General features: G+C 47.1%; 1 protein-coding gene and 1 long non-coding RNA gene across 6 annotated transcripts; one reads left to right on the forward strand and one right to left on the reverse strand.

The window, feature by feature from the left end:
• The first annotated feature begins 44933 nt into the window (after positions 1 to 44933).
• On the forward strand, positions 44934 to 51765 carry LOC135376817 (uncharacterized). 5 transcript variants are annotated; one of them, XR_010417873.1, is made up of 7 exons: positions 44934 to 45114; positions 45171 to 45321; positions 45673 to 45791; positions 48558 to 48656; positions 49869 to 49989; positions 50046 to 51013; positions 51136 to 51765. XR_010417873.1 is itself a non-coding variant. In XM_064609278.1 (7 exons), exons 2-7 carry the CDS (start codon positions 45273 to 45275, stop codon positions 51513 to 51515), a joined length of 819 nt encoding a protein of 272 aa, XP_064465348.1. In that variant the 5' UTR covers positions 44934 to 45114; positions 45171 to 45272; the 3' UTR covers positions 51516 to 51765. The 5 variants fall into 5 exon arrangements, 2 of the variants coding, with proteins under 2 accessions (XP_064465348.1, XP_064465347.1); XR_010417872.1 differs by lacking the exon at positions 45171 to 45321 and having other exon boundaries at positions 49896 to 49989; positions 50046 to 50123; positions 50936 to 51013; XM_064609278.1 differs by having other exon boundaries at positions 49896 to 49989; positions 50936 to 51013.
• Positions 51766 to 53189: 1424 nt separating this feature from the next.
• On the reverse strand, positions 53190 to 60732 carry LOC135376818 (uncharacterized). Its single transcript, XR_010417874.1, has 4 exons — positions 60646 to 60732; positions 59049 to 59236; positions 53735 to 53826; positions 53190 to 53667 (listed from the first exon to the last, which is right to left on the reverse strand). It is a non-coding gene; the product is annotated as an uncharacterized LOC135376818 (long non-coding RNA).
• Positions 60733 to 66524: the final 5792 nt, after the last annotated feature.

Below are 66524 nucleotides of genomic sequence, written 5' to 3' on the forward strand. Positions count from 1 at the left end.
GCTGCATCGTCCAGTCGACTCCGGAGGTCCTCAGCAAACCTTGAATAAGGAGGCCGGGTAGCACCATCCCGGAGGCCCAGAGCATTCTCCACTGGAAAAGGGGCCTCTCGTCCCAAGTTCAGGAACGCCGGGGTGAATCCTGTAGATCTGTTGACCGTCGTCCGTGTAGCGAACGCCAGCTCAGCCAGGCGAAGATCCCAATCACGGTGGTGCTGGCTAGTAAAAGCAACCAACATCATTTTCAGGTTCCGATTAACACGTTCGGTAATGTTAGCCTGAGGGTGATACGGGGAAGTCTTCTTATGCTGAATGCCTAAGACAGCGCAAGAATCTGAGAACACCTTACTTGTAAAGTAGGCTGCGTTGTCGGTGATCAGCTGTGCGGGAAACCCGAACCGGCAAAAGGTGTCGAGTAACTTTTCCCACACTCTCTGGGAAGTCAGTGTCCTGAGAGGAAACAGCTCAACCCATTTCGTGAAATGATCAGTAACCACGAACAAATACTGGTTACCTCTAGGACTACGGGGAAATGGTCCCATCACATCACAAGCAACTATCTGCCAGGGTCTATTGCTCTGAACAGGCTGTAAGCGCCCAGGGGGTAAACCACCACGAGGTTTCGCTCTCTGGCATACGGGACAAGTACGAACATACTTTGTGACATCCTGGCTCATTCCTGGCCATGTCGCAACACGACACAACTTTTCATAAGTTTTCCTGCCGCTGCTGTGACCTGCCAAGGCCGAGTCATGAAAGTAACGTATGAAAGACTTACGCAACTTCCGTGGCACCACGACTCTGAATGGGGATGAGCCGTCATCGTCATCCGCCTGGGGTATGTATCTGAACAGGATGCCATCCTCGCCCAGCAGATAGGAGTCGTGCCGTCCGTCAGTCGTTCCGGTGTCCGCCGAGTCTTGGTCAGCTATCCACTGCGACACCCGCTGACAAAGGCCGTCCGCTCTCTGAGCGTCTAGGAGCTGCTCTCTGCTCACGACCGTGCCCCAAGACGAAGATACGTCTCGTGCCACCTGTGCTGCTGCCAGGAGTTGAGAAAGCGCCTCTGTGCCTTCCTCTTCCCCCTCCGGTAGAGGCGCGCGGGACAGTGCGTCTGCTACCACGTTCGTTGAGCCCCGCCTGTACTCCACGTTGAAGGAGTAGCCTTGTAGCATCAGGGCCCACCTGGCAAGTCGTCCAGACGGGTTATGGAGCCGCTGCAGCCAAGAAAGTGCCTGGTGGTCAGTCTGGACAGTGAAGGTACTGCCGTCCAGGTAAAGGTCGAACTTCCTGAAAGCGAAGATGATCGCCAAGCACTCCTTTTCCGTCACGGAGTAGTTCCGTTCTGCCGGATTCAGCGTGCGACTTGCAAAAGCCACTGGACAAAGAATAGCGTCATGTTCCTGCAAGAGAACTGCGCCAACACCATAATCGCTTGCATCTGTTTGCACAACAAATGGTTTGTTGAGGTCGGGCAGATAAAGCCTAGCCGTATCAGCGATTGCTTGTGATAGAGCTCGAAATGATCGTTCCTGCTCTTCTCCCCAAGTCCAGCGCGTGTCCTTGCGCAACAACTGGTTAAGCGGCTGCGCTAGCTCGGCACAATTAGGAATTAATTGTGTGTAAAAACCAACCATACCTAGGAAGCGCTGCAAGGCTTTGACGTTACCGGGAACCGGAAACTCTGTGATCGCCTTTAGCTTGTCGTCGTTAGGACGGATGGTACCTCCGTCCACCACAAAGCCGAGAAGGCTGATTCTAGACGATGCCAGCTGCACCTTGCGGGGGTTGATCGTTATGCCCGCTTCATTCATCCTTGCAAGGACGATTGATAGGTGTTCCAAGTGTTCCTGAAAACTTCTAGAAAACACTACGACATCATCCATGTATGCCATTGCGAAATTGTACTTCGCATCTCCCAACACTGTATCCATCAACCGCTGGAAACTGGCGGGTGAATTAGACAGTCCGAAAGGCATTCGTACAAATTCAAACAAACCTCTATGACACGTAAAGGCTGTTTTTGGGACATCCTCCGGGGCAACTTGGATTTGCAAAAATCCTCTACTACAATCTAGCGTTGAAAACACAGTTGCATTGCCCAGGGAATACAAGATTGACTCAATGGACGGGAAGGGGTAGGAATCCCTTACAGTTACTGCGTTAAGTCGACGGTAGTCGACGCATAACCTAGCCGTATCATCACGTTTCGGAGCCAGAACAACAGGAAATGCCCAAGGGCTCTGAGACCTTTGAACTGCACCGGTTTGGAGCATTTCGTCAAGAGCAGTGTCTAACAAAGCACGCTTATGCACACTCAATGGTCTCGGATTACAACGCCAGGGTCTAGCGTTACCGGTGTCTATGCTATGCTGTAACACAGACGACTTACCCGGTTTTTCGGTAAAGATTCCGTCAAACTGCCGCAGTACTTGTTCAAGCTGACGGCGTTGCTCCTCGGGACCATGGAATGACCCCAAGACAGTCGGCAGCCCAGACGTTTCAACGGACGCTGCCACAGCTTGCTGTGCTGTGCAGTGTTCCCGTGCTGCGGCGAAGCGGAAAAACCCCGACGAGCCGTGGTACACGTATCCTCCATTGGGCAGGTCCAGCACCAACTTCTGCCGGATGATGAAGTCTCTGCCCAGGATGACAGGAACTGCCAGGCCAGGAAGGTGCACGAAGCGCTGCTTTCGTCGTCTCCCATCCAAACGTACGCAGAGCACAACTACAGCCTGTGCTGGAACGGCGTCATTGGAAGCAAGACGAAGAGTGACATCTGTGGATTGCAATTCCACATGCCGCGATACGCAATGCTCGTAAACACTATCCCCGATAAGGGAAAGCGTAGCTCCCGTGTCGATAAGGGCGATGTAATCTTTACCCAAAATTCGAACGGCGATGTTTGGTTCCTTATCCTCGATGTAATCTCGGACAGAAAAAGCAAGAGGCGCCAACGCATCTCTTTGCGTTATCTTACCGCTTGCAAAGCTAGTTTTTGACTGATCAAGGCCACGGATAGTAACCGTCTGCTCGCTTTTTTCGCAACTTGCCGACGTCGTTGAGCGAGCATTCATGGACGCCGGCTGCGACCGTTTCCCGATGGCACATTACGGGTGTTCGGTCTTTGTCGCGGGCATTCCCGACGAAAATGGTCAGGGCTGCCGCAATTCCAACAGCCGTTGGGCGCTCGTGGCTGCGGGGGCGCAGGATGATGCCGCTCCCGCTGCCGTGGGGTTTCACTAGCTGAAAGGCCAGGTTGACCGCGACTTCGGGGCGGGACGGGTCTATCAAGGCTCGTTCCTGCTGGGATCGTCCTCTGGTCATAGAGGAGCGGATCTAGGGCTCGGTGGGATGACTCCGCATTGTATGAATTACGGGGGTTGTCACCCAAACCTGTTGCATGCAGGCGTTCGACCGAGGCGGCTCCTCCCGACCATGCGCAGCGCGGTTCCAACGCTAGCTCCGGGGGCGGAGGGGGCCGCCTTGTATTGAACGAGCCTCCTGGGCCAACGCCTCAAGGGTTTTAAAGCAATGGGCTCTTAAGTAGGGCCGGAAGCGCGGGTGGCACTGACGGATCGCCCGTGCGACGCGCTGCTCTTCCATAGCATTGGGATCCGCTCTGCTGTACAGATCCTGCAATGCCCGAACGAATTCAGATAAGCTTTCCTCAGGATGTTGAGTATGCTTATGTAATTCCTCTAGGACACGGTATTCGTAATCCGGGGGAAGAAATTCGTTTTTGAACCGCTCCTGGAAGTCCTGAAAGGACGTAAACTCCGATTGCAACCGAAGCCAGCGGGCGGCGTCTCCGACCAAAGCAACCTGCAGGATGCGTTGGATTAGAACGTCGTCCGAAATTCCCATACCCGTCTGATAGGCGGTGAGGTCATCCAGGAAATCGGCAACGGACTTCTTATCGGTGTAACCTGAGAAGGTAGGCACCGGTAAGTTGAGTCGTAGAGGCGCTTCTGCCTGCGGCGGCGAAACCGACCCGGCATCCAGGCGTTGTACCACCAACGAGCACAACTCCGTCATGCGTGACAGGAGTTCTGCCGTTGCGATGGCGTCTGACTGCGGCGCGGGCACCTTCGCCTTGTCAGCCATCAGCTCCGAGGGCTCGTCCACCGGGTGGGAGCTGAAAAACTCAAAGAAACACACGAAAAACGCACACACAAAGAAACAACAGCAATAAACTACAAACTACAACAAACTACTCAACTACACAAAACTAGTACAACCAAACAGTGCAGCGTGTTCCCCGCCACGGAACAGACGGGCTCGAACCCCAAACGTTGGGCGCCAGTTGTGGAAACCTTCGTTCCCACAACCTCGGGGCGTCAACCCGTCCGTTCCGCGCGCAAAAGAACAAGCAGCACACAAGCAGATTCAAACAGACCACATACCAGGTTTATTGTCTCTGTTCGCAATCCAAACCAAAAAGAGCCTCCCGAGATAACGAACCCCCCGCTTTTATCTCATTTGGTCACGCCCCCATCGCCTTCGTCGGATGCCCAGCGCGCCCTCTGTCGGAGGGTATCCGGATGCTGGATCCGACAAGTGTTAAGCCTGGCTTCATGTGAGAAAATCAGCGTTGAAGAGGGCCACACTTTAGAATAACGAGTCTTTATGCAATTCTGTGTCATATTATTCATGCATCTCTCAATTATTCATGAACCTAATTAAGTTATAGGTGTATATGACTACACGCATGAATACTAGGAAAACAACGCTTCAGCGGTTCGGCTATGGTAAAAGTTCCAATATCCCACAGTTAAACTTGTATTATCTTATCTAGCGATTAGAGGGAATGACCAGTGAGTGGCTTGCAGTCAGATCGGCCAATGAGGAGGCCAGTTGCAGTTAGATGAAAGAGTTGGTGTCTACAGAAGGAGCTGAGGCTAGCAATACGCGCAAGAGATGACCAGATACAAATGCGAACCAATTCAGTAGAAGGTTCCAATAACCCTGGCTATCTCATCTAGAGATGAGTGACAAATGAGTAGCTTCCAGTTCAATGGGCAGTCGGGTGAGTGACCACTTGAAGTTAGACGGACCAATGGGAGTTGGAGCCTATGAGGGAGCTGTGTCTGATTAGAACCAATAAGCAGCTGGGTGAGCGACCGCTGTCAGATTTGCAGTCAGATGGGCTAACGAGCAGACTACTTGCAGTTAGATGAACCAATAACAGTTGCACTCTACCAAGCGAGCTGAGTGACCAATGAGCGCAAGAGATGACCCGATAGAATAATGAACCAATGATCTCTCTGTTGCAGCTGAACCAACCCATGCCCTATGACGCACCTGGTCCAGGAGGCTGCTGTACCAAATAAAGGTTGAAATCAACAATCATTATGTGTCTTGCGTGAAGTCGCTGCCTGGTGCTGGACCGGATCAGGAGGGACAATTTCAGGCTAGCCAATCACTGTTCAGTTGGCTTAGCATGGTCCAGTCAGGGCCAGCCATCAGTAGGCTTAGAATGGACTAATCAGCATGAAGTTGGCAGAGCTAGTGAAGAGTTGCATCATCTGGTGTCACACTAACGAAGTAAGTTTGGACATCTAAGATAAAGCCACTGCTGAGCGACCCGCATACCATCTGGCGGGAACTGATGAAGGCTACGTTCAGTAGGTTTAGAATGGCCAATCGGGACTGCCAGCTAATTGGTGAGCTTAGAACGGGCCAATTGGTACGACCAATCAGGGGGCTTAGGAGTCTGGAACATGTGGAGAACAGGAGCAATCAGGATGAGTAGGCTTAGAATGGAGTAATCAGTGGGGCGGAGCAGGCTAATGAGCATAAAGGCTCAGCAATCAACATGCACTAATCAACGTGAACTGGGCGGAGCCAACTAATTAGCATACTGGGGCGGAGTTAGAGTCAGCCGGTCAACAATCAGTGGGCTTAGCATAGGCCAATCAACATGAAGTGCGCGTACCAAGCCAACTAATTAGCATAAAGGAGCGGAGCCTAAGTCAATCGGAGCCTAAGGAGCAATCTAAGTGAAGTGAGCGGGGCTAATGACAAGCAATCAGATGGCTTTGGAATTGGCTTGTGTTGGATTAGACTTGGATTAGAATAGCATTCCTAGAACTTGATTAGAAAAAGGACGTCGTTGTACACAACAGCGCCATACTACTCTCGCGGTAGCATGTATATTCTGCATTCAAAATTTATTTTTTTTTCTGCAGACTTGTCCTGGGATGCTCATATTGAGGATATATGTAATAAACTATCAAAACTGTGTGGCATTATGGTGAGAATCAGATTTATATTGCCTAAGCAGATCAAAAATTTAATATACCAATCTCTCATACATTCTTAGATGGGTAGAAATCCAGCGAACCGGTAGAGATGTAGGAAGGGAGTTGCCTCAGGACAGAAGCCGCCGATATTTCGAACAGAGACTGTTCTTCTTCTGGGCACCGTCCTCATCATTCGCATGGTATTTAAAGGGTTAGGTGTGACGTGTTTAAAGGTTCATGCGAATTGTGGGTCAACAGCCCGGAGGGAAGAAAGGTTCCGTACGGGTTTCTACGGCCGGAGTGAATGGCTGCTTTGTTAGAGTGTGGAGGGGATTATGTGAACGTAGTCATCTAGGCTACAGACCGGTTACAGAAAAATGGAAGGTTCACGAACACGTGGACGAAACGGGACAACAGGCAAGAATTGGCAAGCATAGCGAAAGATAAGGAGGTTAGCGGTTACGTGGGGAAAATTCCAGAAAGAGCAAAGTTTTTTCTCTTTTTTTTTAATATTTGTAATACAAAGTTGTGGCATGCAATAAAGAAAGTAGAAAGCAGTGGCCATGCAGAACATAACAGATGATAATGGAGGTAGAAGGGAAAAGCATATTTTATTTGTGAAGTATTTCTAGGGTGCCTTGTGATTTGTTGATACCGGACGGGTGAAGAGCGTTGAACTTGTATATGAGATAAGACTCCCTATCACGTCTGTCACGTGTGAATCTAAACGCGGTTTCTAGAATATATAGTTTAATGTTGTCAAAATTGTGACCAGGAACGTTAAAGTGTTCGGCGACTGCCTTGGGGAGTTTGGTGGACGTGTCGGTTCTGTGTCCGGTAAGGCGGTTGTTCATTTGTTGGCCGGTTTCACCAATGTATTGCATAGAGCAGTCGCCGCATTCGATGCAGTATATGACATTGGAGCTTGTGCATGTGAATGCGTGGTTAACGGGGTGGGTGTAATTGCTCGCAGTGCTTTTGATGGAGTTAGCGTGTTGAACGTGCTTGCATGTTTTGCAGCGTGGGATGTTGCAGGGTCGTGTTCCCGTGTACGGGGTGCTCGTTTTGCTGATTTTGGCATTGACCAAGGAGTCTGCCAGGTTTTTTGCACGTCGGTATGTCACCTGTATGGGATTTGTGAATATATTGCTAAGCCGGTCACTGCTTTGGAGGAGGGGCTCGTGCTTCTGTAGAATGGCCTTGATGTTTGGAAGTGCGTTGGAATATCTTGTGACATTGTGCCGTTGTCACTCACGTTCGCAGCTTTCCGCGAGTATTCGTTCGTTGCATGGTGACGTCCAGCACACATATTAATCTAGAGATCATCTTGCTCTAGAGTTGGCATCTACGTAGCCTTAGTTTAGTCCGTGTGAAACGTTAGAGGGAGCCAGTCTGTGTGGCTGGTCTTCCGCTCTGATGCCAATACAGTTTATACAGTTTATGATTCTTCGAACGTGCCTTTTTACGGCGAGGGCAGTACTATTTCTGAACAGTTGGCAATCCAAAACGTGCCTTTAGGGAGCCAGCCAATATGGCTGGTGTTCCAAGATGATGCCAACACATATATTGCCTCTAAACGGCGCGGCCGATGACAAGGTCGTCGGGGTAATTCCGCTTGCGGTGCTGGTCCGGGAAATAATTTACCTTTCGCTCCGAGACCCGTAGTGAGGTCAGCTTCCCGGTACAGGGCAACCAACCACATGCGAATCGGCGATATCTGTCGTCACCTCTCATCGAGTCCTCAAGGGTAGATGTCCTGTGGCAGCTTTCGCACGAGGTCCTGCCCGTGAGAGAGAGGCTTCGGCGCTTAGGATTGTCCCGGACGGTTGCGTGTCCCACATGTGCCACCGTAGAAACCTATCGCCATGCCTTCTACGACTGCGTCAACGCAGCAGCCCTGTGGCGAAGAGTGGCTGCGCTCTACCCCGGTGTGTGCATCAACACGGTGCGTTTCCTTGATCCGCTTCCGGTGCCGCAGTGAAAGTAGGCCGCATTCATCATCCTAGTAGCCGCATACACGTAATCTGCGACGATGGCGGCGTCCTCCACTGCATCAGGAGACTCGTCCGAGGAGTCATGGCTCCGTTTTTAGACAGGCATACCCGCCATCACCATCACACGCCTCCAGGTCGATCACCAAGATATCGTACTGCGAACACGCGACACTTACGTTGTCATCATATCCAGTGTTTACATGCTCAACCACAGGACCGAAGGAATCATCCACGGGGGCCATGGCGCAGCCGCCGCATTCTGTCGCGACTGTACCACGAACTGAAGCAAGAGCATGTGCCGCAGAGCAACCGCTGGGACCCTCCTGAACTCACACACCAACAGCTACAGCGTCTGCTCCATTAGCTGCAGTGGGTGGAGTAGAGGTACACCCCAACTCTACCGAACGCACTGGCTCCCCCACAACCGCCGGAACAGGCACCAAGCATCCCGCCGACACACTATCATCGACTACACGCGAAGCCCATGACTTGACTGTGCATGAAGCTATGGCATGGTCACCACAACAGCGCTTGCGCAGAGCATCACAAGACTTACGACTAACGTTGGAACAGCAGGCCACACCGGCGCAACACAATCGTTTTTAACATACTCATCTCACTTGCAGCGTAGGGACACGCTTGAGGCCATCACAGGTACACACAACCCACATTCCGCGATGTAGATGAAATGGAAACAGGACTTTTCATTTCCATTGAAACCCGACGGTTACCCGTTTCAATACCTTTAAGTCCTTCTGCGAAAAGGTTTCACTTGTGAGCTTATGTGTGTATTGTCATCAAGCATGAGAGCTACCTATGCTAGCATGTGACTTTGTGAGTGGTTGTACCGTTATCAGGCAGGAGAGCTCCCTATGGAGGTGGTCCCGTTTAGACGGACACTAACTACACGCTACCATCCTACAAGCTAGATAACAACATTCTCTAACAGAGTTTGCTTTACGTACTGGTCAAACCAAGCGGATAATCCAAACACGGGAGGGTCGCTGCGGAGTGTAGTGCAGCTCTAGCGTGCTGGCTAGAATATGATTTGTCACTCACTCTGAACGTGGCGGAACCGACGACTAGACGTCAGCCAGCGGCGAGAGCACTCCACAATACCGTACAGTGCTTCCCCACGAACAATGTGGCTACGAAGCCCTGCCCTGACAGCTTCAAATATAGCTGCGCCTCCGTCTGGGCCACCGAAAGCCAACCGGCAAGGACGGATCCAAATTTGAGAGTTTATCTTGGCAATTAATACACCTTGTATTGTCAACTGTAGGATACGACAAGCGTAAGCGTAATAAACCGTGTGACTTAGAGAAAAAAATCTTCCCGGGAACAGCACCACAAGCAAAACTGTCCCGAATACCTTTTTATCGACCGCGCATTCAAGGACATGGCCCACCCAGGCGCCGGTGGCCCTTCTCCACAATCTGAAGGAACAGCTCATTTTCGCCTCCCTCCACAGCGTACGCGGAGTTGAAAGGAGACCTGAGCACTTATCTTGTGACCTTGTGACTTCTTGTATTGCAGAGTGTATCATGGGACTTGTGTAATGTCATCAAGCAGGCGAGCTACCTTCGATGGGATTTTTTCGTATTGCCAACTGACCAGAACGGGCACTTCATGTGTGTATTGGCATCGAGGCGGAAGACCAGTCACAAGGACTGGCTCCCATATAACTATCTCAACAAGCTAGGACTAAAACTAGAACTAGTGCAATGCCAACTCCTGCTTGTGAAATCACGTCACGTTAAGGATTGCTGTTCGTGCTTGTCGTCGCCATGCAACAGACCAAGACTGCGGAGAGTTGCGTACGGGATAACGGCACGAAAGAAAGTAACGCTTAGTAATGAACAACGTACCTTCCATGCGTTTCTTCGAATAGCACAGACGAAGTTAGCCAGCGTGTTCCGAACTCCATAGCACCGAGGACTGCTCTCTCCCTCTGTAAGACTCTGCGAACACCCGCTCGAACGAGGCTTAGAACGTGTGACGTCCCCCGAGCGCGACCGCCGTGTACTGCTATGCAGCGCGCAATCGACACTTGGTAATTTATCTCTACGGCTAAGAGAATGAACTGTCGTCTATCCCGGATTGGAACGGGGGGTTGAAGGAGCGTTTGAATGGTGCCCCAGCGAATCCGTGGAACCCCATACAGCTCCTCAACTCTGTGCCACAAAACGTCGGGAACGAGACACTCATGAAAAGCGTGCTGCGCAGTTTCATGGCTAGAACAGAAAGGACACTTCATAAACTGTTACCGCAGTGATCACCGCAAACACGAAGTTCGACTCTGGCGACTGCTACATACCATCAGTGCCAGTTATCCAACTTTGCTGGTGTGGCGGCGGCGTTTAGAATAAAAATACCGGTCACTGCTGCTCCCACTGATCTCTATGTATAAAGGCTGGATCGCGCATGGGAGAGGGGCTCGTGGGGTGAGAGGCGTGCCTTCGGGCCGCCATGTTGGTGGGCCCTAAAATGCTGTGTGTGCCCATAGAAAACAATGGGAGGCAACAGAGATTGTGAGTATTTATTGCGCTGCTACCGTTGATCGTTGTTTGTCATCACACAATTTTGTAAGGTGCCAGTATACTGATGTATCCTAACAGTGTTTCACAGGTGTCCTGCCGTTCGATTCTTAATTACGTTATGTTTTGCATTCCGAAACTAGACCGTCACTGCAGTGCAGCGCTGGGGACTGCGCTACGGCACGTTTCCCAGCCTATATTTCAATAAGAAACGACTTCAGGTTAACAACAACCATGTATATAATATCCCGTACTGCGTTCTGGACAAAAATTGTTCCATAAAGAACGGTCCGGGAAAAGATATACTCGCATGGCAGAAGGAGATCGTTCTGTAGAATCACAGCCGTTGTTTTAGCCGTGTATGCGTTTAGTATGATTTATATCAAGCATCGCCTAAAGAAGAGTCTTTTAGTAAACGACAGCGGTGCTTTGCCTCGCAAATATGGACACACCGAAGCAGCCCAAATAATTACTTCACGCAAATAGATCACACTCGTTAGGACAGTTAATCAAGTAGTGATGTAAGCTTAATCAATTTAGTTACTTAGAAAGTGGTAACACCTCCTTGAGACACAGGACTTATCTCTTTTTGAAGTACAGCCCTTCTGTGTTCGTTTGCTTCTTCCTTTATTTGTTCCGATTATTTGCAGGCGCGGGTGTGCCAAACTGAATGTCCTTCTCCAGCACTCACATGCTTTTGTTGAATACAACTGCAGCGTGAGAAAAGCTGCTTGGGGACGGGGTCCTGCTATCCAGTGCTGACTTTATCATGCTTGTTATATGGAGCATGTTCCAAAAAATGCAGCTCCACGTATGGTCTTCAAACTGCAACAGGACTATTTGGAGCTTGAAACAGTTGTGATTTTGTCATTTTGGCCCTCGTGTACCCAGTCTGTGAAACGCAACCAAAAAAGTCTAACACGATATGCTTTTGTAATGAAGATCACTGATGATGAGTAAAGAGAATATACGAGTTCAAGTTTATTCAATATTTTATATCATTCATTATACAGGGTGTATGCTATAAAAGGTCAGTGACATTTTCGCGCGTGACACTATATATATAAAATCCACGGCAAGTATTGCACTTTTTACTTTAAATTATTTTAAAATTACTTTAAATTTTTTAAATATTTAAATTTGGCGATATCTGACTCAGTGCAATACTTGTCGTGGATTTTCTATGTAAAACTCAAGTTGTAGGAAATAAAAAAAACTAGATAGAAAGGAAGCAGACAGTGGAAAATGATTTATTTGAAAATCAACGACGCCATCTTGAAGAAATCACGCCGGTGCGGGCGACTGGAGCACGACGGTTGCAGAGGCAGGTGGCACGCTAGTTCGAAGGCATCACACCAGATGGCGCCAGCATCGTAGCTCTATACGAGAAACACAGAGAACAAGAAAGTACTAGTGACACGTAAAAATGGCAACACTGCTCGACAAGTCTAACCATGCCAGAGCGCGGCGAAAAGGTCTAACCGCTACTGCTAAACAGCACGGAGAAAACACTACACATCGGGGGAAAAGGCTTAAGGCAATCGACAAGGCCTAACCACAGCGTCACAACACTACGCGGCTAACACATGGCGGGATCCACTAGCCACACGATGCTAAAAATGCGTCAACAGGCTTGGACACTGCTAAACAAGTCTAAACATTCGCCTACGGCGAGAAAAGGCTTAACACGAGCACGGTAAAACAACGCGCAAACACCGGTAAATCACTCACCTTTTTCCCCGCTGCGACGGAGCGTCCGCTCTCGTTGACAGCCAGGGATCAAGTGACGACGGAGCCAGGCGCCCACAGCTCCCCATAGAGCCCATAGTTTGAGATAATTCAGGCAACACTGGACATACGACCAATGAAAATGCGTCGTGATGCCTAGCAGCCAACCAATCAGCAACCTCTCAGTTTGGCTCGGCTTTCGGCCGGCCCTGGCTGCCATTGACTTCTACTGGTTTTCATACCTGCCGCCCGTTATTCCAAAATAACTAAGACATTTTTGATAGGCGAAATACATATTTATTGATGCAAGGTATACACTCAAATGTTTGACTCAGATATTCACCGTGCGTACAGGACGTTTCGTTCCTTGAATAGACAGTAACCAAACCAAGTTCGAACTTGCAAAGCACAAATACAGTCTACTTCTGGAGGCGAGCGAAGTCCACGAGTGCGTGCGTTTCACAGATGAGCATCTTCTTCTCATTCTGGCGATGCACCGTAGGTCACACAGTCACGGGAAAACTTTTGTCGTACGAACACTCTGTTCTTAGTCACTGTATTTGAAATTAAATTGCGACAGCGCTCGAAAGTGTTCCTCAGGCGTCAGCTCACCAAGCATTCCAGTTCCGACCCGGCAAGAATGTCCGTAGGTTCACACTTTATCGGAGATCGGTACATGGCCAGAGTCATTATAGCTCACGAACAAACCCGCGCGTACACTTCCTCTTTGGCCGTTGTGGTCTACCGACATCGGCGAGCAGCGGAGACGCAGCGACCTTGCTTGCAGCTGCCCGCCTGGCCGACTGCCCGCGAAAAGTGAGCTGTCAGATATTTCGAAACTTTATCAACCAATCCCGGAGCGCGCATCCTCCTTTGGCCAATGGGCATCCGTCGTGATGCCTGACGATGTAATAACACGTGACTGTGACGTGATTTTATTTTTCTACTGCCGCAAATGCGGGGAGCTGTGGAGGCCTGACGGAGCGACCAGCCTTCTTCTTCCTTCGGTCCTCCCAACCGGTCTTCTCCCTACGAGAGCCAGAGCTGGACTGACTGAGGCGACGCGCCGCGGCAGCTACGCATGCGCGCGCGCTCCTAGCGCCCTCTGCTCCACCCGACCGCGCATGCGCGCGCTCCTAGCTCCCTCTGCGCCGCCCGCGGGTGTTTTCGGTTTCGGCTCTCCGCCGCGCGCGCGCGCGCTCCTAACGGCAACGGGTGGCTTCTGAGTTTCGGTTTCACTCTCGTTTCCTTGCGCGCCTTTATCTGTATAAAGGCAGCGCGCACCGCTCTCGCGTCATCATTCTAACCGATACGTGGAAAACGCCATGTGTAGTTTATTCTCCTGCGTTTCTCGTCGTCGCAAGGAAAAGACAAAAAACGAAGAACTTCGCGAATTTATACGCGGCATCGTGGAGGAAGCCTTTCAAGTCCACCGCCTGGAATGGTTGCAAGCGCGTCAAGAAATGTGTCAGGACAAGATGAAGACGCTCGACGGCATCTTAGCGGCGGACAGACTGGCGAAAAAGAAGTCCAACTTTAGCCTGGATAATCTGTATTGGGAACGTTCCGATGTAGAGGACGACGACGACAACGTGTAAATAAAAGCGATGCATTTCTCTTCGGGTCTCATTCTCTTCTTTCTCTTCGTGAAACGTGTACGCACGCAACATGTCTTCCCCCGAACCTTTTCGTTTCCGTCATCCTTTTCGCTGTATCTTAAGCGGCCCCTCCATGTGCGGCAAATCTACTTTCGTTGCTAACGCGCTGAGGGACCTGAACGACGTGGTGGACAAGCCTCCGTCACAAATATTCTACGTGCAGAAATATGCTTCGCCGAGCATGCAGGACGAATTCGGGGACTCCGTAAAATTTACCAAGGAGCTACCGCGAGAGTGGGACACGTCGCGTGCTACGCTGATCGTCGTCGACGATCACATGACCGACGCGGGTTCCTTGAAGGAGGTGACCGATCTTTTCATTCGGGGTTCTCACCACGCCAACGCGTCGATCTTCTTACTCGTTCAAAACATCTTTTTCGACAGTAGCCATTTTAGAAGAATATCCTACAACGCCAGTTACGTCGTCCTGTGGCGCACCGTGCGCAGCATGCACCAGATGGAACATTTTGGCCAACAGCTATTTATTTATTTATTTATTTATTTCAAAAAACCCCAAGGGTCCGGAGGACATTACATGGGGGGTGGGAACATTATATTGGAACACATCATGGAACATTGAGAATGGAAACAGTAATAACAGAAATAAACAGAAAACAGAAATAAGGAAACAAAATAACAACAACATCTTGGAATAACAGGATAAGAACAATACAAGTAAGTATACAAAGCGATAAACTCAGCAATACAACAGAACGAACACTAGTATTGAAGATGAAGAAAGTGAGAGAGGGAGCTACGGAAAACTGTATGGTCGTCAATGGTAGCGATTGATGATGGGAGGTTGTTCCACTCAATGGTAGTTGTGCAAAAAAACGATTTGGAGAACGCGTTAGTAATACAGAGGAACCGAGTAACCTTGTTAGTGTGATCAAAGCGAGGAAAAATGACACTCGAGCGTGTGATGGGTGATTGTCGAGCAGGCAAGGTGAAAAAAAATCTATGGTAGAGGGTTAACTTGGCGAAGCGACGACGATGTTCGAGCGGCTCGAGGTTGAGACTTAGTTTTAACGCGGAAACAGAGGTAGTGAAAGAGTAATCGTTGACAATGAAGCGGGCAGCTCGATTTTGAATGGCTTCGATTGCATCACAGAGATAGTTTTGAGGAGGGTCCCATATTGCGGATGCGTATTCAAGCTTGCTTCGTACCAGAGTGGTGAAAGTTAGAAGCTTGAGATGGACAGGTGCCGATCTTAGGGTGCGTCTGACAAAGCCCAAGGAGCGAGAAGCATTGGCCACGATGTGATTAATGTGTTCATTCCAAGTTAAGTTGGAAGAGAGATGAACGCCAAGATATTTGTAGGAATCTGCTCTGGTTAATACTAAATCGCTAATTGTGTAGCAGAAGGGAGGGAGATAAGAAACACGTCGGCGAGAAAATGTCACGATGCAGCACTTAGATATATTCAGGGGCATTTGCCACTCATCACACCAGCACTGAATTAGGGCAAGGTCGGTTTGTAAGGATTGTTGGTCAGTAGGAGAGTTGATCTGCCTGTATACAACGCAATCATCGGCGAATAGTCTGATAGTGGAAGATATGCCTGAAGGAAGGTCATTAATATATATGAGGAATAGGAGGGGACCAAGAACTGAACCCTGAGGAACTCCCGAAAGGACAGGGACAGATGGAGATATGCGGTTATTACATGAGACTGCGAACGAGCGCTTATAAAGAAATTGAGTTAGCCAACGGACGACAAGCGGGTCGAGATTCAGGAGAGAGATTTTGTACATAAGCTTCGGGTGAGGCACCATATCAAAGGCTTTGCGGAAATCTAAGAAGACGGCGTCGGTCTGATGGTTGTTGTCAGCGTTTAAAAATATGTCATGAACGAAACAAGCTAGTTGAGTTTCACAAGAATAGTATTTGCGGAAACCATGCTGCAGCGGGTAGAAAAACACTTTTTCCTCAAGGAATTTGACTAAGTTTGAGAAGATTATGTGTTCAAGAATTTTGCATGCGATACAAGTTAGAGAAATGGGGCGGTAGTTATTAACGTACTGACTGTTACCGGATTTGAGAATGGGGACGACAATCGCTGTCTTCCAGTCCCGCGGCAACACGGATTCTTGAAGTGACTGTCTAAATATGCAACATAGCAGTTCGCTTGAAATCACTTTCGTGTTGTATAGTACTTTAGAGTTAATTGAGTCAGGACCAGAACTTGAGGACAGCTTGAGTGACTCAATGATCTTACAAATTCCGTGGGGGCTGATATCGATGGGCATCATGGGACAAGAAAGGTTCATGGAAGAAGGGATCACTGGTAATAAAACTTGTGAGCAACCGTCGTCCGTGTTAAAGACAGACGAAAAAAATGAAGCAAACTCGTTGGCACATAGATTGTCTGGGATGACCTCCCCGTTGGGGTAGGTTAGGCTAAAGGAGTGACATTTAGGCGGGGACAGAACTTTCCAAAATTGTTTAGGTTTGTTCACCAGGAGTGAAGGGAGGTCAAGGTTGAAGAACTTATGTTTCGCTTGTTTTGTCGCGTGCATGTACGCACGTGCACATTCATGAAATTTGGCCCATGATACATCATCGCCACGGCGCTTTGCGATCCTGAAAAATCTCTTTTTCTTGTTTAACAGTGTTTTGAGATTTTTCGTAAACCAGGGATTGTGGTCGTAGGATTTTATCTTTATTTTTGGAATGTAACGCTCAGTAAGGTGATTTATGTTGTCGCGAAAGAGGCACCAGTTTTCTTCGACGGAGCGTGGTGAAGCGTCGTGGAAGAAATTATCATACAGAGTAACGAGACCCTCGTTAATTGCTTGGAAGTTTGCACGACTGTAGTCGTAAATGGTTTTAGCAACAAATTTGCGGGTATTCGAACGTCTTGAGGATATATCGAAGAATATGTTCTTGTGGTCACTGAGACCATTGGTGACATGCAAGGAAGCAACGTGCTCGGGATGGGAAGTCAAGACCAAGTCGAGTGTTGCCTGGGAGACAGAACATACCCTGGTAGGGTTTGTGATAACCTGGGACAAGTTAAATGTGGAGCATAAGTCGACAAATTGAGCCTCTTGAGAACGCCCGGAAGGAATACACTGCTGAAGATCCCATTTAATCGTAGGATAGTTGAAGTCCCCCACGAGGAAGATACGACATGAAGTATGCTCCTGCGTTATGAGAGATAAGTCGTCGCGGAGATTTGAAAGAAATGATGGGTCATTCATGTCAGGTGGTCGATAACAAACGCCGAGAACGCAAGGGGGAAAGACGTTTAACAATTTAACCCAAATGATTTCGAAATTGTTAGGTGTGGGTAGAAGTGAAGGATACAAATAACATTTGGTGGCAAGAAGAACGCCTCCACCCCTTCTATCCCGACGATCTTTCCTAAAAATGGTGAAGCCAGGAAGAAACTTTGATAGTTCTTCATTGGAGACTGAGTCAGATAGCCAAGTTTCGGTAAGGGCAAGAATATCGGAAGAGCTGGAACGAATAATGGATTCAACCTGATCCAGCTTGGGTAGTAAGCTGCGAATGTTAGTGAACATTACAGATAGACATGAGGCAGATGATACAGTTGTGACGGGTTTGCTGTTACGTACAGGCATTAGCTATGGTATAGATTCCTTTACGGAATTCGTTGCAGTGTCGAAGTAGAAGGATTTGCGTCCCACTATCAGTTTATCATGGCGTAACTTAAAGGCTTCGTTTAGTGATTTCCCAAATTCGACAAGGCGGCGGCGGGCTAAACGGGTGGCAGCGCAAAAGTCCCCTGATATTTGGCAGAAAAAGATTGGAGTATTTTCTGGACGCATATAAACAAGCGATGTCGTCGCCCCACGCATATTTACTCGTGGATCTTCACAACTATACGCACGAGGATCACAGGTTGCGTAGCAATATCTTTCTGGGAGATCGTCAATATATCTGCTCCGAAATGAATCTCCGCCCTCACCTCGCTTTACTCAAAGTACTCTCCACTCTACCCCCTCCACGCCGCCGCGACGTCTTGAGACGTTCGTCCTCGCCCGACATGAAACACCTCTCCGAAATTTGCTTCAATGTATTGAACGGAAAGGTGGCTCTAGCTCCAGATACGTTCGCGCGTTTGAAGAAGCACAAACGCTTTTTACGACGGCTCGCCTACAAAAAGATTCACAAGAATCCGCAACGTTTGAAGCGCTATCTGTCTCAGCAGCGAGGACAGGGCGTTCTTTCGTCGGTGGTTCCTCTCCTGCTTTCCGCCGTGTTGAACCTTTTCGCCAATGGCCAAGAGAATTGAAGTGACCACCTCCTCCTCCATCGGAAACATTCTTTCCTCGAAGGAGAGTGACGACGTCAAAGTGAAACTCATACTGCAAGCACTGTATCGCATACTCAAGCAGTACGGATTTGACCCCTACGACAATAAAAACAAGGCGTCCGACGCTACAAATGACTTTGACTATTCGCTCCTCTCTCCAGAGGTGGACGAAGAGGAAGCGGAAAGGGTCGTCTCGGAATTAAAGAAGGTTCTTTCCTGGGACCGCGAGGGTTGTGTCTCCGTGTCGGGCAAGCCCATCAGACACTCCTCTGTTTATCAACTCGTCAATTATTTGTTGCAACGTAAGACGGGAAAGAAACCTTCCTGGTTCCCCAAAGTCTCGAAACTATTGCGTCTGATTTCTCTGCCCAAATCTCGCGAGCCTCAACAGCAGCAGCAGCAGCAGCAGGCCTCCATTGCGTGGACGACTTATGGAGGGATATGAGAAACCAGAGGGTGGTTTGGGGTGTGTGGAACGCTATAGAAAAGCGCATCACTTGAGCAAAAAGAAGGCTATCGCCATTCTCAGAAAGCTGGATGCCTACATGCTACACCATCCGGTCAGAAGAAAGTTTAATAGGAGACGCATCATCGCGCTCAAGATCAATGACGTGTGGCAAATGGATCTCGCCGACTTTTCAAAATACAAGAGATTCAACGGTGGCTACCGCTACATTCTCGTGGCAATCTATTCCCTCTCCCGCTTTCTGAGCACCCTCCCGCTAAAGACGAAGCGCCCCGCCGAAATGAAAAGGGCAATGATATGACTTTTTCGGGGAGGTAACATACCTACACGCATCTTTTGCGACAGAGGAGGGGAATTCTACAACAAGACCGTCAAGGAGTATCTCTCACGAAAGAAGGTACACATGTATTCTACCTTCTCTCCAGTAATCAAAGCATCGCAGGCTGAACGCGTGATACGCACTTTACGCGACAGAATATTCCGCTATTTTAGAGTAACCGGAAAATACCACTTCGTTACCGCGCTTCCCAAGATCGTGCGCGACTATAACAACACCAAACACAGGACTTTGGGCATCAGCCCATCCGAAGTCATACCCGAAAACGAATTGGAGCTGTTCAATAAGATAAATGGGAAGTCCGTCGTACCCTCCGTGAAAAAGAAGCTCAAAGTGGGGGATAAAGTGAGGGTCCTAATACACAGAAAAGGTTTTCATAAGAGCACGGAAGGGAGTTGGTCCCCTCAGATTTTCACCGTCTCCCGCCTGAGAGACACCTCCCCTCCCGTCGTGCACCTGGAAGATTACCGGGGTAAGGAAGTGGACGGATCTTTCTACCCAGAGGAGGTACTCGTCGTAACCCGAGACGCCAATCAGCCTTGGCCAGTAACGAAAGTGCTGAGAAAGAAGCAAGTGAACGGTCAGAGCTTCTCCTTGGTTCGCTGGTTCGGTTACGACAAAGAACACGACAGTTGGGTTCCGAGCAGCGACGTGGTCAAGATTGGGAAATGACGTCAGACATCTACGTCCACCTGCTCTCGAACGCCAGCATGGATAAGTTTCCCTCGAATAAACTCAACGCCTTCACGGTAGCTTTCGATAGTCCGCTTCAGCTCTCGAACCGCTATAAAGTCGGTCTGATGGATCTCAGCATAAGCAACGATTTTTTTTAAATATCGGGTGCGAAAGGCAAGATGCGAAAATCGAGGTTTCTTTCGAGGACACGGTCGAAGCCGGGAGAACTTTTCCTGTCACCTCGGATCTCGAGAGGGATTTGGGAAAAGCCCTTTTGGAATTTAACGTTTCTTTCGCGTACAACAAATCGCGATACGACTTCGTCTTACCCGTGGACGTGAAAGCCGTGGAATTAGACCCTCGGCTCGCACAGGCGCTCGACGCCTTGCTAGCGTCCCGCGAAGCAGGTCGTGCAGTCAAGCCTCCCAAATTGAGCGAACGCGAAGCTACCTCCATCTTATTGGAGAACGCCGCACCCGTCGCTTTCGGCGACGTCACTTTCAATTCGGAAACCACGTCCCTACGGAACACACTCAACAAGTATTTCCAGACGCACAAGCTGAACGTCTCGCTAGAATTCACGGATAACATCTACTCTCTGAAAACGCCGAAAGGGTTGCACGTGCCGGAACCCTTTGTCAAGCTGCTACATCTCACACCCGTTGAGGGACACGGAGAAACGCTACGCGTCTCTCTCCCCGTAGCGCAACAATTTTCTTTCACGATCAAGACGAAAATTCCTCGATCTTTGCAAGTACATCTGCCTCCCGGCTATTACGCAACGCCGCAAGCACTTCTGGATGCGATTAACCAGCGCGTAGGCGTACGCGCGCGCTTCAGCTTCGACGGAACCGAACAGAAATGTAAAATTCGGCTCTCCGAGGGCACCTCCACCTTAAGACTTTCCGAGTACCTGGTCGTGCTTTTGGGCTTCGAATCGCGTACCGTGTTCACGGGGGAGGAGGAGGATGCCACGAGCTCCGTCGAGGTACTCCTGCAACCCCCGTTCCACAACATAATCGTCTACACAGATATCGTGGAACCCACGTACGTGGGGAGCGGGAAAAAAACGATATTAAAAATACTACCCTTTTATTACGAGAAAGACAAGCACGTCGTCACCTACACGTTAGATAACATCCAGTATTTTAACATGTCTCAATTCGAAATTCCCTCAGTGACGATCGTTCTCGCGGACGAAACGGGAAGACGTTTGCCGTTGCGGTCCAAAGGCAGAACCATTTCAAATATGTACCGTAATTCCCAAAAAATAATTCCCGTGTACACAGGACCCCATTTCCAACGAGGGGGCGGTGCGTTGAGCAACATATCCAAGTTTACCGTTCCCATCTGGCAGCAAATAAAACCGATCGCCAAGAGAACGTTGAAGCGCTTGACGCGGAATTTGGCCGACGGCGAAGGAATATCGCGCGCAGTAAAAAAGACGGCCATAGCAACGGGGAGAGACGTGCTGGATTCCATGGAGGGCTCTGGAAACAACAACAATGGAAAGAAACGCCGCAAAAGACAACAAAAGGCGCACCTGCAGATATCTTTGGTACGCCGTGAAGGTCACACATCCGCTGCGCGCTCCGTCCATCATGACGTCAACGAAAGCAAAAATACAGACGCAACGGTCACCGCATTGTGTTACGAGTGACGTGATGATATTCGAACCCCCTTCCGTTCAATACGGCGTGGAAGATACTTCGTACCAACTCTTTTATCCTGTCAACGGAGTAAATAATTCCGTAATCGAATTTTCTATTCAAAATTTGCAAAGGGCGCACTTGGATCTCTACGGCAGTTTCGTGTCTTTGACCGTGCGCATTGTTCGCGACGACGGGGAAGAAATGGACGAGAAAGATGTCGTTTTCCCAATAAACCACCTGTTGAGCGGCATGTTTAAGACGGTCACCGTTTATGCGAACAACAAGCTCGTCAGTTCCAACGAGTTGTATGCCTACAGGAGTATTTTGGACGTCGTGCTTCATTCCACGCCCATGGCTCAAGAAACAGTGCACGCGGCCGGACTTTATGTCGAGGACGACGAACATTTAAAGAACGATTACGACGTCTCGTCTCGCGGTCCGAAACAACGTTACGAAGTGACGAAGGGTGGAAAATACTTTAACCTCGTCAGACAGATCAATACCGACCTGTTTCAACAGCCGCGCCTGGTGGTACCTGCCGTCGAAATTCGCGTCGCTTTCCTATTAAACAACGACGAATTTAAAGTCATATCGGCCCCCAACGACAAGAAAACGTACAATTACGAGGTGGACATTAAAGAAATGACGTTACACTTGAAAAAAGTGACGCTGGCACCTTCACTGTTTTTGGAATACGAGCGGCGGCTTCAGACCACGCCAGCCATCTACGTGTTACGCGGATTGGAAACCAAGGTGCGGAGCTTGAGTGCCGGGAGCTTGGACGCTCACTTTGAAAACGTTTACCCCAAAAGGGTGCCTTCCAAATTATGCGTCGCCCTGCTCGCCACGTCCGACTTTCTCGGCGACATCCAATCGAACCCCTACAAATTCCACCATTACGACCTGTCTCATTCGATGCTCTCAGTGGACGGCCAGCAAGTGCGAGCCGAGTACGACTTTCAGAACGACCTCGTCAAAATTCCCCACTTTAACTTCTTGCAAGAACTGGGAGAGAAACATTTCAAGTATAGCTACGAGCGATTTAAAACGAACGGGTTCCTTCTCTACTTCAACTTGGACGTGGACAAGTGTTCTTCTCCTTTGAACGAGTGGCGAAAAGGAAACGTTCGCCTGCAGTTACGCTTCGCTAAAGCCCTTCCACACGCGGTCACCGTCCTCTTGATTTCCGAGTGTCCCAAGCTCATGTGCGTCGACAAGGACCATACGGTCACCTTCTCATAAGAAAAGATGTACGAGAGCGACATCTTGGAACTCGTGTCCCTCAACCCCCTCGCTTCCTCCATGCTGAGAGGCATTTGCGCTTCCGACGAAGCCTTCGTTTTGCGCAAGCCCGGCTATTTAATCATCAATACCCAAGAGCGAAGAAGGCGCGGGCAGCACTGGGTGCTCTACCTGAAAAACTACGACGAGTCTGCCGTGTTTTTCGACAGCTACGGACTTCCCCCCATCGAAGCAAACCTTCGAAGGACTTTACCTGTAGTGAACGAGTATAACGACAAGTGTATTCAATCGCCTTTTTCGCCTTACTGCGGGCTTTTTTGTATCTACGTAGCCACGCGCATGTCGAAACGCTACAGCTTGAAAAATTGTGCATCCACGTTTTCCTGTAACCTCGAAGAGAATGACGAAACAATAAAACGTCTCCTCGTGAGCGAACTCGTTTCGTAAAAATAGACTATTTATTTTTTCACGACATACACAACACCCTTGCGAGAAGATCTTCCAACGTGCTGGCCCGACGCTCGTCGTCGCCGGTCTGCACCGTGACGTCGAGGGATGTGTGGAGAAGCCAGTAGCGACGGACGATAGGTCGGTTGAAACCCGCGTTGATGAGACACGGGTCGACTGTCTCTCCTCGTCTAAACTTTTCCAACAGCTCGAGCTTGTAATCTACGAAACGCTTCATTTTCTTTGCAATCTTCCCACTGACGGTGAACAGACGTAAGGGTATCGTCTTGAGAATCGAGCGAAAGTCTCCCTCGCAGCTATCGCCGTGAATATAATCGCGTAATCGCAGCAAGTCCCGATACATTCGCGTTTGCACAAAGGTTGCAAACCTCTGCTCGGGCGTCATCATAACTGAGACGGAATGAGAGTAGACAACCTTTTTTATTTCTCGTGAGAGGTTACACATGAATTACGCTCCAGCTTTGGTTTCGTAGCCGGGAAGGCAGCCCAAATACGGACGAAGGCTCGAGTCTAACCAATGGCTGGGGTTTCTCGACCAGAGTCCACCGCAACGACAGGTGGTCAACTGATCGCCGATCCGCAAAAAGAAGGTCTTCGGAGGAGGCTTGAAGGTTAGGACCAGGGGTAAATCTCCCGTCAGTAGCCATTCGTAATCTGCAACGAAAAGAGCGTGAGAAACGCGTGTTTTTTTGTGTTTTTTTTAATCTCAAACACACACACGTACAATCTTCTTCAGTCACAGAGTGACACTGATGGTCCATCTTCTCCAACTTCCTTCAATAGTCGAAGTCCTTCGCAACGTACGTCGAACGGTACCGTCCGACAGCCGAGAAACGGGCGAATCAATCGGTCCGTCCAATGCTTTTGCTCTGAAAAAATGTGAACGATTATAGAACGTATTTAAAAAAAATAACGAGGAAGCGTACCTTTGGACCACAATCCACCGCAATTGGTGCAGAAGAAGCGGGCGCTACCAATCTCCCGAAATATGTGAGGCGGAAAAAAACCGACTTCACGCGCAGCAACAGTGTTGTACACTGGAAACGAAACTCTTCAAACATTTCGACGATGATGACGTCATGGGTATTACTTACGAGGATCTACCAAGCTGATCATGATGGCACGAGAATGACGACCGAACGTTCGCTTCGACATTTATAGTAAAGCTTTGCCTCTCACTCTCCATGACGTCATTGAAACATGTTAAGACGTGGAGATTGGACATGTTAAGACGTGTTTGAACATGTTTGGACGTGTTCAGACACGGGCGGCGAACCGTCGAAGTCGCCCGTGGACACACTCCTTCCTCTCACCCTCTCTATGACGTCATTGAACGTGTCTGAACATGTTTGGACGTGTTTGAACATGTTGTGACGTCACTGAACATGTCTGAACATGTTTGGTCGTGTTTGAACATGTTGTGACTTGTGTAGACACGAACCCCGCAATACGAAAAACGTCACGCAGTACAAATTAGACTGGTGGTTAGTGTGTCGCGCCCAGTGTAGAAGGATCCTGGGTTCGAATCCCACACTCGGTCTTCTCGTCGTCATATACAAGTCGGCCCAGAGTGTTAGCTAGAAATTAGTGTAATGTTTTATTCAACGTCGATGGTGTCATTGTCATATGCGACATCGCAAAAAGGCGCGAAAGACGGAAGGCGGGGTGGTCAAAGTGCAGACGACACCGTCGCAATGCGAGGAGGAGGACAGCGGTGTAGCGACTATAAAAGGTGCGCTGGTTCTACGACGATTGATCGAAAGCCCACGAGGGGCATCCATCCACGACGCGAGGCGTTTCGTGGAGCAAAATGTAAGTTGACCGTCTCTGCTGTGAGAGTGTATTCTATGTATGACATTGTTTTTCAGGAACCAATAGCCGCTGTCTCCGCATGACACTGAACACACACAGGGACTCATCCCATCCTCTCTCATCATCAATCTCAAGCGTTCCTCAACTGAAGGGAAAAGTGAGCATTGTTTCGTGAGGGGGAATCTCGTACTGATTTTGTTTGACCACAGTGCCGCGCTGTCTCGTATGTCAGTACGACCCCATTGATGCCATGCTCGTGGCCGTAGAAAGAGAGCACGAGGCTAGAATAGAGAATCTCGGTAACAGCCCAGTCGTCCTTTCAGATGACGACGACGACGACAGAGTCAGTAGTCCTCCTTTCGTAGTACCTGAAACGGACGACGACGACGAACCCCTAAATGGGCACGACAATGGGGTCCAGGGTCGTAGAATCGTTGAATTGCGAGAACACGTCGTAGAGAATCATCCCTCCGTCACGGAGAGACGATTCCTTCCTCTTTTTGTCACAGACGAGGCATTCGACGGAACGGCTACTAGGTACACGCTTCTCTGCTCCCCGCACGACGACAACGTCGACGATTTGCGACTCTATCTACCGAGCATAGCTCCAGTAATCGCGCGCGTCCTCGAAGCTTCTCCCATGCCTTTCAAATTTTGTCTGTGCTCGAAGGCGCTCATGGTTAAGGACGGAGCCGACGGGTTGACTTCTCATCTCCTTCACGTGAACCTTCACATGAGAGTGGTTCATAACCGTCAAGAAATCGAAGGCGCGATAAATGCTGCTATCGCAGAATCCTCGCAACACGTTGAAAACTATGCGAGAGAAGGGTCTGGTTTCACCTCGAACGACGTCCAATGTGTCGACTTAAAACTAACGCGCTTAAAACCGAAGCGGATTGGGTACACGATCGAGCTTCCCGAGCTGCTAAAAAGAAAACGAAAGACTCTCACAAACGTCGAACATCCACCGAATCACGAAAACGAGTGTTTCAAGTATAGCGTGCTGGCACTCTTGCATCCGTTAAAGAGGAATGCAAACCATTATGTCAGATATCACAAATATATGAATCCGCGGAACCCGGAGACGCGCGTGACGTACTGGCCCCCCTGCTTCCCAGTCACTTTCGAAGACATTACCCTGTGGGAGAGAAAAAACAAAATCTCCGTGTACATCTACGTGTTCGACGAGCAGACGAGTTCGATATCTACCGGACGGCTTCCCTGTATGCTCTATAAGGATAAAGTCTATCTGCTCGAGGTTAGGGAGCATTTCTATGGCATTAAAAAATTTAGCACTTTCATGGGACGTGGTGACTATTTTTATAGTGAGAAGTGTACGAGCGGCTATGGGACAAGACAGGCGTTGGAGCAGCACGAACGTCTGTGTCGAGACGTAGACGAAGTGATCCTCGAAATGCCAAAAGCGGGGGAGAGTGTCTCCTTCAACAAGATACAGTACATGCATCCCTACCCCTATTTCGCGGTGTTAGACACGGAGAGCGTCTTGGAAAAGGATGCACTTGTTAAGGACGCTGTGAGTGTGCACAGGATGAGTTCGTACAGCATCGTTGTAGTGCGGAGTTGTGACGGGAAAATAATGGGCGTAGATGGCTATTTGGGACCCAACGCGGCAGAAAAATGCTTGTTCGCGCTCAAGGGATTTAGCGAACAAATCCATAGGCTGAACCGTCTTCCCTCACCGTTGGTCATGAGTGTGGAAGACCACTTTCGGCACGCCAGCGCTACGCACTGCGAATTTTGTGGAATCGAATTTAACCGACACACACGGAAAGTGTCGCATCACGACCACACCCACTTCGTAGAGCCCGGTTCTTCGAATTTTGTCGCGACGCTGTGTGATACGTGTAACCTTACGTGTCGTAATACAAAAGAACTCGTCGTGTGCGTGCACAACCTGCAATACGATTTGAGCTCCCTTCTCCGATACATGCACGTTCTAAATATGGGTGAACCGTGGATCTTAGCTTCGAGTTCGGAAAAGATAAGAGGGTTCAATATTGGAGATCTCTATTTCCGCGATACCACGCAGTTTTCAACATCTCCTTGTCGAACCTGGTGGAAACTCTGCTCGCCAGCGGAGGCGAGAGCGCGTTTCATTGTACCCGTCAAATGTTTGGTGACCGTCTCCGACGCCTCCTGAGGAAGGGCATTTACCCGTACACCTTCGTCGACAGTTTCGAAGCGTACAATTTGCCCGCGCTACCGCCAAAGGAAGCTTTCAAAAGCGACCTGAACGACCAAGATATCACGGACGAGGACTATCAGTACACCCTCGAGATTTTCGAATTGTTCGAATGTAAGGACCTGGGCGATTACACGCGTCTCTACGTTACGCTCGACACTTGTGTAGCTGTGTGACGTCGTGCTATATTTCAGGAGAATTGCGCAAGAAACGAATAGGATAGATATCTTACGCACCGTGTCCCTTGCCAGTTACGAGTGGAGCAGCGCTCTGAAATTCACTAAAGTCAAGCTCCAGCTCATAAGTGATCAGGAGATGTACGAAACGATCGAGAAAGGAATCAGGGGAGGCATTTGTAACAGCTTCCATAGATACTGTCGGGCTAATCACGAGGAGTGCGACGATTACGATCCACAGCAAGAAAATACTTTTATCCAGTACCTCGACGTGAATAGTTTGTACCCGTACGCGATGACTTTCCATCTCCCGACAGGTGGTTTTGAGTGGGTCGATCCTTCGAGGTGGAGCGAGATCGATTTTCTCAACATTCCTCACGATTCGGAAGTGGGTTACGTCTACGTGGTAGACTTGACATATCCCGAAGAACTGCACGCACTCACCAGGGATTTTCCCCTGGCACCCGAACACAGGTGTGTGAACGAGAACGAACTCTCCCCCTACCAGCGACACTTGAAAGACGCGTTGGCGCTGAACGCCCCTCCCACAAAGAAACTCTTGCTGACGTGCTACGATAAAGAACGCTACGTCGTTCATTATGCATTGCTCGCACTGTATGTGAGGTTGGGCATGAAAATAAAGCGTGTTCACAGCATTCTTTCGTTCCGCCAAGACAATTTTTTGCGAGCCTTCGTGCACAGAAACGTCACGTTGAGGAATGCCGCCACCACGAAATTCGAGCGACTTTTGTACAAAACCATGTCCAACAGTACGTTCGGTACGTCGATACAAAATGTGAGACGCATGAAAAGGTACGCTATAGCCTACGACAAAGAAAGTGCGCTCCGAAAAACTAGCTCCGTCAGCAGTCAGCATTTTCACATTCTGAGTGAGAAGTGCATCTTATACGAGATGCAGAATAGGAGGGTCAAATGCACGCACCCCCTGTACGTGGGCTTTGCCATTCTTGAGATATCCAAAGTCCGAATGTACAGCTTCATCTACGAGTCTCTCTTTTCTCGCTTGACGTGTCCAGTGCAATTGATCTATAGCGATACGGACAGCATAATTTTTTCTCTCACGTGTGAAAGCCTGGAAGAACAGCTCATGAAGATTGAGAATGAGTTAGATCTGTCTTCCTATCCACCGGACCACCCACTTTTGAACGACGAGCACGCGAACCAGATGGGGTACTTCAAAGACGAGACGGGAGGTAGTGTTATTCAGGAAGTCGTAGCCATCCGAGCGAAAATGTACAGCATTCTCTTGGCTGGGTCACACAAAGAGATCGCGAGAGCGAAAGGAGTTAAGAAAGACGTGGTGAGGAAACATTTATTGCACGAAGTGTACCGAGATTCTCTGTTCAATGAAAAGACAGTCTCTCAGAAGCAGTGCACCATCCAGAGTATAAAGCAAACAATGTACACCATGTCGAGACTCAAGAAGAGCTTGGTCCCCTACGACGACAAGCGCTATCTCGTGGATGCCGTACACTCCTTCCCTTATGGAAGCTGCGAATACGGTAAGCTTTCCTAGTGTTTTGACGGATTACGATAGTGCTCTCTCTTTGTGCAGCATCGGAAAACCCGGAAGAGAGCCCGAGAGCGTCGTCGTCAGGGATCGAGTAACCGCGGAACAAAGAGCTGCACGCGCATGTAATCGAGAATAAAAGTTGTAGTCGAGATATGCTTCTCTCTCTCTCTCTCTCGCAGACAGGAGAAGCAGGGGTCATCGTGGCAGTGTGGTAGCGGAATGGGTGTACGAAAAGAATGACCATACCGTCATCGTGCTGGTACCGCGACCCGCGCAATGACGGCGCTGCGATGAAGATTCCCCTTTTCTGGCACGTCTGATCATCTCGTTCTGTTCGTTAGATCAGACAAGTCAGGGAGGGTGCAGGCATCTATCGTCCAACTCCTTTGTTTGTATTCAATAAACATGTTTCAGTGAAAGAAAAGACAGAGTCTCGTCAACGTTATTCGGACTGTTTAATGCGTTGCATGTCAATAACTAAGCGGTATTTCAATAAATCAATGACAAAGTTGGCGATGTAGACTGCTTGCAAATGTCGCTGCTTCCGCAGGGCGTGCTTAATAGGAGCGATGGCACGAGGGAGAAGGTCCACGATGTCTGCAGCGATGTAGTTGAATTCTGAGTTGGCCAGACTCACAAATTCGCTCATCAGTCCCAGGGGTCCGTCAGGAACCGTTATGCAGACGGTCTTGTAACGGGCGTAGGTCCGACGCACCATCTCCTGCAGCGGCCCCGGCGAGATCTCTCCTATATTGCCAAAGCCTACCATGTCCATCACGTAGCGAAAAGCAGTGATGACGAGCTCGTTGCGGGGACTTTCGCTGCTGAAACATTCCTTTTCCACTTCTTCCCAAGAAGCATGGGTGCGGGAACAATTTTGTAACGAGTGGTAGCTGAACATCTTCACGTAGTGATGACGCGAGCGCGGTGCGCGCTGCCTTTATACAGATAAACGCGCGCGCAAAGAAACGAGAGTGAAACCGAAACTCAGAAGCCACCCACCGCCGCTAGGAGCGGAGAGCCGAAACCGAAAACACCCGCGGGCTGCGCAGAGGGAGCTAGGAGCGCGCGCATGCGCGGTCGGGTGGAGCAGAGGGCGCTAGGAGCGCGCGCGCATGCGTAGCTGCCGCGGCGCGTCGCCTCAGTCAGTCCAGCTCTGGCTCTCGTGGGGAGAAGACGTACGGCCGGACGCTCCGTCGTCACTTGATCCCTGGCTGTCGACGAGAGTGGACGCTCCGTCGCAGCGGGGAAAAAGGTGAGTGATTTACCGATGTTTGCGCGTTGTTTTACCGTGCTCGTGTTAAGCCTTTTCTCGCCGTACGCGAATGTTTAAACTTGTTTAGCATTGTTCAAGCCTGTTGACGCACCTTTACCACCGTGTGGCTAGTGGTTCCCGCCATGTGTTAGCCGCGTAGTGTTGTGACGCTGTGGTTAGGCCTTGTCGATTGCCTTAAGCCTTTTCCCCCGATGTGTAGTGTTTTCTCCGTGCTGTTTAGCAGTAGCGGTTAGGCCTTTTCCCCGCGCTCTGGCATGGTTAGACTTGTCGAGCAGTGTTGCCATTTTTACGTGTCGCTAGTACTTTCTTGTTCTCTGTGTTTCTCGTATAGAGCTACGATGCTGGCGCCATCTGGTGTGATGCCTTGGAACTAGCGTGCCACCTGCCTCTGCAACCGTCGTGCTCCAGTCGCCCGCACCGGCGTGATTTCTTCAAGATGGCTTCGTTGATTTTCAAATAAATCATTTCCCACTGTCTGCTTCCTTTCTATCTAGTTTTTTATTTCCTACAACCCGAGTTTTACATAGAAAATCCACGACAAGTATTGCACTGAGTCAGATATTGCCAAATTTAAAAATTTAAATTAAAAAAAAATTAAAGTAATTTTAAAATAATTTAAAGTAAAAAGTGCAATACTTGCCGTGGATTTTCTGTGTAAATCTTTGGTTGTTACATTACTACTGCTAGCAATGCATGCAAAAAAGCGCTCGAGTGCTCGCACATATATTGAAGACAGCACTACCTGTGTAGTGTAACGTGTTCTTTCAAGGCTATTATGCACTCAAACTGTATTTGCGTCGGGTAAAATGCAAGTGTGCTCGATTGAACGTCGGAAGAGCGATCAAGCAACCTGCATCCAGTGCTCGTTTTGGGCAAAAAAAAACTTCATAATGGTCAACTAAATATACAGAATGGACGCCTGTTTATTCCTTGATGAAGAGTGACTCACCTGTACAAATTTAGGCCCTGTAACCTTGTCAGTACGGTTGGTACGACCGTAATTGCAAGAAGTTGCCATGATCGCTGCGGCGACTGTTGTGGGTACAGTAAGATGGCGGCCGGTTTCTTCACGCTCGCGCTCCCTATTCGCGATCCAGCCTTTTACAATCGAGATCAGTGGTTGCTCCCCTCGCGGTACGCGATGACGACGACGACGCTTGAGTTAACTGGTGCTGGTGGCTCCATTGTGTGAAACATTGTACCGAACCAGAAAAGCTCGCTTTGCCCCAATGATGTAAATCAAACTGTTATGAAGAATAGATACCAATAACATAAACTACAAACGACAGGCATATGTTATAATCATACGCCTATTTTACACCTGGCGAGTGTCCCATATTTTTCAGAAAAAGATCCAAGAGGGAAACCCCCAAAACATGTGTATTTGCATCAAAAAATAGGAAGGCCTACATCAGGGACCGGCTTCCTGTGTCACCTCAAACATACTTCAAATCAGAGCGTCGAACGGAACCGAAAACCGGAATTAACCGTAATTTTGAGCTGGAACTCAACCGGAACTGAACCGTAATTACTAGCGCTATCGTGGAGCTGAACCGGAACCGAACCGATATAAAAACTTATCTAACTTATCTAACTTACATTAGCAACAGGTTCGGTTCGGGTTTATGTATTGGGGGGGGGGGGGTGATGCGGGGATTCTAGCAGTCTGCCAGCCTAGATTGGCGGCACGTTGCGTGCGGAGGGGAGGAAAGTGGGTCCTGTTGGTCGAAAAACAGAAATAAATGCATCAACAAACGTAACTAGGGTATCTTGCATCATTTTTAGTGGCTTCCTATAATTTTGTAGCATATTAGAACCTCGAACCGGTTCCGAACCGCTTTACAGCCTCTGAACCGGTTAATCGAGGCGATATATCTGGACTCCGGAGCTGAGCCAAAATAGAAACTTTATGGCCGCTGCCGAAACCGAAATAAAGCGAAAAAAAAAACACGTTTCGGTTCGACGCTCTGCTTCAAACACACCCTGAATACTGACTCTCGGAGAGGGACTAAGCCTTCGTCTCTGCGCCCCCCCCCTCCCCTAGCGGCGTGCGGTGATGACGATGTTTGAGCTTCCAAGAGTGAAATAGCATTGTTGATCATAGTCATATGAGGGGTGTTCAATCTGTAATGTGCGAGAGTATGAACCAGCGTCGAGAGAGCATATTTAAAAACTAAGCTCATGGTTTTGAAACAACTTCTGAGTTAAGCGGCATGAAAGTCGACATAGGCTAAATATAAAGAGGGTAGAATGCCGAAACCACCACATAATAGGGTGGCGATGCCATAAAAACTGACGCAGTCTGACAAAATACTGCGACGCATCGTCGCCGTGTCAGTGGGCTGGATGAAGATACAAACAGTACGCACAAAATTCAATGAAAGGACGCAGACAATAAGTTAGGTGTAATTGACATGTTACAAAAATGAAAACGACGGAGAGAAGTTTGCCGTCGTCTCGTACTCGTAAAAAATACCTATATACGACATTCTATTGCGGACGTTTCAAACACACTATTGCATTCTTGTTGTCGATATCGAGGGAAAAATATACTTCCGAAATGCCGCTTTCAGCATGAACATACCTGGTGTCTCACTCTCTGATGCATAGTGCGCAAACAGGCGGCGTTATTCGAAGGTTTGCTTTGCACTGACCATTCTTGAGACATTGGCAAAGTATTGAGCAGTGAGTGACTCGTCTGCCTACGCTCATTCCTACTCCTAAGTTCCACATAGGCGGCTTTCGGAACCTCGGGCGGGGGGTGGTCTCGACATGACACACGAAAGCCCCCCGACTTCCAGGGTTAATAAATAATGAGTGTGTGTGTGGGGGGGGGGGTCAAGTGTGATGACCTCAAAATGTGCATTTTGTTTTATCCCGCTCAAGGAGCTTCTTTTTTATCTTTAAAACAAATAAGTACTTGGAGGGCGCATTTACGAAAGTCTCTACCAACCTTTCTGCGACGGAAAGAAAGGAAAGAAAACAAGAGCTGCAAGAGCACTCATGCGAGCGAGTTGGTTTGGATCAAACGTAGCCATGGTGCGGAAAGAAGACAGCACGCTACGCAGACAACCGCTTTTTGTGCTTTACGCCTCCTCGCGCTCCACAATGCCAGTTAGCGCACACACATATTACCGGGTGTGTGCTCCATATGGTCGTAGAGTCACGATATTCGCTGTGCCAATGCCAGTGTGCAACCTGCCATCTTTGGAAGTTTTTCTGTGCAGAATTATTCGGCAAGACGCAGGGAGACTTTGCACCACGGTCTGTATATGACCCAACTTTCTGTAACTCACCTTAACATGCAATTCTTATCCCGACAAAACAGTGACGTTAACTGAACAAATTCCGGTATTGCTTTCGTAGAAACAATGATGATAAAGCTGAAGTGAAATAGAAACGGAATGCTTGTGATAAAAAAAAAATCAGGGCATAATTTGCATGGCGAGCAGAGCCGCATTCCATAAGGCGCTTCCCTAACTCCACCGCTATCAAGGGAGCTCCAGTCACGAAAAGCTACTGCTCATCCACAGCGCATGCGCAGACTTGTAGATCATTTCCTTTCCCATGATTCATCCGCAATGTCACAGGTAGGCTCGTCAGCTATCGATGTTGGTGAAATAGCGCGAATAAAAGTAAATAGATAACAGAAGCCACATGAAAGAGTCTCCTGCATCCACATGCTTGCCTGTAAGCGGACAAATGTTATCAGTTCCTAGTGCCCTTTCCTGTTCCCGTAAATCCTACGTTGACACAACGGACTGTTTGGCGAATGCATGGAGTGCGACCTGGTGAGAAGCTCATAAACAACAACTTTCTGTGTATGGTACGTGAGAGCAACAGTACATCACAGTTCTCCTTCCCTTTGCACAGCAACTCATATACGGACAACCTGAGAGGGGTAGTAGAAGGGAGAGGGATAGTGTGCACGCATCGCGGAACAGCTACCTTCCTTCGTGTTTCTTCCCTTTCACTGGCAGATGCCCAACCCGCTCAACCAAGTTCATGATTGGTTCAGAGACGTCAGGCAACAGAGGTTCAGGATATTCTAAATGTGCGTAGACGTTCAATCAGCTGCTCAACGCTTATGTCAAAGAGTGGACACTAGACCTAAAGGGGGATTTCGGAACCAAATGGATTTTAAGCTTGCGGCATCCCCACAATAACGTACACGAAAATAATTGTAACAGTTGTAAAATATGTTAATTGAAAACGAAGGTGGAGTCATAAAAAACGACTGTCGAAATTTGAAAAACTGTGGCTCCCACCGATCGTCGATGGATAAAGGTTCGTGTGGATTATCGATCAGCAGTCTGGGGGGGGGGGAGAAAGGGTTCATCAGGGTGAACAAAAGTGTGAACGGACCCTTCTTGCAAACGTCCTGTTCACCCACAATTGGCATGAACCTTTCAAAACACTATACCTAACTCTTTAAATACGTGCCAATGGCCAGTGTTGTGCCCAGCAGAAGAACAGGCTCTGTTCGACATATCGGTGGCTCTCGTCCTCGGGCAGTTCCCTTCATACAATACAACCTCTTCCTCAACGAAGACGGCAACGTGCTCTTGCAAATACTGACGTATCCGTGGAGCTTTCAACAGAGTCACTTCTCCAAGTGGATAACTATTACCCAGTGGTACTTCTATCCTGTACCTACCACATCCCACGCCGACCTGGCAATACTTCATTTAACAGACTTAGTTTAAGTACCCAGATGAAACGAAACGCTGTGCGGATCGCAACGACTAAGATCGGACGAGGGGGAATAGCGACACTGCCGTGGTACCAGTACTTACTGACAAAAAAAAAAAAAACATGAGGTGGGGAGACGGGCTCGACACGTGATAGGGAGCGCCAAACCTCAGGGAGAACCAAAGATCAGTGAGAACAGGAACACTGCGCTAGTCCTCAGCCATGAGGGCGACGAGAGTACACAACTATTAACAACAACAACTTTATTTTGGAATGGAAAGAGGGGAAGTTCATCGCCACAGGCGATACTCTACACCATTGCTGGTGGAGAGGTGGGGAATAAAATAATGAGCCCCTTCACAATAACGATCGAAGTCCGATTGTGTCCAGAAATGTAAAAAGAGCTTTGAGCGCAGGTCGTTGCTGGGCTGGATTGGGCCAGGGATCAAGCCATTTCGATAGGGAGAAGGGGCGAGAGTCCGACTGACTAGGAGATTCGGAGAGTGCGGTTCGGGAAGGTAGCGGGGACAATGAAGAAGAATGTGTTCCAGATCAAGAGCACCACAGTGGCGGCAAGTGGGAGAGTCAACTTGTCTCAAGCGGTAAAGCCACTGAGCTGTAAAGGCCACATCGAGTCGCATACGAACGTCGTCGCTAACAGGAACGCAAAAGGGCGCCGGACACGACGGGGTAGCATTAAGGAAGAGAAAAACACTCTTCGCCCGATTAATGCGCGCATTTCGTACGTTTCCATAGGCATCTGTAGCACCTAAGACGGCGGCAACAGAAGCTTCATCGCTAAGTATTAGATAAAATGGTTAAAAAGCAAGCGAGCTGGTGGCTAAGATCCATGACGAAAACCCGAGACTGGGAAAAAGACTGGGAAAAGTCTAATACGAAAAAGTATTAGAGACAGGTCATCTGCGTACGCAAAAAACGGAAGAGCTCTAAATCCAGCTAGCTTGAGCATATGCGAAGGAAGTACAGTTACAAGAGACCCAAAAAGTGGACTAAGGACCATGGCATGGAGGGCAGGGGGCAAAGGATAACACCGCCGCACAGCGGACTTTATGGGGAAACTCTCAGACAGAGCCCCATTTGGCCCAATAGTAGCAGAAGTGCCGGTGTACAGTAATCTGGTCCAGACAATAACCGTATCAGGGAAAGCAAAAGCGTGCAGGACCTGGTGCATGTACCCGTGGTGTACCATGCAGAAAGCCTTCTCTTGGTCATAAGAGGCCAAAACTGCGGGTTGGATGCGACTATGAGCCGAATAAAGGGCATCACGCAGCGCAGAAGTATGGAGCTGCAGGGACCGTCCGGGGACAGCGCAGGCCTGCCAAGGAGGGATGACAAGGCCCAGAACGGGAGAAATGCGTTGCAATAGCAAGTTATCAATAATCTTATAGTCAGTATTCAGTAGATACACTGCCTATAAGCGCCTTGCAGAGCAAGATAATAACTCTATCTCGCATGGAAGGGCAGAAGAAGCCGCCCGCCAAGCAGCTATTGAAAAAGATAGTCAAGGAAGGGGACAAAGTCGACCACAAGCGTTTATAGAATTCAGCTGGAAGTCCATCAGAGTCGGGAGAGTTCCCAGTGTGTAGAGCCTTGACTGCAGCCCAGTATTGAGCTCGCGTAAAAGGTCGGAATTGAGAGCAAAGTGTTTTGCACAAGCCAAGAAAGAGCGGGCCTCCCCAGTGGGTACTCTCGTAGTGCCATATAGGGTCGCAAAATGTTCCCGGAAGAGCGACCTAATGCCATCGGGCTACCCACAGACAGACCCGTCAGCCGCCGACAGCTCCGTGACGAAGGCCATGGGTGGGTCCCCAATGAAAACGAGAACTTATGAAACGATCTGGCGTGAAAAATGCATTCGCTACAGCCTTGAGAGGTGAGACAACAAAGCCACGATCGAGGAGGTATATTGAAATATTGTCTAACGAACCTTTCCGTCGGCTTTGCAGTGGGCCACAGTGAATGGTAGTGGTCCAGATGTCATGAGAATATAGTGCGGTGTGAACGTAACCAGGCAGCTGCTCTGGAAGAGAACTCATAATGATATTCAGCACGAGGGCACCAAGAACGCTGCCGTATGGAACAGCAAGGTGCATGCGGACTGTGGCAGTATCACTTACGAAAATGAGGTTTGAATTTCCGCGAACAAGTTTTTGAGTTACTTTTCGAGTAAAGGTAAGCTCAATAGAATACGAATGTGAACTGATTTTGCCTTTTGAGCTTTAACAGCGCTGATCATGAAAACTGTTCGGAAATTTATGTTTAAATTCTGATGAATTGCTTCGACATAGCCTATAAATTTTGTTTGGAGAAGCCTAATAATTCCTATCTGGAGTTATATTTTCTCTCACTGGGTACTCCCAGCCGTAATTCAGACACATAGCACGGCACACCCTCGACGTTGAGGAAACACGAAGACGAATGACACTACAGGAAGTCTTGTTGCGAATTGCAAGCTTGGGCTTGCTATCGATACCTACCAGCGGGCGGCGGATTTCTCAGCTATCTTAAGATGTAATTCAGTTACTTTTAAAATATATTATCTGCATATGTAAGTCAGATGCTTTTCAAGTTGTCTCTAACAGCCCCTGCAGCTACACAGACAGAAAACTAAGAGGTTAATTACAGCAGGTGGGAAGCTGAAAGGTTAATTACAGCAGGTGGGAAGCTGAAAGGTTAATTACACAAGACGGGACAGTGAAGTGTTAATTACAACAGGTAGGAAACTGAAAGGTTCATTTCAATAGACCAGAAACTGAAACGTTAATTACAGCATAGAGGAACCTGAAAGGTTAATTAGAGCAGGCAGGGAACCGAAAGGTTAAACCTTTGAGCGCCAAGTGAAGGCATATGACATCACTATACCTACCTTCGGAAAAACCAGCGGTTTCTACTTCGAAATGTTGTTTCAGGGCCAATCAAAATGTTGTCAACATGACTTCGCACATGCCTATCGAGGGGTGTGGTCACAGGAGTGACACAAGCCCGACATTGTTGTACCTACCTTCAAGTGGGTTCTTTTGGCAAAACTGCCATCTTGTAATTTTCTCACGTCATAGAAGCCGTCGTTTTGAGGCCTTGTGACTTTGTTAACTTGTCGTTATGCCGTTTAACGACACATTTTCGTCGTCATAACGTCAAGAGATGAACGTATTTTGCCAGCATAAACTATGCGGTGCCTCCTCCGCAACATGGTAGCCCATTTCTCCTTAGTTTAAGTACCCATGAAACCATGGATGTCCCACGGACGCCCTTGCGTGACTCCGACGTCCTCGTCAGGGATCGGCATTATGAGGACGTACACTGGACGTCAGTAAAAATGTTCCAGTGTCAGCCGCGAAGGATGATTGGAAAGGACGTTTGTTGGACGAAAAACTGTTAAAAACAGTTATCGCTTCGTGTTTTCAAGTTTCTCGTGACAGGATCACTAAGTTTAGTTCGTGTTCTTAATGTACATGTGCACTGGTTTCATGAGCTTTTGTTCATCATACCCAAAGCAAGAGAAAAAAAAAGTACGCTTATCGCAGAGCGCTGTCCTGAGCGTTATTCAGCTTGATTTTGATCCATCACTTCACAGTTCGCACCAGCTTGGCGCTGCGCTCGCGTTTCGATGGTCTCATAAACAACACACTGGTCGTCTAGCTACAATGGCGGCGGAACCCAAAGCGGCAAGGCGCATCGTCATTTAGGGCCAGTTCTCACTTGGCGACGCCCGACGCGGCGCCGTGAGCAGGCGGCCGAAGTAGAGGCGCAATTCCGCCGCCCCGTCAGCGCGCACGATTTTCATGTTCCCACCACAATGGCCTTCCGTCGTCCAAAGCAGACGAAAAATCAGGATGCGTGGCCCTTCTGTGCCATCTAATAGGTCGCCAGCTGTCGTTCTCGGTAGCTCTCGCAGACGACGTGGAAGAAGACCGGCGTGGCAGTTTTTTTTGGCTCGACGTCTTTCCTCTCCCAACTCCGGAAATGGACGTCTATATCCGCCGCCCACTCACGACGCCGCCTCGGACATCACCAGGTGGGAACAGGCCCTTTCAGCAAGGCATGCCCACTACCCATAACAGCTGTGTTGCAACCTTCCCACGTTACATGGATACAACTCATGTTCAACCCTTGCTTTTCATCAGGCAGCTATGATGGTCGTCACGAGGGCTTCCGGGCTCGAGTTCACTGCATCACATGTATGCAACAATCCTTGTAGACCCAGCGGTCGTCATCTACGTTGCCTCCGATCGCAGGTATAGAAATGGAGCATAACATGTATTTTTTTCTTCCGATAATCAAGTAATGTTTGTTTCGTTCAGTGTCGTACTCCGTGTCATTGTCATTTATAGAACCGTGTCAAGCACAGCTCTGCACTGACGGGGGTCAGCACAAGCAGCATTTTGGACACCTCCCTGCAGGGTATGCACAGTGAAGTTTCCTTATGTCAAACTAAACTGGTGGTGCAGCCAAACTGTCCCATAATTAAAACCGTGTCACAGTTACAGAACCAAATGGATCAAAAGCTAAGAAAGCATGTAAATGTGTTATGATAAGATGCCTGTTTCTAACGAATTCGGTCATGAAATGGGCATCAACGCAGGAGAACAGTCCTGTGCTTTTGCCTTTGACTGTGCCTCGCAGCACTTGTCTAACCGTGACACTCTCGAAATTCACAGCTTCACTTAGTATTTGTACTAGTTTGAGCAGTGTCCTCCATGTCGCTTCCTCAGAGCAGATGCATTGCAGCACAATTTTGGGAAGCTTTCGTCATCTTTGTTGCTGTGTGCTGTTCAGACGCTCTGAGCAAGCACACAAGTGCTTATGCCTCAAGCGAGCGCTGACCAAGGCTGTTGGATGTATTTACCACTCTGGAATTCGAATCGTTACGTTTTCCCACTGGAGTGGATTGTCCCGAGTGCTCCTGTGAAAATCATATTTTCGGCGCATGACATCTTCTTCTTCCTAGCAATATCGCGCTCACAAACCTTTCTACCCTTGGTAAAAACGAAACTATTTTCTAATATACGGGGCATTTCACCTAAAGTGATAAAAAATGGCGACGCACCCGCCCGAGGATAGTGGAACATTCGGCAATTACCGTCCGGAAACGTTTGTCGATGTCCGGAAGACTTTGGACAATTTTGAATTGAGTGAACTGCAAACCCAACAAAACCTATGCACAGCATAGAAACAGAACGAGTAGGAAAAAAGAAGTTCTGCTTTAGAAGTGCCTGCTTGATTGTCACGAAAAACCATGCGCGGTATGAGGAGGAAGGGTGCTTCCACCTCCCTCGAGCTCGAGCTCGAGGAGTTGTCTGCTAGTGAAGCAATGGCAGCCTAATGAGGGAGAGGCATGCCAAAACGTGATCAACATGACAGCTGGTATAATGTTTTTTTGTATAGTGACTCATTAAAACCAGAATATACAATACTCTTAGCACAATTTAGGGTTGATCAGTATGGCATGCTATAGGAGGATGCTATGGTATAGAGGATGTCTCTGCTCTGTGGCGCCACTGCTGCATTGGTTGATCTGTAAGTGTCGAACTAGCTGGTTAGCTATTTTATACTTCATTATTTGTAGCAGAATTCCTCCAGCACTCCAGGAGTGGGAATCCACCATAACTATCTACTCGCAGGAATTGAAACGAATGATACTAGCCCACGCGTCCATTCTTCTGGCTGTCCACTCCTGCAACACGCGTACTGACTAGACCTGGTGTCCGACAAGAGTACAGGGTACAGAGAAGCACACAGTACTACGTCATTTTTGATGTGAGCAATTGTACAGAGATGCACAAACGAGAGGTTGTCTTATCCTTATCTAGTATTTCAGGCACTTACATTGATAATCTGTGTAGTATGTTACACAGGACGACTACATCTACAATGATAATTTTCAGAGGCTGTGAGGAGGAACAAGAAACTTCAGTATAGAACACGGCATGAAGAGGAAACATCAATCAAGAACTGGCTATGCCATACGAAAGAGCAGCAACACAACACTAGCAATAGTGCTGATGAGTCAGGTGGAACGTTGGAAGCCTATACACTTGGGCTTCTGCACAGACTTGCAATCTTTTGTTTACCACGAGAGTTACGTTCCGGTGTACCAAATAGGACACAGTGCAATATCTTGTGGTACGCGAAAAAAAAACAAAAAACTTTTGAATACGTGCAGTCTGCACGCAATACTTGTTTGCCAAGATCATATGTCATGGATAGGATGCCCGTTTTCTTTGTATGCAAGATATCAATGTTATTGTGCACCAAGGATATTGCAAAAGAGTGACTATTGCAAAAGAGTGAGAGCTGAAAATTAATGTTTAGAGCCTGTGCGAAGAAATTGGAGCTGTAAGGACAACGGACAGAAAGAACATTAGCGATTGAGCCACTTGTGTTTATAGTCTTGTCTGCCCACAATTTTTTGTAATGTCTCCCTATGTCTCGAAATGTGTCAAAGAGACATCTCAAAAGTTCCTGAGAGGTCTGAGAGGACCCTTTAGCACTTCTGAAGGGTCTGAGAGGACCTTTCAAGAAATCTTCAAAGGGTTGAACCTTTCAGGCAGAACAGAGGGGTCTGAGAGGACCTTTTAGAGAAAATCTGGAAGACGTTGTAGGATCATTCATGTAGCCCTGAGGGGTTTGGGAGGACCTTTCAGACAGCTTTGGTGCGTCGTGCAACACCTCCCAGAGCAAGCTGCTACATGTTTTCCGCGCCGCGGGACATGCTACCTCGTCCGCTTTGGAAAATAGTTCGCATGATTTCACATGTTTGTGCATTATTCCTCCAAGGAACACGTGCCGTGATAACCTTGTATTGCCGTTCCCCCTTGAAGCTTTTGTTCTTGCAATCCGTGCGTTTCGGCCAGTCGCCAGAGGTTGAATCACTCTGTTTTGAAACGTTGAAGTGTGAGAACGTCGGCTGCGGATCTCACGTAATTTGCGTTTTGTCTTCGGGATTCTAACTGTTTTTGAGGTATGTAGACAATGTGTCAAATATGCCTTTGTGAGTGACAGGCATTCCTGTTCACTTTACGCTTTTACCACTGTTCGCAGACACGCATTATGAGCGCCGATAGGAAGATTACCAACCACATTAGGTTACCAACGGCGCTTTGTGCCAAACGGTAGGTATTTCGATGCCTACACACTGACTTACACTGACATTCTGAAATTGCATTTCTTACAGATGAATCTCTTACGAAGCGACAGGTGGTGAGAACCCAATCTCGCCAGTTGGTTGGCGTCTTACGCAAGCAAGGGAAACTAGACGGTGCGTCGCGAGCCCCAAAGTATACGTAAAACGGACGAACTTGATCACCGAGAAGCAGAGTTCCTCAAGAATATTTTTCATCGTCGCTGTACGGACATTGCGAATATGTGTCCCATGAGTTCACGCTTTGTGGAATACGGCAGTATGTTTTGATGATGACTGTATGCTTTCGTAGATATGTAAATGCTAAATCTAGTTTCTGTTGCTGCTATTTACCGTTTCGTGTAGTTTCTTGCGAGCGATCCTTCAACAAATATTAGATATTCACAATTCTGCAAGACATTTGAAATAACTGTTAGAAAATCTGATAGCAGTGTGCACGTCTTGAGTGTATCTGTACAATCGAAGGAACTCAATATATGTGGAGTTTTGTGACATGTAGTTGTCTCTTGTGTATCATAGCACTGTATGATTGTACTGCTCCGACGACAGGTGCAGCGTAGACGGCGAAATTGAACATTGATGTTCCGATGTCAGATCTGGGCATTAGCTTCTGAGAGGTCCTGTCAATCTGAGAGGTCCTCTCAGCCTGCGAGGTCAGCCTGAGAGGTCCACCAGCCTGACAGGACCTCTCAGTCCCATAACACATTAGGAGGTGTAGGAAAGTTGTAGACAGTGTTGAGAAACTATCATCGCAACTGCTTCGAGCAGCCTGTGTCTCAAGCAGACTGTTTTCCTATTCTAGAGAACACACCACGCTGAAAAAAAGTCACTGAGAAACTTGAGAGCTTTGCCATCACCGCATGCAAAAGCGTCGGATGCTCACGTGGTACTTTTAGCTCCCATTTTTTAGACAGAAAAACTCTATCTGACACATACGTTGCCAGTTGTGATGGGAGTTTCTGAACATGCTTTCTAACTTTCTGAAATTAAAATGTTGCAAAAATAATTGTGCGCCATTCGACGCGAGTACACAAAGCTCAAGTTAACGTCTAGCTGCTGTGGTTGGCATTGAGCGTTTAGTTCTTTTCATAGCCTTCGTGTACATTAGCTCGTATAGGATTTTATCAGCGTCACTTCATATACAATGGCCTACTCTGCGCGTTAGTATTCTACTTATTCTGCTTTTAATGACACTTCGAGAATTAAGTGGAGTTTTGCCATTTGCCTGTGTGATGAGAAGTACAAGTCTTAAATGTTTTTAACGTATATTAATAAAATATTTCAGCTTCCTGTGTTATGGTGTGTGTCTGTCACTTTACGAGTGGAACGAAACATAGAGAGCAGCACTAGAAAGCAAGAAACAAGGGATGTACAGGGGTCTTGGTGGAAGGTCCTAATCATGACCATTGAACATCTGCTCGGACGTCTTATGGACTTTTTTGGACACTCCAGGCTGTCAGTTTAGCCACAGAATAAACGTCCCAGAAACGTCTCATAGGCGATGATTGACGCCCTAAGGAGGTTTTGATCGTCCGAGCCGGACGTTCTACAGATGTCCAGGCGACATTGTTGGTTTGGGCTTAGTGAGTCTTAACGCGCGGTGGTCATTACATCTTTGGAAGTCGTCAACGGTACGAGGCCGTATGTGCAAAACTGCGCGTTTTACTGCGAATTCATGGGATAAAAATAGTTACATGATCGAAAGACATCAAAAACGTCGCGCAGAAACAATAACGACATTGTTTACAAACGGTTTTGCCGCCGATCCCAGCGCCAGCATCTTAAGGTTACGTGTGCCTTCCTGTTTCCTGTGACGTGCGACCAGGACCTGTCCATGATGCATTGCGTTCGCCGAGCACGCTTTCGTCTACGGTGCAATACGTTGGATGCCACCCCTGTGGTAGTGATGTTAGTGTATCTTTTCTCCCTGCTGGAAACTGTCTCATTGAAAGTCTAATAAAAATCCCATTGAACCTATTGGATATCATAAATATTATATTGGATATCATACACAAATCTCATTCAGTGACTACGAAAATACTTATTCGCAATAGATGGTTTGGGGCAAATATTACATTGAAAATGGTGCAATACTCAATGAGTCTTTATGAGAAATCAAACCAAATGTTAGTGAGATGTAATGAGAAGTGGCAGCTTAAACCTAATTAAATGTCACCCTCATGTATCATTGAACCATTGAGCCACAGCAGCATATTTGTCATTGGACTGGTTCTCCATTTCCACTTGCCAGTATGTTTTTTATAATAGTCACATTAGTTGTGCAGAGCTTTCCAATGAGTGTAAAATGAATTAAACTGAATGTGAGCCAAAATTTATTGGATCAATGCGCTGCACATTGTATCTAAGCACGTGTATGCAAGAGTGCCGGCAGATGACGGGGCAGGGCACGACCCACGGAAGGGTGGCTCCAGTTAGCATTGAAGCAGTTCGTGTGTTTTTCAATAAATAAGTGCTTGTATGCGTTGTGTATCTCTCTCCGTCTTTGTGCCTGTAGCACTTTAAGGTTATGAACCTTTCCTATCGCGCGTCATCAGCCGGGCTCTGGCTTCTCTGGCTCTGGCCATCTCGCTCTGAAATGGTTACTTAAAGGTTAATTAAATGTTACTTACAAGTGAAAGGTTAATTGTTACATAGTGTGACTACCTAATTACACGTGCTGCGGGATGACGAATGAGAAAGTTGCGTAAAGCATGGGTCAGGCCTTGTAACAGATGCCGCAAGAGGCAGTGGAGTTATACGATTGTTCAAAATGGTATTTCCTTCATTAACGTCGACTTCTTATAGACCTTATGTTCCCACATAAAAGTGCACTGGCTCGAAAGTGCATCTTACACTGCTCGCTTCAGTGCATTGCGTTTCATTGGCCCCACTTCCGTTCGCTCTTTGTCTGTTTCTATGCTCAATATTCCGCGGTACATTGCGCTGCACGAAAACGATAAGCGGGATTCGCCGTCAGGTAAGTGGTGTTCAGTTCAAATACTGTGCTTTCAGCTGTTTTTCGTTATATTACAGACAGCTTCTCCTGTTTATCACACTTACACGATATTAGAGGGTTCTTGTACCAGGTGTGTTGAGGCAGCTTACGCACATTCTACCGACAGTACACCCAGAAGAATGGCATCTACAAATAGGCCCGTAACCTTCCTTGCATACGTCCTATTCTGTACGTATAAATTTGACTACAGCTGCTTTCTTGCATTTCCGCATTCCTCTTCTCACGTACACATGGAAAATGTTCCAAATTTAACGTGTACGTTTTAGGGCGAGTTCACAAGAGCTAATGGAGCATGAAATATTACCGTGACGCGAGTGCCGCCATGCCGACCGTCGGTCAGCTTGACGTCAAAGGTGTCCGCACGGATCCTTTGTATGGCGGAGGCGAAACGGTCCGCGCTTCCTGATCTTGTCTTTGGTTATCCCTGGTTGTCCTGTTGTTTGATTGAATACCGAAGCTATCACAGTATGTACGTCAATTACATGTTCGATTAAATTGCTCCCTTTCTCTAAATTTCAGTGTCCATGATCCTTTCCGTTCTTTTCGAGGAGGTCCTCTGCTGTTACCAGAAAACAGAAAGCCAACCAAAAGTGACAGAGTCCGATGGCTGCGTTAGACATGAGATCAAATATTATTATGTGAGATATGTCAGATGATCACCACTAAGCTCTTTCATGAAAATATACGTTGAAACCAAGGTATATATAAACGGGTAGCGAAACTCCCAAGGACCCTGCGTCTTCAGATGGCGCCATGATAGAGACTGTCAGCGCCATCCATCCATTGCGCGGACTACTACTTTTGTAAATAAATGACGTCAGATATGACGTCAGCAGCATGAACAATAAGTATTGCATAATTAGCCATGGCACGTTTGCATTCGCGTACTTCGTTTGCGTTGTATTCTCATTCCCTTTTCCTGACCGAGCCATACTACTCACCCAGGACAGCAATACCAGACGAGAACAGAGAAGAACAAATCACATCAGGTTTAATGACACATATCAGTTCGAAATACGAAGAGTTATCACAAGGTTTGACGAGGGTACGTGATAACCACAAATAAAGAGCAAGTTTCACTCCTAACCTAGACCTAAGCGTACCCGGTAGTGATTAGCTGTCTGTATTTCTTCAACGAGCGGTCAAAGTGGGTCAGTTGCAAAAAAAACATGGTATCGTTGGTGCACAGCTGATTCGCTAACGCTTACGCTATCATGGCCGGTCTTGCCATGACGAAACTTTTTTTTTTCTCGGGGCCAGCAACACAGGATGCATAGCACCCATATGTTCACACGTGTTAATCTTGGCCTACAGCTTCGAAATGTAAACGTCGCTTCCTGTTTAATCCAGGATTGAGCAGGATACGGAAACGTACTCAGGTGGTAGATGATTTCATAAATGTGCACTAGTGGGCAACAGATAGCTTTTCCTATACTTGAATTATGAATAAACTATTAGTTTATACAATACCAATGCGCGCGTCGTAAATATTTTTTTTTGTTTACGACCGTAGCTGTGCCACGAACACCCAGGGATCGCTCGAGTCACGGAGATGACAGTGTTGCCGTGTCAGATTTGCTCTTTTTTTTTTCCTTGCCTTCGCTGCCTGGCTAAATTTACCTTGTTGAAACTATGCCAATCAGCCCTCCTGCTGTACTTTGTCCTTACTGTGTCTATGGGCTACTATGCCCATGGGCAGAGAGGATTCACCTTTAGGCTGTAGACAAATGAGTCTTGTTCTCAGCTACGGTACGCATTCGATTGCTTTTATCTGTAATGTGTTTATGTTTTTCCTAACTACGCATGAAGAGAAACCTGTTAGGAGCACTCTTAAAAAGAAATGGGATCGCGGTAGGTACACACGGTGCGGGAACAACTCACGGTCCTGGTTGAACAGACGCTTCAATGGCAATGATAATAAGATTATGATAAGGAGTCCTTATCTGGGCAGGTACCGACGGGCGATTTCATGATGTGTCGAGTTGTCCAACTGCATTATTTTACTTCTAACCGGTGTCGATCTCCTTTTTGCAGTGTTACAGGTCTCGTTGCACATCCGAGTGACACTCAGTACATAATACGAAAAGAAAAAAGAAAACAGAAAATGACGCCAGCAATCCCAACACCCCATTTACTAGTAATAATTTGCACAAGTCCTTGTGGCGTCTTCGGAGGTTGGTCGAGATTGGATGCACAAAGAGCAAGTGCGCGACGTTGTTAATCATTCCTGTAGTTGTCCGCTAGAGTGAAGAGGCCCCACTGAGTGCTGCTGCTCGAAGGAGAAAGTCGCTTGCTTAACGCATACGTTCCAGGTTAGGGTTACTGTGGTTCTTAAATTATTAATCGGTAGCATATCTGCTTGGGATTCCAAGGGCGTGCGGTCGAGCCCTGCAACTTGGTGTCATGGTTACTTGACACGGGGTTGTGTATGGGAGACGGCAAATATCATAGATCGAGAAGTTATCCGTCAAAAAGAACTCGATACGAGTTAAGTTACCATGTGAGAAATACAACAAAGTTAATAACGAAGTTCTTCGTTTTGGAATGTAGCTCGCAGTTACGGAGTTACTAACAGAAAGGCGTTACTTCCAAGTTACTTCGCACCCAAAATAGCACTACACAGTGCGTGCGTGAGCAGTTGAGTTCGACCTTGAGTTGCCTGCAAGTCAATGCAACGCGCTTAGATCATTTTCCTTTATGTCCAACAATTCGAAAGCTTTGTATCATACACCCTGTGGGCGCACTTTGGATCTTGTTCCTGAATAGAATACTGTCAGTGGTTGAATATCACGTTTCATAGCATAAAATACCAGGAAAGAACCGGGGAGAAAGCAAGAAAATATGTGGAAGTAATTGAAAAGCGAACTAAAAGTAACTTGGAACTTAGCTGAAGTTACTTTGACAAAATTACCTGAAAAAGGAACCAGTTCCCTGAAAGTTCCTATGACGAAAAAGTAAGGAGTTAAGTTACAAGTTACCAGAAAACTTACTTACTTAGTTACACTAGTGGATTACTTGTAACGAGTTTCATCGAACTCTGCCAAATATGATGAGCTGAAATTTCGGCGCATGTAAGTAGTATTCAAGGACCACACCTGTCTCGCGATATAAAGTCACGTGTTATCCTTTCCTGTCTAGTTTGGAGAGCTTGCACGACCGTGAAAGAAACTGCAGTTTTTGGGATGCCCGCGCGTACCAAGTTAGACTAACTGCTCTCATGCAAGCGGAACGGCAGGCGTCGTGCATATACCAGGTGTGACAGTAAGATAATGAGCCTGGTTAGAAGAAAATACTCTTAGAAGGTCTTAGCAAACTCGAAATAGGATCATCTTTAAAGTTGTTATGACATTCGCAAGAGGCATTTCACGCGAACGACTAAACACAGGGCAAACATTGGTTTTCAGTATGGCTACGGTACGAGATTCCTGTGGTATTGCCAATATGACTGCACAAAGAACGGAAAAGTTGAGAAGAGAAATGAACCGGATAAAGAGCAATGCGCAGTAAGTACGAAGGAAGGTTATTTTGCCCTTATAGGTACAGAAAACAAGCAAATATTTATAATTTTGATTTCTTCCATTGAAGTGAGTGTCATAAGTAATCCGACCATCCTTGGTAGGTAAGTGTGCTTGCAGACTTGCTGAGCTCAAGATCGTGGGTTCGATCCCGGCCGAGGGCGGTCGCAATCTTGGAGTGGTAAACGTATCTTCCAGCACAGGGTGTTGGAGATATCCGCCTTACGTCAAAAGAACCCCATGTGGTCATAATTATCTGCACTCCTACGCTGCGGCACGTGCAACATGTCGCCACACTGCGCAGACAAACCCTTACGTGTAACATCACAGTACCATTAGGGGAAATTCGTTCTACCATTTCTGACACATTGATCTGATTTCTAACTCAATCTTCATCAGGTTACATGCAACCTTGTCTGCATTGAACAAGATTGGAGGATGGATCAAATATAAACCTGACTTTCATTTCATTTTGTTTGTGTTTGTAGCAACAAATAAAATGAGTGTCCATTATTTTTCTGCTTTGTGTCCGGATGGAGAAACGCATTTTTCAATTTCCCTTCGACCAGTTGACAAAATGCGCTCTACAAGAAAGGCCTCGTTTATATTTGATCCACCATCGTAATATATCTCTTGATTGTCTGCCAACACATTTTTTCCACTCCTTGAACCTAGCTGCCGTTCGGAATACATACTTTCGGGATCGTAGTTATGGCATTTTATTCAGCTGTGGTCGTTCCAGTGTTTTATGGTGCACACCTTTGTTTATCCTTCTCTATTCATGTGGGTAACTTTTCACTTTGCGTCCCATACCTGTAACTTTCCCAGAGGTGGCCAACAGTGTTCTGAATCAACTATCTAACAAACAAGGTTGACCTTTCATATACAGGGTTGTTCTAGCAAACATTGCACATTTCGGTCGCACTGTAAAAATAGAACACTAGGTTTGGCCCATCCCAAACTTTGCAGACTGATAACCGTTTATCTGAAGTTTCATTCTAATGTTTTGTAAGCGCTGTGGTCATGTACAAGGACAATTAAAAATAAAGCAAAATATCGCCCCATGCATTTTCAGTGGCCTATCCCTATATGACCTTTCATATATATATATATATATATATCCTTGGTTTCCTCTTCAATTCTTCTTTTCTTCTTTCTTTCTTCTTTTTTTTCCTCTTCGGTTCTTCTCTCTGTTGGTAGCGACCGTAAACAATCTGGTGTACACAGGTGATACCAGCTGATCGAAACACTGAGATGAAAGACATTAAGACAGGAGAATGTAAGTCTGGACACTGCCATGTCTTTCCCTGGCCTTATAAAGGTAAGCTGCCTATAGGTGTCGGCGTAATTCGTAAATATGCTTTCGCCCTGTTTCAGCCTGACAGCACAGTATCCTCCATTGCTCTTGACTTCATCACCTGGTGTGCTGCTGGTCTTGGTTGATTCCTGAATAAAGTTACTGAAAATTAATTCCGCATACAACTGTATTTGCGTTGCGAAGTCGTCCACACTAGTATGAGATTTCGACAAAGGAAAAATGTACCTTATGCGTTTCGACAAATAGGGATGATGTAGATGCTTCTCACCACAACTAAAATGTAAAGACACGTTCGTGTTTGTAGATGTCACGCCTCCGGCCAGTGTTATACATTTTTGATAAAGAGGTTACAAAATTATTTTGTTTTCCTCGGAAGGAAAGCGTTTTTCTGTGTCCAGAATAGAAATTTTACTTTGTCACGGGAGCGGTTTTTCTCGGGAGCGAATTCAAACGGAGCAGCAAAGGGAGTACAGCTGGCAAGGAGCTATGGTCAGCTGTCGTGCGGAGATACAGTCAACAGCTTGACGAACTCACGGACTCATGCATCGTGATATGCCAGTGCCTTGCGGCGTGTGACAGCAGCTGTTAGTATATTAAGAAAAGAAATTCGGAGAGGCAGGCATGCCAAGGGAGCAGTCTACGCGACGCCATCACATGAGTTGGCCTGTGGACGCCTAAATTTCGCGCAACAAATTCACAACGCTGTAAGAGCCGATCTGTTTTCAACAAGTGAAGAGTGAAGGAGCTGTAGCGACTCGTTGGGAACAACCGCAAAGCGGCAAGCCGATATTCCATTCCAAGCGATATTCGATTCCAAGCGATATATTTTCTATTAAAAATCTGTTATGCAGCTTAGAACAATCTTTTTGGCCCTTGTTTGTGGGATACGTACTTTTGGATGTTTTATGAGTCAATAATCAACCAATCATCCCTGGGGTCTTTCTACTAGGACACTCACAGAAAGAGGGAGTGAATTATCCACGTCAAGTGGAGACTCTATTGCCTGCCGCCTGTGTCGACAAATATGGTAAGCTCTAACATGACACACAGTGAGAAAGTATAGAATTGCTTTCTGTGTGTAGCACATCACAGAACAGCTCAGCTCTATAAGGAACGCAGTGATTATGTGCACACATCACGTTTTAACAGGGAATTTTCAAGTGGCTAGCTCTTGCGAGTCTCAGTTCCCTGATCAACAGCGCGCCATCAGCCTCGTTGAACAGGGTGAGCAGCATCGAACCACCAGCAGTGACACAGACCAGGGAGAACAGCAAGGACTCGAGGACGTAGCCCACTCTGTACGCGCACATAGTTGTCGGTATTGTGAACTAGAAACAGTTTCCTTCCGTAGATTTCATAGCCACGATGCACTTTGTGAAAAGTCGAATTTCATGTTTTCATGCCAGTCATGTGGGGCTACATTTCAGTCTCAGCTACAATGGCTACAGGCTATTGGGAATTTTGTGATTCCAACCAGCTGCACCAGTGGAAATAGATCAAAGGAGCGAGTGCTCCATACAGATTGTTGAAAGGGTGGAGTTAGACGGGGATGGGGCTAATGAAAGTCGTCTTGCTACAGTCAGCAAATTGGGGCATTTGTTCAGGACTCTTGACGGGCACCACAGGTGCTCGAAGAAGGTTGTTGACACAGTGGTGGACTTTGTGGAACAGCTAATGCTTGAGAAAGATGTGCTGCTTAATTCTGCCACAATGAGCTCAGATAAGGCCCGAAAACTACATTATGAGGCATGTGGCCTTTATGCTAAACCGGAACTTGTTGCCCTCCCTGGTGGTTCAAAAGCCTATTTTATTTCCTTAAAGTAACTCCTGCAGCATTTAGTGAGGCACACTAAATTCCTGAGGTACTTTAGGTCACCCTTCAGATTTGTGGATGGTGGGGTCTTAAGGGACTATAATGATGGCCTCAGGGTAAGATCACACCCTGTCTGCAAAAGCACGCAGAGAATGTCATAGGAATAATCCTATACAATGACGATGTAGAGCTGACTAACCCAATAGAAGCAAAAAGGGGGATGAAAGAAAAGCTTGGTATATTTTATGTCACATTCACCAATGTCCCTCAAAAAGAAAGATCCAAATTGAGCAATATTTTTCTAGTTGCAGTGGCTCATGAAAGGACTTAAAAAGTGCTGAGGCAAAGCATGCTATACTACAGGATTTTGTAGGGACAGTAAATGGTATGGGATACCTATGTAATGGTATTTCTCTGCAGATAGGGCGTGGGGAAGAGACATTTCATGGTTGCTTGGTTGCGTATGTGGGCGACTCATTGGCCAGTCACTGCATTGGGGGTTTCAAGGAGAGCTTTGGTTGCAACGTACGCTTGGCCTCCAGGGCTTGTAAGCTCCCCACTTGCGACTTTCACAAGGTGCAGTTCGATGCAGATTCCCTACCACGAACTGACAATGAAATCACAGACCAGCCCTAGTGAAAAGACCCATCAGGCCTAATGTGTTATAGGTCTGAGAGGTCCTCTCAGCCTGGGAGGGCCTCTCAGGCTGGTGGCCCTCTCAAGCTGAGAGGACCCCTCAGATTGACAGGACCTCTCAGAAGCTAATGCCGAAATTTGACATCGGAACATCAATGTTCAATTTCGCCGTCTACGCTCCACCTGTCGTCGGTGCGGTACACTCTTAGAAATGGATCTTCTATCGTGTCTTCTACAGACACCCGAAAAACGGTAATTTTGCGGTTTCTACGTAGAGACCACGCGAAAGGGCGGGGAATGACGTCGCATCACGTGGTTTCCGTCGTAGAAGCCACAAAAGTGGCGTCTGTTTTATGCTTCACAGTATCCTCCTTTCCCAGTCGTTTCCCCCTCCCCGCGTGCCACTGCTTCCTCTCTCCCCCAACGCACCCTAGTGAAAATGTATCTGAGAGGCCTCTCAGGTCTAATATGTTATGGGACTGAGATGACCTCTCAGGCTGAGAGGTCCTCTCAGGCCTGTGGACCTCTCAGGCTGACCTCTCAGGTTGAGAGGACCTCTCAGGCTGGTGGACCTCTCAGGCTGACCTCTCAGCTTGAGAGGACCTCTCAGATTGACAGGACCTCTCAGAAGCTAATGCCCAGATCTGACATCGGAACATCAATGTTCAATTTCGCAGTCTACGCTGCACCTGCCATCGGAGTGGTATAATCATACAGTGCTATGATACACCAGACATAGATACAGACAAGTACATGTCACAAAACTTCACATATATTGAGTTCCTTCGATTGTACAGATACACTCAAGGCATGCACACTTCTATCAGACTATGTAACAGTTATTTCAAATGTCTTACAGAATTGTGGATATCTAATATTTGTTGAAGGATCGCTCGCAAGAAACTACACGAAACGGTAAATTGCACCAACAGAAACTAGATTTAGCACTTACATGTCTACGAAAGCGTACGAGTCATCATCAACACATACTGTCGTATTCCACAAAGCGTGAACTCATGGGACACATATTCGCAATGTCCGTACAGCGGCGATGAAAAATATTCTTTAGGAACTCTGCTTCTCGGTGATCAAGTTCATCTGTTTTACGTATACTTCGGGACCTGCGGTGCACCGTCTAGTTTCCCTTGCTTGCGTAAGCCACCAACTAACTGGAGAGATTGGGTTTTCACCACCTTGTGTTCTCACCACCTGTCACTTCGTACGAGATTCATCTGTAAGAAATACAACTTCAAAATGTCAGTGTAAGGCAGTGTGTAGGCATCGAAGTATATAACATACCGTTTGGCACCCAGCGCCGTTGGTAACGTTACGTGCGTTGGTAATCTTCCTATCGGCGCTCATAATGCGTGTCTGCGAACAGTAGTAAAAGCCTAAAGTAAAAGGAATGGCTGTCAATCACAAAATCATATTTGAGACATCGCCTACATACCTCAAAAACTTTACAATCCCGAAGACAAAACGCAAATTACTTGAGATCCGCGGCCCACGTCCTCACACTTCAACGTTTCAAAACAGACTGATTCAACCGCTGGCGACTGGCCGAAACGCTTCCACTTACGTGCAGTGCAATAATGCTGTGATTGCAAGAACAATAGCTTCAAGGGGGAAGGCAATACAAGGTTATCACGGCACGTGTTCCTTGAAGGAATAATGCACAAACACGTGAAATCTTGCGATCTATTTTCCAAAGCGGACGAGGTAGCATGTTCCGCGGCGCGGAAAACACGTAGCAACTTGCTCTGGGAGGTGTTGCACGACGCACTGTCGCAAAGCTGTCTGAGAGGTCCCCCCAAACCTCTCAGGGCTACATGAATGATTATACAACGTATTCCAGATTTTCTCTAAGAGGTCCTCTCAGACCCCTCTGTGCTGCCTGAAAGGTCCTACCAGACCTTTCAAGATTTCTTGAAAGGACCTCTCAGACCCTTCAGAAGTGCTAAAGGGTCCTACCAGACCTTTCAAGATTTCTTAAAAGGTCCTCTCAGACCTCTTAGGACTGCTTGAGAGGTCCTCTCAGACCCCTCAGAAATTCGTAGAAGGTCCTCTCAGACCTCTTAGGACTGCTTGAGAGGTCCTCTCAGACCTCTTAGGACTGCTTGAGAGGTCGTCTCAGAGCTCTCAGAATTTCTTAAAAGGTCCTCTCAGACCTCTTAAAAAAATCCTGAGAGGCCTCTCAGATACATTTTCACTAGGGTTAGCTGGAACATTCTGTATGCACAGAAAACATACGGTCTTTCAAAGTTTTCAAATACACATTGCCCTTAACGCAACAGTGCAGGTTGATCGTCAAAAGGGATGGCGCCCCTCAAACATTGACCAGCATCAAAGTGACTGTTGCATCCGTCGCGGTTAGGGTCAGTAAGTAAGGGTCAGAGTATCGCATTCCTTTTCTCTGCAGAAGCCGTCGTTCGGTGTCCGCAGTTGGACTGGTCGTGCCATGTGGTTTATCTTTCTAAGAACGCGTCGCCCATGTTGAGTACCCTCCATCCAAAACCTGTTTCCTCGGTTGCGAGATGGCTCGACTGGGCGCAGTTTCACTGCAGAGAAGGGGGAGATTTGCGTCGCGTCGCTAGGCGACGCAGCTGCTCCGGACCGAAGATGGTGGTCTCGCCCGCCGGCGTGGCTCAGTATCGCTACCTTGCTCCCTATTTAGTGACTCTAGTCGCGGTCGATTGCGAAACTGTAGCGCTCTTTTACTCCTCGTTCATTACCGACGATAACCCTGAAAGTCTCACGCAAATTTCTGGAATAGTTCCTGTGCAGTTTTATGTGATGCATAGTAAGAGCAGAAGGCAGCATTCCGGAATTCTCTTTCTCAAAATCGGAGAAAACATCACACTGCCAAAACCAATCAGCCCTTTGGGCGGACGAGTCTACACATTAAACTTTTTACTGTTTCTGCTGTAAATGGCTTGTGCCATGGCGCACACCTTTTTGGTGTTGCCTTTACACCCGAATGAAAGGTGTTGTCTATAGCACACTTCAACTAGGTGTCTTCCTCATAAGACACTTGTATAATGGGTGTTTAACAACAAAAACACCGGTAAAAAAGAGTATTCTATTGAATCTATGAATACCTTTCGGGATGGAATTGTTTTGTGGAAAATACTGCATGACAAATGGTTAGCGTAATACAAGCCAGAGAAGACGCAGAAGACGCTTCTGAATAAGCATAGAGAAGACGCAAAATCATATCATGGGATATGGTGTAAAAGGCCCCAGACAGATCGAAGGATAATCCAACAGCGAACTGCCTTTTTTCTAAAGCACCATAAAGTAGATCGCTAAGGCTCTCCAAGAGCATTATTGTACCACGACCTTCAATGAAACCGAACTGGTTGTCGGAAAAACGCTTAAAACGGGCATCAAAGTTATTCATTATCGAGAATATAATTTTTCCATCATTAATGCAAGAACCGGGACAATATACATTGGACGGTAATTCTTAACATTATCACGCTTGCCTTGCTTAAATACATGCCTAATCACCGTTCGCTTTAATAAAACAGGTACGTGACTAGTAGAAAAAATACCACAGAACAACAGATATCCAACCAATAAACAACAGATCATCCACTTGCAACTCGGGAAACCCACACGAATCCCTATTGGAAAATACTGGCAACTCATAACCAAAGGAAGTATAATAACCCGCTGCCTTGGGACACTACTAAAATGATCGCTAGACGTATCGGCAAGATTGTCAACACTACCAAAGCTATTCAGCAAAAATTCATCTAGGATACGTTCCGCGTGCACACCCCGCAACTGGTGTACTAAACACGCTGATCGAATGAGAGCAGTTATCCTATTATGCATGACCTTGAATTTATTTATTAAGTCTTGATGGAAACCTTCGACACCTATGCCACAAAATTTCCTTTTGCTTAATTAGGGCAAGAATATTATTATCAAGCCACGCATTTTCAACCTTGCGCTTGTGGAATCTTACTCGCCTTTTCGATATCTCATAGCATTTTCTAAACTTGCCAACTAAAATATCGTACATTTTTAAGTGCGTACAATCTTTGAAATCATGATTCCAATCAAGCGATGCTAGATGTCTGTCAACTATATCATTATCAATAACTTAAGCAGTAACGAACTGGTGTACGGTAGCAGGGGGTTTGAACGAATCCTGACAACACATAAATGCAAAGGAAAAAATGATCAGAAAGTTTTTCCTCAACAACGCCTCCCCAAACGGAAGTGTCACGACATCTCATATTAAAATGGTGTAAACAAGAAACAAGATGATCATCCAGAAGCTCAACCCTAATAGGTACTTGTGTCAGTGAAGAAATACCAAAATCCGCAAGAATATTCAAATAATCACATACAATACATTTTTCAGGGTTCATAACATCAATATTAATATCACCAGTCATACATATGTCAGCGGAAGAAAAACTAGAAACAAGCCGTCTTAACTCACTGAAAAATACTTATATTGCTCTGACGTGGCCGGCATATGGTTAACAAACCAGATGAAGCATTGTCTGTAGTTATCTTTAAGGCCATGAACTCCATCCCTTTCCACATGGTTGACTTTATGCTTGCAAGACTACCATTTCTAACAAAAACAGCTATACCGCCCCCACAACTGTTCTCCCGCGTGAACGAAAAACATGAGTAACAAGGAATCTGATAGAGATATAATTCAGCAGCGGAAACGTTTATTTCCGTTATAACAAAAATGTCGACCCAATTTTTTCACTTTGCTATTTGTAACTTGCAATAACGCCCAATGCCTACGCATACTTCTGATATTAATGTGCAAAACACCAACAGAAGTTCCAGAAGTCTTAAAAGCGTTTACCTTCTGTTGCAATTCATTGAAGCTAGACCATGCAGCACATAAATCCATACCGTTCAAACAATTTTAACAATATCACTATGAGAGGTAATGTGCAATATGGAACCCTTTTCATCCTTCTTCACAAAAATCTTTCCATTTTTTTACCAATACAAACTTGTATGCACACTCTTTAGCGCGTTGTTTGGGCTTCGACAACAGTTCTCTGTAGACGCGTGTTAGATTCTCATTGACAAACAAGGGAAACGGTAGATCACCTTTTTTGACAGCAAACGGACAACGTTCCTTTTCTACATCCACTTGTTTCTTATCGCCGAAGAGATAAATCCGATTAGTATTGGCAGTACTCGGCTGTGCGGTCTGGGGTTTTTGCTGGGTTTTCCTTAGACGCTTTCAGACATATGTCGGCACAGTTCCCTTAGAAGACGGCCCAGGACGCACATTCCCCCTGGGCGTCAGTCGTGACGTTGCCCACCTACGTGAGGCCGACAACGGCAAGCCCTTTCACCACCACCACCACCACCACCAGTGGCGTAGCCACGGGGGGGCTAGGGGGGGCCCGAGCCCCCCCTACCTGCCACTGACCGACCCACGCAAATCGTGCAAATTCGACGAGAAAATAATATATGGGGGGGGGGAGCAGTGTGACGATCGCGAAAGTTCTTACAGTTCATGGCGTCTATCTAAGCGGCACACTTGAATGGTTTCCAAAGTATGAGCTTTTCAACATCCTTCCAATCTCGTGACACCACCTCATTGGACATCACAGTGTAATCGTATTGTGAATGTCCAAATCAATTATTTTCGGTCTTTTTTTTTTTTTTTTTCAACTGCATGCTGCAGTGTGCACAAGTATTGTGTGTTGTCGCACCTAGAGTCACTAAATAAGCTACGCTTGAAGCGTAGCTTATTTAGTGACTCTAATCGCACCCAGGATCAGAGCGGGGGGGGGGGGGTAGTCGGGCGGATTTTCGTATAGAGCCCCCCCTACCTTGGAGGTCTGGCTACGCCACTGACCACCACCACCACTGGAAGGCCATACCAAGTTTTTTAGCAATGTCTTCGACTGTGTCATCTATGTTTTCATTCGCCTCTACAGGAACACCATGAATTTCTAGACTCAAATTTCGACTGTACTGTTCATTTTCATTTAGAGAAGTCTGCAGTTTCTGAATTACTTCAGATTGGTCTTTCACCTTATCTTCCAGATGGTTTACCTTCTTTGAGATGTCAGTTATTTCACTCTTGTGTTTGGTTACTGTCGCATGAACTTCATCATAAACTGCAGAGAGGAAGGTAACTGAGCTTTTAAGCTCATTGATGGTGTCCCTGATAGGTAGTAGTGTTTCAATTACGGGCTTCACTGATACGAGGTCCTCGACTTTCTCACTCAGTTAAGGAATTTGACTTACACTTGCTTTAACTGACAACAATTCAGCCATAATCTTATCAGTGCTACCTCTAAAATCGTTTATACTCTGATTAGCAGCCGCAGGTAGTTGAGCGCCTTGGCTAGTATCCTCTGAACGAGTCTCATCTACCCGACAAGTACGACAGACCCATTCCTGCCGCTTTAGATAACTCATTCACCGAAAAGCCTTGTCATTCACACCACAACATTGCGAATTTGAATAGTACCCATATTTGCAGTTTGCACAGCACCACATATGACCATCAACAGGCAAAGCCTTACTGCAACTAATACAGTCACTCATGATGCAGTCGCCGGCGCCAATAACCACTACAAATTGATGACTACTGGTTGTACGTGCTTACCTATTCATACATCAGAAGCAGATATGAGTAACAGTCAAACAAGCCGCTGACTGCAGTGATCTGAGGGGTGTAGCGTCCTTTTGTAGGTTCTGTAGGCGCACAGTGCTGCCACCACAATCTTGATATCTGAGGAATTTGGGCAGAAGCAGTGCAGGAAGAAAGGTTGCAAGCCGGTCCCGCTCCGTTGACTGCATGAAGGTGGTGTAGTTTTTTTTATTATTATTCAATGATACGTTTTCTGGGACACCGCGCATATTTTTTTTTCAAACGTAGCAGAAAAAAGAATGGTACTCTCTTTCCGTGTATCACCGGCACGAACTCCTTTCGCGAACGTGCCCTTTGCTGGGTGATTGAATACTAGCTCCCTGTGTGTATGCCGATGGAGCTAGTATTGAGGCATCCCGGTCTGTTGTCGCTGTAAACTTCCCCTAATGGAAAGGAATTCAAACACGCCAGTATATTCCTCCTACCTTGTTGTGTGGCTGTATTAACGGAAGCTCCTGCTACTACAGATACCCTCCGACAAGGTGTGTATCCCTACATGCCTCATTTATGTAGCAGCTTCCTTCGCACCGCGTTGATAGCAGGGATCGCTACGGGAACTGAACCCGAACCGAAAACCGAAAAAAGCGTTATTTTCTGTCAAGCCCGAACCGAACCGAACCCCAACAGTTGTTTCGCTTCTCCTGAAAAGAACGGGAACTGAACCGAAAAAAATTGGTACGGCTACCGGTTCGGCAATCACTTCACAGGTGAAATAATTGTACTACCGACTGACCTTTTTTCGTTTGTTTTTCTATTTATGTTTTGTACGATACCAGATGCGAGTACAAGTTTGTGACTTTTGTGATGCCATTTTTTTTGTCGGAGTAAAAGATGGCACTGACTGGTTCTGCCAAAAGGCACTTCGCTTTTTGTTTTTCGCAAAACACCACGACAGTACAATGCAGTAAAATATTATGTAGGTAATCAATTTGTTTATTCCTTGTCTTGTGTTTTCATCTGAAACTGTTATCTCACACTCTTACAACTGTGTGCGGGGAGGGTAAGCTCGTTTTCATGGCGCATAATTATTGCCGAAGTACCCGTTAAACCAGAGCCGAAAAAAGTAACGGTTCCAACCCCTGTAAACGTGCCGACCGCTGACCGCTTTTCTTATTTTTCTTTTTGAAGAGGGGTTCTAAAAAATACCGGTTTCGATCCCTGGTTGTTTGGAGCTCGCGCAATTTGTGTGATTTCATAATTAGACGCGCTTGCCATTTTGCGCCGATTCGTAGGAAGCAAAGAGGAACCTCCCAACTGACGTCTTTATTCATGTTTTGATTACAAACGGCGCAACCGATGAATCTTATTCCTTCATTATTTTATTATTATGAGGATGACTGAATCTTTCAGATCGCGAAGATGATGTAATCCCAAAAAGTTATTTTAAATTGTTTCAAATGCTGTGCATGCCTCTGCACGTATTTACCACAAAAACGTGACTATTCCCTGCATTTGGACCACTTTTAAGCAGATAAGCATATGCAAAGCGGATGCTCAATATATCTTGCAAGAGACGACATCATTCACTTATAGCGTGCGTCGAATGACTCACCACTAAAAGTCCACTTCCTGTCAGGACAATAGTAAGTTGACGTAACCCAACGACTGCACAATAACCGTTGGGTACTACCCGCTTTTCTGCGAATCAGTCGCAAAGGCTCACACCGCTTCACGTTATCGTGTGATAGCGAGCTCTTGAAAGCGAGCTGCTTCAAGTGGCGGGTAGATTCCAGAACGATTGCATAAGTTCCTCATGACGTACACCTTTATCAGGATACCGATAGTATAGTCGACTAGGAAGTAATAGTTCACTCTTAGATTGGTGATATCTAATAACGGGCACTTTATTGCATCATTTTGCTACCTGCACTAAACAGCAGGACATTCCGCACATTTTAAGGGGTACACTGTAGCGTACTCTAGCCCTTAGAATGTGCCGTACGCAGTTGCATGCAGCAGCACGGTAAACGATCAATATGCCCGTTTGTGTACCCATGTGACGGGTTGTGCACCCTGTGTGAGAGCTTATAGGGAATTTTAATTAATCGTTTCGGCCAAGCGGTTCGCGAACGGCGTCGTTTGTGACCACTGGGTAGACGGAACCTCTCCTGGTTGATCCCTGGCGAAAAGGTTAACAAAACATTTCATTGACGATTATTCGCTAAAACTCCCTAGTACTGCAAAACTGGCTAATTTCGCAGATTCAAGGATTCACGAATAGACGAGTTCCGAAAACCCCAGAGTGCTTAGCGTCGCCTTGAACTGTTGGAGTTTACTAATGTCCAAAGAAACGGGTGACCTCCAATCGTTCCAATTTCTCCCCTACCGGTCCATTGTCCACGATGTGTCAATGTCAGCGAAAGCGAAATGTGAAGGGTTATTCTTCGTTTCCCCGCTCAGCAAGCGCCCAGGATGCAATGCGTGCGCAAAGGGCACTGGGAGAAAAAATGCACTTTTCTGAACTCGTCTATTCGTGTTGGAGTGAGTTTCTGGAATAGTTCGCTAGATGGTAACTTCGCGAATCTCTGTGGAAGCGGACGGAAGCGGAAATCGCGGGTTCTGGGCGTCATGACACTCGCGGCAGTGTAATCAACTCTCTACATGCAGCCAGGCTTATGTAGGCTTGCCATGAACTCCAATCCCGCGAGAATGACATTAATGGGGGTTGAGCGGTCGCCCCCTGAAGTTAATATCGTAATCATGCAGTGGATTTCCCTCTCTCGCCCTGTATTCTCTTCAACCTCCTCCCCCCAAGCCAGCAATCCCATGTGATACTATATTCGAATAAACTATTGACGTTGTGGTTATTTCAATTATAGAAATCTTTGACAAGAAATAATTTCTGAGAATGAAGACGGTTAATAAGTAGCTCTGTATTTGTGGGGCTCATATCTTCGCGAGTTTCAATGGGGATTCTTTTACATTCCAATTACTACATTACGCGGTACCTTCAAACATTAAACCTTGTTCCGCGAAAAAAAAATGTTCGATCGCGAAATTCTTTAAAATTAAGCCCTCCCGAAAATTACCAGTTTTACGGTATCAGTAGCACGCCCTATATAGTTTTCTTTACCCGGAGCACATACAGCCGGAACGGCAACGAGTAACACCCTCAATAAGTGAAAGAAATGTGTTTTTCCTATGATTTTAAAATTAATTCTCAGTCGTCGTTTTTTTTTTTTTTTTTGAAGATAGCGCGGTTTTGTGTAATCCTGAGCACGGTTTTAGGCGAGGATATTCAACTGCTGCGCAGTTGATTGCGGTTGTGTTCAGCCTTGTATCTCGCATTAATGCTATAAACCAAATTGATTTTATCTTTATAGACATGCGTAAGGCGTTTGATAAAATCTGGCATAAGAAGCTTCTTTTGAAACTAAACAGTCTGATAAATAGTAATAGCATAACTCGGTGAATTGTTACTTATCCGATTGTACACAGAGAGTTTTGTTCAGTCATTGTTTGTCTACAGAAGTTCCTGTAACGTCGGGGGTACCCCAGGGATCAGTGCTGGGTCCACTGTTGTTTATACTGTTTATTCATGATATTGACCAACAAAGATACTTTTATTAGCCCACGACTAGGAAATTTATAGCGAACCACATGGGCAAATGACTAGGTCCTTCTCCAGGAATCATTAAATAGGATAATTAACTAGTGCCGCAACTGGGACATGGAAATTAATATTGACAAATGTGTTACCATGACTTTCTCCAGCCGCAATACTCCGATGGTATTTGGCTAGAAAATGTTTGGGCAAAATGTGAAACTAGTGCGTTCGTTAAAATATCTAGGAGCTAGATTTAAATATAAGCTGACGTGCCAGGAGGCACAACGTACTGAAAGTCGAGTGCAACGGGGGTAGACGGGTACGTGGAAGGCCTTCAACACTTTCGTGAAACTGAAGTACTTTGATAAGACACATACCGCCCACCCCCATTGCACTCGACTTTTAGCACATTGTGGCGCCTCGGGTGGTCAGAGCACATTGAGTCAATTACTTCCAAAGCCTTAGATAAGTTAAGGGTATCTAAAGCGATCCTTAAAAACTTCTAAACCAAACTACTAGCTTATAAAACCGTAGTACGACGGATTTTATTCGTGTTCTGTAAAACAGGGAAGCTTTGTATTTTATGTGAAAAACGTACGTGTGGAAGACAATCGAATGCCGTCGCAATCCGAATACCGTCCGGAGGTCCGTGTTTGATTGATGTAGTACTCCCTCTTGTCTTTGACAAAGCAACTGAAATGAATGTATGATAATCACGTTCGAAGCAATCTTTAATCCGCGCCCGTTGCTCTTAAATTGACACTTCCTCGCTAATACAACAAACTATTTGTGCACGCGATCGCGTTATCATCGACAATAAAGAGTTTTAGTGTACCGTAGGCTATCGCCTTTGCGTACGTAAGGGATAGCGTTGGTGGTTCTGCGCACGCGCAAACTATAAAGAGAGCTCCGCGCAGTGCGCAGAACCACCACGCTACCCCTAACGTACGCTAAGGCGAAAGCGTACGATGCACTAAAACTCACTAATAGCGTTTTCCTGATGCACAGTGCCATAGGCGCCGACTGCGGGGGGGGGGGGGGGGGGGGCGTTGCCCCTTCCCCCCCCCCCCCGGAACGTGAACTAGGGGGGGCGCCGCCTCCCCCGGGAGGTCCCGCTAAGAGACTGACACCAGCCTTTGGGGCTCGGCGCGCCCGGGTCAAAGGAGCGAAGAGGCACCAACCCCAAAAATGCATCTTGCAATTTGTAAAATATCTATCCGCCCACCATACTCATTATCACAGTAGAAGGTGAGGCGAAGAAACACAGAGGGTGACACAACACATAGACTGAATTTCGCCCAAAGCAATCAGATCAATGAAACGAAGCAGTCGTAAAGGTACCAGCAGCTGCGAGGTGTAACGGTAGGATCTTCGGAACGCATATCCGTTGGGAGCGGGTTCAACTCCCGCTGCTCCATTTCATTGACCATATATTGCGCGCATTTCAGGTCAAACACCGAGGATTCAATGCATTTTGTTCCTTTTGCACTCAATTTTCAAAGGCGTGATGCCTTCAGTTGTGCACATGTTCACTGTTTACGTTCTCTCTGTTCTTTCTTTTTCTTTTGTTTTTTCTGTTCTTCCTTCCTCTTATTCCTATACCAGTTCTGTATACATCATAGGATCCCGCCGGAGTGTGTGATTCTTCAACTTTAGTTTTGGGTTCTTCATTTTTCTTTTTTCCTTTTTTTTGTTTTTTTTCTCTTTTCTTTGCCTTTTTCTTCCCCCTTTCACTTTTTTGTTGGAATAACAAGCCGACATCCATCTGGCTTTCTTTTCCTTTCTTTTTTTTTCTTAATAAACATATCCCCCCCCCCTCCGCGCCAGAGTACTTACTTCGCGGTGCGCCCTTGCCCCCCCTGGGAAAATGAAAACTCTCCGCCTCTGCACAGTGCAATGTGCTAGTCTTGGTTCAGCCTAGAAACGAAGGAAGGACAGATGAAACGCAATGCACATTCGATTGAAGCGGTCGTGTGACACGATCTTCCACGAGCCTGCTTGACGACGGTGTTATCTTTTTCTTTCTTTCTTTTTCCCCGGTTGTGTGTGGAACGGTGCCCGAAATGCGAAAGAAGGTGGCTACAAGAGTTCTGAGAAGAACTCCCACGTCCTCCTCAGCGTGTTCCTCCTCGGCGTTCCGATGTGTTGGCTAACGAAGCATTCCGTTGACAAGACAAGCATGCGTAAGCTTTGCTCATGAAGCTGCCTTGGTGGGAGGGTGAATGGTCTTGATATCATGAACAACTATCGCGATGCTGACGATAAGGAGGAAATAGAAGTGCAAGTTCAGCGAGTTCTCCGCGACATTCTCCATTCATATTCGTGCAAGTATAGAATACAGTAAAGAGAACACGTTGTAGTCAAACGATATCATGTGCGCGCTCGGTAGTACGAAAGCTACGAACCGTGGGGACGGTTAAACTCGACGTCTCCGAAGAAAGAGAAAAGAGAGAATGCACCATGGGGGTAAAATTAATCGTTCCCGAGACCAACGCACACCTTCAACACTGCTCTTGCTACTTCGCAGATAGCCACATTGCCCAAGTTACCACACAAAGTGTAAATAAACAAGAATATGATACAGATTAAAATATAAAGAACAATAGTAGTCATGGCGTATTGCGAATTGAAATGTATTTGATCTACTGACTGACAGCCCCCTCATGTCGCGGCCCGCGTCCTCTAGTGGTTACCCTAGAAGTCAGCCCAGGACTCATGCTAACTATCTTGTCCTCCACTACTTCCTGCGGTCGTCTTCTCTCATATTTCCATGTCTGCATGCATTTCATAGCCAGAGCTGCGGCAGTACCACAGAATGACAAACGCAGCACGTGCTCCAAGTGGGACTACGTCAAGGTTGAGCAAGTGCTGGACATGTATTCATGCGCGAGGGTAAACGATCACTCAACATATTTCGCACTATTATACTTTATACTATTTATTATATTGTACTATTCAGTGGGTCATTACGTACCTCGAACATAAACTCGTAAAATGGGAGTGTCTATTAATCTGAAATATTCGAAATATTCTAAGTTCCGACGCGGCAGCACACAGTATGGCACCAGACAAGGTTACCAGCGCCAAAATGATCTCCTTGGAATTACTTACAATAGAAATAGCTCATCTAAAGCGTCATTCAGGTGCGCGATAAAGGTGACTGCATGGGTCCGTGTTGCCTAGTGTGGTACGTTGGAAAGGGAAACAGCTCCGCTTAACGAATCCTTTGTGGTCATCCTGTTTGCTTTTTTATCTGATATGTCGGGCAGAAGTGCTTTTCAGACTACAATGTGTCTCGAACAACAAAGAAGTCGCACGCCAATTGCAGTGAGAGATAAGTCCTGGCTTTATCTAGCTCGACAGGCATGAGAGCAGCCGGCTGGAGCAAGCGCAGGACAGCGTTATCTGGAAAAGAAAAACAAGTATTGTTCGGGTGAAAGATGAAAGTCACTGAAAAGGTTAGCCAGCCTCAGAACATCGGTTTCTCTCCATTGTTCGGGTAGTGTGTAACAACACAGAAAAAAAAGTCACACTGATAAGAGCAACAGTTTCGTTAAGTGAGTTGATTGTCTCTTCATCGTACCAAGTCACGTCAGGAAACCTGGGGGCATACGCTCACCTTCGCCTCGTCCTGCTTGAAATAAGCTGCTTCCGCATAACACATAATTTTGTTGCCATAAGTAGAGATCATTGAACTGCCTAACTGACCTGCATAGTGACCACAGGTGAGCTAGGACACTACAGGATGAAGAAATCCTCGATGCCGTTCAAGTGTTCTGTGGTCAGTCTAATAGCAAAAACGAGGTCATAGCCCACTAACCATTCTTCAAGAGAATCACTCCACATGAACGTAAAAGAAGGCTCTTTGTACCAAGGTATGCGTT

The sequence above is a fragment of the Ornithodoros turicata genome, unplaced genomic scaffold (genome assembly GCF_037126465.1).
Source record: "Ornithodoros turicata isolate Travis unplaced genomic scaffold, ASM3712646v1 ctg00001315.1, whole genome shotgun sequence".
Classification (NCBI taxonomy): domain Eukaryota; kingdom Metazoa; phylum Arthropoda; class Arachnida; order Ixodida; family Argasidae; genus Ornithodoros; species Ornithodoros turicata.

What these genes read in the sequence shown, in the direction of transcription:
- LOC135376817 (XM_064609277.1), top strand. Translation starts at nt 45,054, where the DNA reads ATGCTCAATATTCCGCGGTACATTGCGCTGCACGAAAACGATAAGCGG. An exon ending in TAAGCGGGATTCGCCGTCAG is followed by an intron (nt 45,115 to 45,672) that starts GTAAGTGGTGTT and finishes TCTAAATTTCAG; the next exon opens with TGTCCATGATCCTTTCCGTT. An exon ending in CGCCTGTGTCGACAAATATG is followed by an intron (nt 51,014 to 51,135) that starts GTAAGCTCTAAC and finishes ACGTTTTAACAG; the next exon opens with GGAATTTTCAAGTGGCTAGC.